This window comes from Pan troglodytes, chromosome 7 (genome assembly GCF_028858775.2).
Source record: "Pan troglodytes isolate AG18354 chromosome 7, NHGRI_mPanTro3-v2.0_pri, whole genome shotgun sequence".
Classification (NCBI taxonomy): domain Eukaryota; kingdom Metazoa; phylum Chordata; class Mammalia; order Primates; family Hominidae; genus Pan; species Pan troglodytes.
This window is the reverse complement of record NC_072405.2, coordinates 57,134,940-57,195,887: the sequence shown is the minus strand read 5'-3', so window position 1 is coordinate 57,195,887 and position 60,948 is coordinate 57,134,940. Positions and strand designations below refer to the sequence as shown.

The 60,948-nt window shown below is 44.6% G+C and overlaps 3 long non-coding RNA genes across 3 annotated transcripts; 2 read left to right on the top strand and 1 right to left on the bottom strand.

The window, feature by feature from the left end:
- The first annotated feature begins 5,650 nt into the window (after nt 1-5,650).
- Nucleotides 5,651-13,790, top strand: LOC134810862 (uncharacterized). The gene is made up of 2 exons (XR_010159538.1): nt 5,651-5,804; nt 13,705-13,790. It is a non-coding gene; the product is annotated as an uncharacterized LOC134810862 (long non-coding RNA).
- A 4,046-nt stretch (nt 13,791-17,836) lies between these two features.
- Nucleotides 17,837-21,460, bottom strand: LOC104007593 (uncharacterized). The gene is made up of 2 exons (XR_681853.5): nt 21,208-21,460; nt 17,837-18,059 (listed from the first exon to the last, which is right to left on the bottom strand). It is a non-coding gene; the product is annotated as an uncharacterized LOC104007593 (long non-coding RNA).
- LOC134810861 (uncharacterized) lies at nt 20,766-46,340 on the top strand. The gene is made up of 4 exons (XR_010159537.1): nt 20,766-20,969; nt 39,512-39,633; nt 41,083-41,207; nt 45,814-46,340. It is a non-coding gene; the product is annotated as an uncharacterized LOC134810861 (long non-coding RNA).
- The last annotated feature ends 14,608 nt before the right edge of the window (nt 46,341-60,948 follow it).

The window sequence follows — 60,948 nt, the reverse complement described above, 5'->3', positions numbered from 1 at the left end:
AAAAAAGTGCTTTCTATTTTTAAATACTTTTCATAGTTTTGGGCCTTTATCGTGTAGAAAATTCCAGAGTATCTTACATAATTTGTAAATAAGGGCAACCAAACTTTACATAATAATGAAATTGAGATTATCTTAAAGAATCATCAGCCCACACAAATAATTTCTGCCCTAAGTGGAAGAACTGTAGAATCAGTGAAACACACCAGTGAGTGCTGTATATACAAGGGGGAGTCTCAATAAATGCTAGTGTCTGATTTATATATTGAATAAACAAGATTTACATCTTAGTCCATTCACTGTATCATAAATTCTTACTAATTTTTCATGAGCCAGCGAGTGTATATTTACAAGTAAGACATAATATGATTGTAAAGCTCCATTACATCAACATTTACATTTTATGGACTTCAAAACGATAGCATGCTGTCCCATTCTCATATAAGACTCGGAACTCTGTTCCATAATTCAGTTCTGCAACATTTAATGCAGGCCTATTAGGTGCATGTGACAGGTGTTTGTGACAAAACAAAACAAAACATAACAAAACAAAAACAAAAACAAATAAACACCATCCCTGTTCCTGTTGGCAGGGAAGACAAATATGTTAACGTATCTCCTGTTGTAAGTGCCATGATAAAGGTAAGCAAGTGCACTCTGGAAGCTCACATAGGGGTTACTTGACTCAATTTTAACCAATAAGGAATTTAGGCAGAAAGGGTGGGGAGTGGTTTCAAGCAAGGGAAATACCAAGAGCAAAAGTAAGGAAGCATGAGGTGGCACAATGTGTTCAGGGAAACAACAGCAGTTTGATCCTAGACAGCACACTGTCTGACAGAAATCTAATGTGAGCCACAAATAGAAGCTGCTAGTATAACTTAAAACATTTCTAATAGCCACACTAAAATTAAAAATTTCTAGTAGCTGTACTAAAATGGAAAAACAGCTGAAATCAACTTTAAAGTATATCTTATTTAACCACATAGATTCAAAATGTTGCCATTTCATCATGATACCAATATAAAAATTACTAAGGAGGCATTTGACAGTCTTTTTTTCAAATAGCAAGTCTTCAAAACCCACTATGTGTTTTAGACTCGTGGCACATCTCAATTTGGACTGGCCCCCATTCCAGTGCTCAGCAGCCACTGTGGCTGATGGCTCCTGTATTGGACAGCACCGTTCTAGAGCAACAAGTATGAGGTGGGGAGTGTCTAAACACAGCTCGGGAGGTAAGCAGGCAGTCAAACAAAATCCTTCAAGTACCTCATTGTGGAGGTCATGGGAAGCAATGAGGGCTGCATCACTTTGAGAACTGAGTGAAGGATGGATTGCAAGAGAACAAAACTGGGGGGTGGATGGCTACAGGGTCCTGCTAGATTTGAAAAAGGGTGAAATTAGGGCCAATGGTAGTAGAACTGGGAAGACACAAACATTGGGGACAAAATATCTGCAGGATTTTGGTGAATTCAATGTGAGAAAGAAGGTGTGAGGCATGAGTTGAAGATGTCTTCCTGGTTAAGAGCCAAAAGATGGGGGCTACAGGAAAACAACTGATTGGCACACTCACATCATTCTCCCTTACATCACATGCAGCCCCCGGTGCATGTAGGTTGGCTCTGGTGTGGGTCTTGACCAAGAGAGGAAGGCCTGGCATGAATGAACACCCAAGGTTCATGGGTACTGCCAGAGCTTTGGAGGTTCTCAATGCAGCCAAGACCTCTAGTAGACAAGGACTCTTCCCAAATATGGTATTCACATTTGAGAAAAAAGTGTAGAATAAGATGTTAAGCTTGGTTGGGAGGTATTGATGCCCCTATCAAAAGGGTGGCATAACCATGACATCCAGAAGCTTCTAGCTCGCCAGGTGGTCACAGTGTCAGTATTAGCAATCCAGCTCCTGGTCTGCGATGAAAGAGAGCACCTACATATGCAGCAGTGTTAAAAACAGTCATCCTCTGAAAACCTGCAGCTCTGGGACTTTTCAACATCACCACAAGGTACGTTTCATGGAATAAGCAAAAAGCTGCAGGGTCAATTACACCCAGGCACCCCCAGGTCACAGCAATGCCCAAGGGGAGCTCTATCCAGCTATCCCCAGACAGGGCTATTGCAACATTAAAGGGAGAATTCCCGAGCTATAGAAGCAACTGGTCACATAGGATTTGAAGCAGCATTGAAGAGCATGGCACGGACTGATAGGTTACATGGGAAACCGATGTTTTAGATAGATAGGAACTTAGAAAATTCTAAAGTAGGGATTGGAAGGCATTCTTCATTATTCTTTTGACTGATAGCTCAAATCTTAGGGGAACAGTAAATACTTGGCATTGGGAACTCAGTGAATGTCAATGTGGGCTTGAAGTGAATGCTGCTAGACCGATAAGTTGCTCAGCTGCAAGGGTCAAGTGATGTGCACTTGCTGGGCTCAGGCTCAGGATGAGCAGCAACGGGCAAAGCGAAGGGTGAGTTCCTTGCCCTATCCTTAGGTGCTCACTCAAAAAGCACATTAGAAAGTGAAGTAGGAGACCAGAAGGATGGAATATGGCTTGTGTTCAATCTGGGGAAATCCACCACCTCACCAGGATAGAAGCATTGCAGGTCAGCTTTCCAACATGGCACACATATTTGTGCATCAAGGAATAGTAGAGCCTTGGCTCCTCTGTGAGGGTTTTAAATAACTCACACCCCCAGATTTTATTTTGAGAAGACTTCATTCATTAAAATAAGAAAAGGGGGAATATTGAAGGAATTTCCTAGAGCAAAACTTTCAACGGAAGAAACATAAATAATGGTCTAGCACAGGAAGACTCTCTTCATCATTCAGGGCTCCAGAGCACAGGAAGAATCTCATCATCATTCAGGGCTCCAGAGCAATACAATGTATTTATTCTCTTCTGAATCAAGAACCCTTGTCATTTGCTCCTTTACACAAATCCCCAGTGTTACAAAGGATACTGGAACTCCATGTGCCTCTCTGCCTGTGTGGACATAAACCACAGAACACAAGGAATCCACCAAGCCTAGCTTTCCCCCTTTCTTTCTTTTTCATCCAAGACACACTTACCTATTGCTGACCTCATAAATGCTAAAAATAGTCATGTAGCTTCTCCCCTCAAACGTGGTTTGATGAAATCCATGAGGAGTTCATGTCAACGTTTCAGACTCTGAAACGTATCAGGGTTATTTTAAGTGGCAATGAACAAATCCCAAATTATATCCTAGGATTCAGACACTTATTCATCTTTATCCAAATATTTTGAGCTGAAACTCACATAAAATAAGATTATCCACCAGAAATTCTAATACTTCAGTGAAGGGGTTGGAGGAATAAAGGTGCTGACCTAAGTAACTTTTAAAACAAATGAAGTTTATGAAAAAAGAAAAGTAGGTTTGCAGAGACCAATGAAAAAATAATAATAAATGAAGTTTGTAAGTGTAAAGGCAAAATAAATTGTCCATAAGCACTTTACTTTGATTAATAACATTGTTCCCATGGGGGCGTGTGCTAACAATTCTGATACTGTATAGAGGTACACAGGAACTGAACAATGAAACAAATGCATGTCAGATGGTGGGAACCTGTTTTTCACTATTGGAGGGGAGAGGTTACAAGTAAGCAAAGGGACAAGGCTAGAATTGTCCACGGGGTAATGGATGAAAGTGGAGACATCTGGATGAAGAAACTCCTGTTTCATTAAATACATATTTATTAGATAGATAGATAGATAATAGACATACAATTATGTATAGATAAGTGTATATACAGTGGTTACAGTACACACACATATCTTCTTGCTCTGTAGGCTGAGAAGACCCAGAAGCAAAGGCACCACAATAGCAATAAGCACACCCAGCACCCAGATCTTGGTTTTTAGCACTATTGCCCAAGGAAAGGAATCAGAACTCGCTGGAGAAACTAATTCTAAAACTGGAACAGGGAATGTGAAAGGTGCTGCCAGATGTATCCACTAGACAAAGTTGGAATAAAGTCGAGCAACAAAATAAAATAATACTGGATCATGAGAGAGAAGAGACAAATATGTGCAAAATAATTCTAAATAATTTATGCAGTCATTTCACCCTGAAGGAGGTGAGCCTAACTCCCCACTCCTTAAATGTGGGCTGTACACAGTCACCTCATTCCAAAGAGCATGGGAGGGGAGTGGGTAGCTTCACAGAGGAAACACCTGACCAGCACTACCACAGCCAGGTGACCAAGGTCCACATCAGCAGTGATGAATCATGTTCATGGTATGTAACCTTTGTATGATGTGATGGAAGTGGCAGTTTATCTCTGTGCAGAAAACCCACAACACCGATCTAATCATGAGAAAAACATTTGACAAATCCCAATAGCAGGACATTCTACAAAATACCTGACCAGCTTTCTTCAAAGTTGCTAAGCTCATCAAAAACAAGCAAAGTCTGAGGAATTGTCATGGCAAATGGGAGCCTAGGGAGACAAAATGACTAAATGTAACATAGGTACCGGGACAGAAAGAGCCCATAAGGTAAAAACAAGGAAATCTATATAGACTTGTTAATAGGAATGTGTCAATATTGGTTCTTTAATTATACTAAATGTACCACACAAATGTAAGATGTTAATAATAGGGGAAATTGGGTATGGAGTATATTGGACTTCTCTGTACTATATTTTCAATTTTCTATACATGTAAAACTATTCTAAAGTTGAAAGTTTACTTTTAAAAATAAGAAATGAAACAAGAAAAAGGGTGATTTTAAATGAACTTTCTAGGCATGGTTCACATTTTGGGTAAAGCCTTCATCTGCTCTTATGGAACTTATACCAACATGCAACTGGATAAATTATAAAGAAAAGAGGTTTATTTAGCTCATGGTTCTGCAGGCTGGGAAGTCCAAGATTAGGCAGCCAATCTGGTGAGGGCCCCGTGCTACTTCAACTCATGGTGGAAGGCAGAAGAAAAAAGGTGTTTGTGAAAAAGACTAAACAGGAGAGGCAGCCTTGCCTTATGACTCACTCTCTCAGGAATAAATCCACTCCTGAGAGATGGCATCAATCAATTCATAAGGGATCTAGCCCCAGAAACCAAAGTCCTCCACTGGGCCCCACCTCTCCACTTCACTGCGTTGAGGACCAAACCTCAACATGAGTTTTGGTGGGGACAAACCATATTTAAGCCATAGCAGTACACAAACACATGATCACATGCTAGGAAAGAAGATGCCCATCTCTACTTAGAATTCTCCAAAAAGTGGCAGGACCATGACTGCTATGGGAGACAAGAGAAGTGATCAGAGGGTGCAGAGTCCTGTACTCTGAGAGCAAAGGAGAGTGTTCTATGCTAGTTGTGTAGCAATACACATTCCAGCTGTATTTTTGCACATGCCTTCCTTATCACAAACCCAGGGCTAGCTTTTGGTTTCACAAATATGCATACAAAGCTATAAATATTTATTTGCACTAGGGAGAAAAATTCTGATATCTGTTTTGTACTAATTTAAAAATATGTCCACAATGCTTTGACACTCCATCCTGCAGGAGGTGGAATCTAATTCTGCTCTTTTTGAGGGTGGGCTAGGCTTAGTGGCTCACTTTGAATGACTTGAGTAAAGCAGATGTGATGGTGACTGACATCACAGACTGGGTCATAAAAGGTATGGTGGTCCCTCTCTTCTGGGTCACTCATTCTGGGGGAAGTTAATCTCCCTGTCTAGAGGTCACTGTGAAGCCTGTGGAAAGGAACTGAGACCTCCAGCTGTCAGCCGCATAAGTGAGCCTTCTGGGAAGCAGCCCCCAGCCTCAGGGAAGCCTTCAGAAGGTACAGGCCCTGCAGACACCTTGCCTGCAGTCTCATGAGGGGGGTCCTGAGCCAGAGCCTCCTACCCAAGACACTCGTGAATTCCTTACCCTTAGACACTGTGAGATCATCCATTTTTCTTGTTTTAAGCCAGCACATTTCGGGGCAATTTGTTAGGCAGCAATGGATGACTAATACATGAAGCTACATGGATGGAACATGTGAACTTAGAAGGGGATGGATCAGAGATTGTCTGAGTCTGGCTTTTTTCTCCCACCTCTGTAGAAAGCCTGAAGTAATCCCCATTCTGACTAAAGATAATTGGGACAGCAGAGTAAGTGAAGCAGAATTGGTCAGGTACAATGCCTGAAAATTTGGAAGGAAAAATGGTAGCTTGCATAACTCAAAGCAAATTAGTATTTACAAAATATATATCAGGATTTTATTGAAGCGTATAACAAATATTTCAAAAACAACCCTGTGAGAAAACTGAATAATTAGTGATGGTAGTATATTTGGCAATCTTATGAAACGATCTGAATAGATAAGAATAATGTGTAGGAAACGAGAATGTTTAAGTTTAATAAGAACAGATGAGAGTTCTGTGTTGGGGTTTTTTAAAAAACCAAGTTTTTTGTTTGTTTGTTTTTGTTTGTTTGTTTTTTGAGACGGAGTCTCGCTCTGTCACCCAGGCTGGAGTGCAGTGGCGCGATCTCGGCTCACTGCAAGCTCCGCCTCCAGGGTTCACGCCATTCTCCTGCCTCAGCCTCCCGAGTAGCTGGGACTACAGGCGCCCGCCACCACGCCCGGCCAATTTTTTTCTATTTTTAGTAGAGACGGGGTTTCTCCGTGTTAGCCAGGATGGTCTCGATCTCCTGACCTCGTGATCCACCCGCCTCGGCCTCCAAGAGTGCTGGGATTATAGGCGTGAGACACCGCGCCCGCCCTAAAAAAACCAACAATTTAAATGCAAGTTTGGGAAACCAGGTTGTTTGCCAGAAGTTCATGAGCAAAAATCCGTCAATGTGAGCCACTTGTGATGCAGCTGTCTGGAGAGCTAATGAAACCTTTTGCAGAAACAACAGAAAATGGGGGGTGGGGTGAGACCCACTGAACTCCGGGAGGATCAAAACTCAGCCGTAGGACTTGCCCATTTCGAACCGAGTCACTGCCCCAAAGCCCCAAGATGTCAGGCAGGACTGCAAGGCAGGGAACCAGCCCCGAGAGAATCTTGGCCCTGGCGCTGTGAGGAACCGTGAGAGGAACAGAAGAGGTGTCATGTGGAAGCGAGTCCCAAGGTGCGGTTGTGAGACGGCCTTCACTGTCTCAACGGAGCAGACAGGTCTGTGCAGCCTTGCTCTTTACAAACGGAACCCGGAGCAACGAATAACATTGGAGTAAAGAGCTTTATTCGAATAGGGAAGTATTCAACAGTGAAATCAACTGCCTTGAAAAGTCAGGAGTGGTGAGCAAGGCCTGTGCGACAGGTTGGGGAGCCAGCCAGACTACACTGCAGCTCATTCGGGCACTGAGCCTGTGAAAAATGCGGATGCAGGCCGGGCGCGGTGGCTCACGCCTGTAACCCCAACACTTTGGGAGGCCAAGGCGGGCAGATTACGAGGTCAGGAGTTCAAGACCAGCCTGGCCAACATGGTGCAACCCTGTCTCTACTAAAAATACAAAAATTAGCCGGGCGTGGTGATGCGTGCCTGTAATCCCAGCTACTGAGGAAGCTGAGGCAGAAGAATTGCTTGAACCCGGGAGGCAGAGGTTGCAGCCAGCCGAGATCTCGCCACCGCACTCTAGCCTGGGAGACAGAGCAAGACTCTGTCTCAAAAAAAAAAAAGAGATGGTACACATTCATCTGTACAATGGGATTCCTACTACAGGTATGACTAACAGTACATCATGATTGTTTGAAGAGAATTAAATGCGACGAGGCACAGAAAGTGCTGCCTGACATGAAATACGCTCCTTTTGTCAACACATCTTAGTGTCCCATTGCTAGAAATCTTCAAGTCAGAGGCTGCCTGATAATGCTGAAGAAGAATGCCAACATTCAGCAGGAGTTTGGACTATAACAGTGGTTCATAACCTTGGCTGCGCTTTAGAGTCATCTGGCTGCTTTAACATTTTTCTCTACTCAGGCCAGACCTCTGTCTAATCAAATCAGAGTCTCCCAGTGGCAAAGTGAAACCTTGGAACCACGTGGCATGAAATGGTTAAAGGTATGAGGTCACAGCTGGGGTTGGGCAGTGTTCGTATTTTATCCCATCTTTCCACGGGATTCCGACGTGCAGCCAAATGTCCCAACGCTGGACTACAAGAAGTCCAAGGTCCCTCTCAGCTCTGTACTTCTATAATTCTGTATCTGGATTCCCAGCAGCTATTCCATGGAGCCATTCATTGGTACTCCTGCTTTCTCAGGGGCATCTTATAGAGGCAATGGACTTTATCCAGTTCCCTGGCTCTCCATTTGTGAATTGCAAGTTCAAGGCATCCAGCCTCTCTGCACTGTGTCCCCCACTATAAGATAGGAACAGTAATGCTGACTGCTTACAATAATGATGAGTGAATAGAAGAATTCATGTGAAGTGCTTTGCATATCTTCCACACAGAGGGAGTTAATAAATAGGTGCTACTGTTATTAATGCAGGTATTAAAGGGCAGACTCTATATAAGTAGCCTGTTTAAAGAGCACCTAAACTAGTGCAATCCATAAAGAAATTTATTTTAAATATAGTATCATAATAATTCAAAAAAATTTTTACAATGCACAAACCTGTTAGCTTAGTTTTCAAAACTTTTGCAAGAAACAATACATATGGTCATTTTTAAAAGACTGTGGAAGTTTGGTGGTGTTTTCTATAATTACTAACCAGGTTCAATTTTGCTATGTAATTAGAATGACTCTTCTTGGGTTATTTGAAATTCCAAAAGAATATTTTTAAAACTGACAAGGCAACTTTTAAATCTAAGAAACTTCACACATCCAATCCACAAATGTTAAAAGAATGGGATCAAGATAAGAACTATACCAAAAGCACTGTTAATGAAAGAAAAAATTTAAAATTAAAAATTTTCCACCTATGAAAGACACTAATATAGGATGAAAAGACAAATCATAGATTGAAAGAAAGTGTTTACAGATCATGTATTTTTTTTTTTTTTTTTGATATGGAGTCTTGCTCTGTCATCCAGACTGGATCTCAGCTCACTGCAACCTCCACTTCTCAGGTTCAAGCAATTCTCCTGGCTCAGCCTCCTGAGTAGCTGGGATTACAGGTGTGTGCCACCATGCCTGGATAATTTTTGTACTTTTAGTAAAAACGGCATTTCACCATGTTGGCCAGGCTCGTCTTGAACTCCTTACCTCAAGCAATCTGCCCGCCTCAGTCACCCAAAATGCTGGGATTACAGGCGCAAGCCACCTCACCTGGCCCACAAATCATATATCTGATAAGAAACATATCCAGAGTTTATAAAGAACTCTTAAAACTCAACAATAAAAAATAACACTAAAAAGAAGGGCAAATTTCAACAATGATGTATAGATGGTAAATAGCATGTAGACCCCAATTATCATTATAAAAATGCAAATTGATATTTTAATGAGTTACTACTACCTACCTATTGAAAGGTGACGATCCTAAAACCAGATAATACTAAATGTTATCTAGAAGGCAAGACAAAAATAATTCCTATTCACTGCTGGTGGGAAAGGAAAATGTCTTCCAATCTGGAAGATAGTTTGGCAGTTTCTTACAAAGTTAAACAGACATACCATAAAACCCAGCAATCCACTCGTAAGTGTCTACCCAAGCATATTAAAGAGGCATGTTCACGAGAAACCCTGTACACAAATGTTTATAGAAACATTCTTCATAACTGCCAAGGCTAGAAGCAACCAATATTGGATAAACAGCCTTGCTACTTTCATATAATGGAATATTATTCAGCAATACAGAGAAATAAAGCAACAAAAAGACATAGAGAAAATGTAAATGCATACTGCTAAGTAACAGAGGCCAGTCAGAAAAGGCCCCATACCAATAATTGCAATTATAGGACTTTCTGAAAATGGCAAAACTACAGAGACATTAAAAGGATCAAAGGGTGCCAGAAATTTTGGGGAAGTGGGGAGAGTTTAATAGGTGGAGCATAGGGTTTTTTTAAAGAGTTTAAACTAATCCGTATGATCCTATAATTGTGGATACAGAGTGCTATTTGTCAAAACACATAGAACTTTATGGCACATAGAATGAATCTTAATGGATGCTAATTTAAAACTAAAATTGTTCAGGAGGTCGAGGTACCCCAGGATGGAATGCAATATGTGACAAAAGAATCTAGCTGTATTAACAAACAATCTCCCCAAAGGGGTTAGGGTGGAAAAGTGTTGACTTAAGCAACTCTAGGAATGAGCAGGGTCTATAGGACTACAGACAAAAGAAACTGTCCGTAAGCACTCTACTTTAGTTGATAAAGCTGTTTCCCATGGGGGTACTGGTTAACAATTCTGATACTGCTATAGATGAACACTGGAAATGAATAACTAATGGATGGCAGATGGTAGGAGCCTGCTTCCTGCTTCTTACTGTTGAAGCGGGAGGTTAGAGATAAGCAAAAGAAAAAAGCTAGAATTACTCATGGGGTAATGGATGAGAGACATCAGTATGAATTTCTGTTTTGCTTAAAATAGACACAGCTAGTTTTATATATAATTATTTATAGATAAGTGTATATACCAGAGTTACTATACACACACATACCTCCACACTATGTCGGCTAAGAGGACCCAGAAACAAAAACACCCCAGGAGCACCAGCATGGTTTTAAATACCGTTCTCCAGTGAGAAGAACCAGGGCACACTGGAGAAATGGCTGAGTCTAGGCCTGGGACAGAAAATATGTAATATGAGCCAGGAGCATCTTGTAGTGCCAGAAAGTAAGAAAGTGCTAAAAAAAAAATTTTAATTGATGTGGAAGAGACACAGGAGCCAACTGAAATGGCTCCCATTGGACAAAGCTGGAACAATTCAGGCCACAAAATTAAGTCGTGTTGGACCATAACTCAAAGTATAAAATAAATGTCCATTAGTCCATACTCATATAACTAAATAAATGCCTGAATAAACAAATAAATACTTGGGAAGAAGAGACACATCTCCTATGCAGAAGAATTCCAAATAATTTATGTAGACATTTCACCCTGAAGGAGGTAAGCCTAACTCCCCACTCCTTAAGTGTGGGCTGTGCAGTCACCTCCTTCCAAGGAGCACAGGATGGGAGGGGGTGGCTTCACAGAGGAGATACCTGAGCACCACCACTGCAGCCAGGTGACCAAGGTTCACATCAGCAGTGATGAGTCGTGTTCATAGTATGTAACCTTGATATGACATGATGGAAATGGCAGTTTATCTCTGTGCAGAAAACCCACAACACCAGTCTAACCATGAGAAAAACATGTGAAAAATCTCAACAGCAGAACATTCTACAAAATACCTGACCAGCATTCCTCGAAGTTGCTAAGCTCATCAAAAACAAACTAAGTCTGAGAAATTGTCACTGTCATGAGGGGCTATGTCAACTAATGTAACACGGTATCCTAGATGGGATGCTGGGACAGAAATAATGCAAAAAGGTCAAAACAAGAAAACCTGAAATAGGTATTGGCTTTGTGAATGTTTGTATGCCCCAGAGATTCATATGCTGAAAGCTAATTCCTGATGTGATGACATTAAGACATAAAGCCTTTGGGAGGTGACCAGCTCATGAAGGTACATCCCTTATGAATGGGATGAGGCCCCAGAGAGCTGCCTCACCCCTTTCACCATGTAAGGACACACAGAGAAGATGCCACCTACGAGCCAGAAAACAAGCCCTCACCAGACACTGATTATGCTGGCAGCTTGATCTTGGATTTTCCAGCCTCCGGAACTGTGAGAAATAAATGCCTGCTGTTTTTCCCTTACCTAGTCTATGGTGTTTTGTTATAGCTGCCCAAATGTACTAAGATCACTAATTGTCATATTAATTAATCACAAATGCACCATACTAATATAAGATGTTAATAACAGGGAAAACTGCATATGGACTATATGATAACTCTGTACAATTTCCAGTTTTTATGTACATATAAAGCTCTTATAAAAATCGTTTATTTAAAAGTTAAAATGAAACTGTATATACACTATACTGTAGTTGGTAAAACTGTTTTAACAATTCAGAAAGTTCTTTATGTCTATACTAGGATTGAACAAATAAATGAATAAATGACAATAGGGGTCTGGTTTCTCATTGTCACAACACAAGTTATTTTAAAAAAAAAAGCAAGAGAGGAAGTCTAGAATTAACCCTGGACTACTGGATTAGAGTCAGAGATATCAGTATAAACTTAACACTTAGTTTATCATTATATAGAGAGAGATATACATGAATACAGAAGCAATTATAAATACATGTGTACACCTGGGTTAATAGCCACTCATGTATTTCCTAGCTCTGTCTGTTGGGGAAGGCCCAGACAGAATGACACCCTAGCAGCAATGAGTACAACTATGGCCAGCTCTTGGTTTCTACATAATATCCTCCAATAAAAGAAACAAGGGCTCCTTGGAGAAATGGCTGATCCTAGGCCTAGGGCAGGGGATACACAAGATGACCTTCAGCATCTTATAATGCCAGAAATCAAGGAAGTGCTCACAAAGCAAACAAATGAAGGCATGCCAAAGGGACCAGGAACCATCCTGAGAGTGCTGCCCGTGGACAAAGCTGGAAGAATCTGAACATCAAAACACAAAATATAGCATTGGATTATAGCTTAAGGTATAAAATACATATACATGAGTCCATACCGATTGAAATAAATCATTGAGTAAATAAATAAATGGGGAAGAAGAAACGAATTGTCCTTCAAGAAGCATTCCAAATAATCTGTGCAGATTCCCACCCAGAAGCGGGGCTCAGTTCCCCTCCCTCAGTGTGAGTGGGACCAGGTGACTCACTTCCAAAGAACAGGGTGTGGGAATAGAAAGGTGGTGACTTTGCGGTGAGGATTCCTGGCGGCCAGCACCTTAGCCAAGTGATCAAGGTTAACATCAGTGATGTCATATTCACACCATGTACCCCTGATAGGAGCAGGTCACATTCCCTCTGTGGTATTCTTTCCACAAACCTGTAACCTCAGTCTAATCATGGGGAAACATCAGATAAACCCAAGCTGAGGAACATTCTACAGGTTTGTCTGACCACTACTCTTCAAAACTGCCACGGCCATGAAAAACAAAGACAGCCTGAGTGACTGTCTCAGAGGGGACTCCAGAGACACAACTAACTGTCACGTGGCATCTTCAGTGGGATCCTGGGACAGAAGAAGGCATCCGTGGAAAAGCCTGAGAAATTTGAATAAAGTCTGGAGCTTGGTTAACAGTAATTTACCAACGTTAATCTCTTAATTTTGACAAATATAGCACAATTATGTAAGATACTAATACATGGGACAATGGGGTGAAGGGTAGACAGGAACTTCTTGTACTTGTAGCTTATCTATAAAACCCAAGTTAGGTCATGCCTGTAATCCCAGCACTTTGGGAGGCCAAAGTGGGAGGACCACCTGTGGTCAGGAGTTTGAGACCAGCCTGGCCAACATGGTGAAACCCCACCTCTACTAAAAATACAAAAATTATCCACTCATGGTGGTGGGCACCTGTAATCCCAGCTACGCGGGAGGCTGAGGCAAGAGAATCGCTTGAACCCAGAAGGCGGAGATTGCAGTGAGCCAATATCACACCATTGCACTACATCCTGGGTGACAGAGCGAGACTCCATCTCAAAAACAAACAAAAAAACAAAGTTAATCCAAAATAAAAACTTCATTAAAAATAAAAACCAAACATTATTTTACTCTCTTCTTTTACAGGGTTACAGTGTAATTTGTTAAGACTGTGAAGCCGCAACGTGATCTTATTTTTCTAAGATATAAAAATATACTGTTAATAATTGCAATATGTATCCTAAGTATCCATCATATCTGACAGGACGCGTGTGTCCGTCAGGAAGTGCTTGGAGGCACAGTGGCCCTCAAGCCTGGAGTCATCCTTGGCCCGCAGTGAGGCTCAGGTCTGTGCGCAGGTACTCACCAAATGAACCGAAAACTGCTCTGGGGGCGTTGGTTTGGGGGCAGCTGAACTGGGAGATCCTTGTGGAATAGAAGTTGCTTCCCAAAGATCCCAGAAAAATAGTACACTGGACCTAGCTCAGAATGATCCAGGGGCTCCTGGAGCCTTCTCCAACATAGCAGACCCTAGAGAGCAGCTGAGGTGTGGGGCAGGAAGCAGGATACCAGGACGACCCTGGGCCTCTCCACCCCAACCCTGCCTGTGCACCCCAGGCCCTGGAAGCTGGGCTGGGCTCCTGAGCTTGGCAGCCCAGGCAGTGGCCAGGCCCCTGGGAACCCCTGGGCTTCCCAAGGCAGGAGACGACAAACAGGCCACCATCTCTTATAATTTCACCTCTTCACTCCTCAGAAGTTGGAATGTGTCATACCGGATAACATCTTAGAGTCAATGGTATTGCTATAAATTACATTCCAGAAAGATGATTAATAAAGCTGACTAAAGTCTGGCCGGGCGCAGCGGCTCACGCTTGTAATCCCAGCACTGTGGGAGGCCAAAGCGGATGGGTCCCAAGGTCAGCAGATCGAGACCATCCTGGCTAACATGGTGAAACCCCGTCTGTACTAAAAAATGCAAAAAATTAGCCGGGCATGGTGGTGGGTGCCTGTAGTCCCAGCTACTCGGGAGGCTGAGGCAAGAGAATGGCGTGAACCCTGGAGGCAGAGCTTGCAGTGAGCCGAGATCACGCCGTTGTACTCCTGCCTGGGCGAAAGAGCAAGACTCCGTCTCAAAATAATAATAAATAAATAAATAAATAAATAAAATAAAAAGTAGACTAAAGTCTGTGGGAAGGGAGAGGGGTAACACACACATCCTAGTGACTCTCCTGGTCCGGAGAAGAGAATCAGCAGTGCCTGCTGTGGGATCCAGAAGCTGGGAATGAGGAGGACAAGAACCCCAGCTGATCAGTGTGCACGAGGCAAACCGGGCAGCTGCCCTGAGCCTGGGTCTGTGCCGCCCTCTTTGTCTTTCCTGTGCCCCTTATGGTGTCCCAGGTCCTCACACACAGACGCCGATGCCCTCTGGACATCACCTGCAATTCCAAAGCCCCCGTGACCCCTCAGCAAGGCCCCTTCTTCCTCAGATACCCCACAGCCCGGCTTCTTGTATCCACTGGCTCTCCTCCTCATCCATCTCTCTCTCTCTCTCTCACACACACACACACACACACTCGCACTTACACACCTCCCACACATGCTCACACACTCACTTGTACAAGAGCATACACACACACAAACACTTGCACACACCTCACACACATGCTCACACACAAACATGCACTACATACACACCACACTTTGTCACTTGCAGACACACCTCTCATGTGCACACCCTCATTTGTACAACCTATCACACACAGATACACTCACACACATACACATTTACACACATCACACATACTAACACGCTTACTTGCACACTTACACACATCTCGCACTCACATGCTCACACACTTGCACACATCTCAGACACACACTACATACACACACACCACACTCACACAGTCACTTGAACATGCTCACACACTTTCATACACTACACACATTCTCATACACTCACACAGCCAATTTACACACATCACACTCACACATTCACTCTCACATACATAAAAATACACCACACACATACTCATAAACACATCCTTATACACACAGACACATGCATGTCCACACACACATGCTCACACCCTCACACTCATACAGATGTTCACATGCACAATGCTCACACACGTACATGTTCACACACTCACACATGAATACACACACTTACACACTTACATCCACATACATGAATACCCACACTCACAACTCTCACACACACAGTTGGCGCCCAGCTCCTAACTCAGGTTGTACGACTGGGGACCAGCACTGGGAGTCCCTGCGGTCCACTGCTGACAAAGCTCTAAAATAAAATCCCTGGCCCCGAAAGGCTGCTGGGGACACCAGAGGTTTCCTGGGCTGTTTGAATCAGGTCCTCCCTGCTCCGAGGGGAGGGAGGGAGAGGGTCTGGCTGGAGTGGGGAGGCCAGCATTGCCCAGTCTCCCGCCCTTCCCAGACCCCTGCCAGCACTCCACGGAAGCGCCTTTGGAGAGGCGCACAGACCCGTCCAGGGAGCTGGTCCTGGGACGCGCAGGCTGTGGGTCCCTCAGCCAAGGGAAATGGGATCCCCTGAGCTAGTTCTTTGGTGGCCTTGGGGCTCCGAGCTGTGCCGGCCCCCCAGGAGACACCTGCTATGGCTGTGCCCCACCCAGCCTGCAGAGAGTCCGCGGGGGCATGGGCCTCAGGGGGCGTTCACCAAAGCTAAGCTCTCCACAAAGATGCAGTGAGCACTTGCTGCAAACCAGGTGCCACCTCAGGGCCTGGGTGTGCACTAACTCCCCTCTGCTCATACGCACAGATGCGATTTGGGGGAAAGGACAGGAAGGCATCAAAGACCGCCCAGAGCCGCGCCTGACACTGACAGCCACAGAGCAGGGCTGGAAAGCCCAGAGGCCACAGCAGGTTCTGCGTCAGGTTAACAGCTCAGAGAGCCCTCTGCAGGGGCTGGCTTCAGGGTGCTGAAGGACCCAGGCATGGGGAGCAAGGGCAGGGGCGTCCTGGGCTGGGAAACGGCCAGGCCAGCGGAGGGACCAGCTAGTGCTCCAGGAAGAGGAAGACTAGCTATGGTCAGGCGGGCAGACGCGGGCAGATCAGAGCTTAGTAAGCCAGGACAGGGCAGAAGGACCACGCTGATGTTATCAGGACACTGGGGGTTCCTGTGCGGCAGGGCAGTCATCTGACGACAGTTTCAAAAGATCCTCCGGGCAGCTGCGTGGGGACTCCGTAGTGGAAGGCCAGGGGCACAGGGAAGCCACATGGGGGCCTGTTGCCGGCCTGGGCCGGACAGGATGAGGGGGCTGAGGGCAGCGGGGCTGAGGGGAGGATGCCCGGGTGCACTTGGAGGGAGAGGAAGCGGTGCTCGTCAGCAGGCTGGGTGTGTGGGAGTGGGGACGGAAGGAATCGCGGAAGCCCCATTGTTTTCACTCAAGTGAACTGAGTGGGTGGTGGTCTCATTTCCTGAAATGAAAAGTCTGGGGGTGGGGGAAGGAGAGGGGGTGGTGATAAAAACTTAACTTGTATCCCTGTTAACTTTGAAATTCCCATTGGATACCCCAGTGGGCATGGCAAGAAGACAGGTGGAATTGTTGTGAGGTTGGAGGGAGTGGGCTCTGAGGCCCGCCAAGGATGGACAAAAGGACTGAAAAGTCCTTGGTATACAAATGGAATTTCAAACCAGGCCCTGGATGAGATCTCCTGGGTGCAAGCTCCATGTGGAGGGTACAGGGGCCCAGGCAGAGCTTGGTGTGCAGGGAGAGCGGACAAAATGAGGCTGAGAGAGAGAGTGGCAAGACGGGGGCAACGCTCTGAGGGCGATGAGGTGAGACACAAGCGCAGAGGCTTTCCAGAGCCCAGCTCAGCATAGAGCAGGGTGCACCCAGGGCTTCCCACGGCCCAGGCCACCTGCGCCAGAGGACCCTGATCCAAGTCCCTCCAGTCACACTATTCCCTCCCCAGGTTTTTTCATCAAACCAAGAAATCTCTCCACATGCAAGGCGACCCTCTTTGGAAACGTCTTCCCTACTGTTGCACTGACTAATGCATCTCGCCGGGCTACAGCTCTGCTTGACTTTCTCGCCAAAATACAGGCTTGAGCTCCAATTGCCCAGGAGGTGTGCCATGGATTCTGACAAAGCCTCCATCTCCCTGTCCCCACCCTCTATCCCCTCCGGTGGATCATCACCTTACAGCATTGCCTTCTATGAAGTCTGTGGAAGCCCCCAGGGAAGGACCCTCTCCCCTTCTGAAGGCACATTTGCATCACAGCGAGTCATGAACATTAGCTCATTCAACTCTCCAACTTCAATGAGCTTAACACGCAGCAGGGGTGCAACATTTTGGAGAGTGAATTGACTTAAATTGTCAGCTTCCAGCCTGCGTGACATCACCAGTTCTTAGCAGAGAAGCCCATGCTCTAAGGCTTCCCTGGATGCTCTTCAGGATGCGTCTGAGGCCCTGAAGCCAGGCAGGACACAGTAAATTGATGCTTATAGATGCATTTTCTGCAAAGAGAGTGCAGAGTTTTATTGGAATTATCAGTGATAGATGAGCTTTTTTTTTCTTCTGTTGCATTGTAGCTATTGGATTCTAATCTTATTCAAGTTTGAACAACTCCAGGGAAAGGGCTGTTGCCTTCACCTCCTGTAGCTGATTTGAATAGACACATGGCACATTTCTCCTAAAATCTGGCTCCCCCAAGTCCTTCTTCCTAGTGCTGAGTTCTGGATTCCTGCATGGCTTTGGTCTGGGGTCCCTGTGTCCCTATTCCTCCAGCCCACACTCCAAGTGATGCAAACACTTCACTGGGAACTAGCTCCAAATAGCCACCTCAAGCCTTGCCCTGTCCTGGAGGTTTGGAGCCCAATAAGTCTGCATCCTAGGTACCAAGGTGGGTCTACAAAAACAGGAGGCCCCCAATATGGCATCCCTAACACAACCCTATTTAAAATTGCTGGGACTTTTAAACTGTTTTTTATACAGCCTGGTGGTACCAGTTGCATCCACAAACATTTGTGGAGCGCACCTGCCAGATGCCTGCTCTAGGCTCCACATGCTGTTGTGAACAAAACAGACAAACATCTCCACCCTAATGGAATTTGCCTTTTTTTTTTTTTTTTTTTTTTTGAGATCGAGTCTCGCTCTGTCGCCCAGGCTGGAGTGCATTGGAGTGATCTTCACTCACAGCAAGCTCCGCCTCCCAGGTTCAGGCCATTCTCCTGCCTCAGCCTCCCAAGTAGCTGGGACTACTGGCACCCACCACCATGCCCAGCTAATATTTTGTATTTTTAGTAGAGACGGGGTTTCACTGTGTTAGCCAGGATGGTCTCGATCTCCTGACCTTGTGATCCGCCCAACTTGGCCTCCCAAAGGGCTGGGATTACAGGCGTGAGCCACCGGGCCCTGCCCGGAATTTACCTTCTAATGGAGCAGGCGATAAACACAATTAAGTAAGGAAGTATCTATAGTATGTTAGCTGGTGATAAGTGCCAAGGAGAAATTGAAATAGAGAATGACCATAGTAATAAAGAGCATCATCACAAACACTTGAACAGCACATGCCACACACCAGACTAGTCTCAATATTCTCTGTGGCCCAGCACAGTGGCTCATGCTTGTAATCCTAACACTTTGGGAAGCTGAGGCAAGAGGATCACTTGAGCCCAGGAATGCGAAATCAGCCTGAGCAAGATGTCAAGACCCCATTTCTACTAAAACTTATAAATTAGCCAGGTGGCCGGGCGCGGTGGCTCACACCTATAATCCCAGCATTTTGGGAGGCCGAGGCAGGTAGAACACGAGGTCAGGAGATCGAGACCATCCTGGCTAACACAGTGAAACCCCATTTCTACTAAAAAATACAAAAAAACTAGCCGGGTGTGGTGGCGGGCACCTGTAGTCCCAGCTACTCAGGAGGCTGAGGCAGGAGAATGGCATGAACCCGGGAGGCGGAGCTTGCAGTGAGCCGAGATCGTGCCACCGCACTCCAGCCTGGGCGACAGACCGAGACGCAAGACTCCGTCTCAAAAAAAAACAAATTAGCCAGGCACAGCAGCCCACAGCTATAGTCCCAGCTACTCAGGAGACAGACACAGGAGGATCCCTTGAGCCCAGGAGTTCAAGGCAGCCGTGAGCTATGATTGTGTCACTACATTCCACCCTGGGCAACAGAGCCAAAGATAAATAAATAATAAATGTTCTGTGTGCATTTACTCATTAAAACCCTCAGGACAACTGTCTGAGGCTGGTATTGCTATGATTCCCATTTAAATACGGTAAGGGGAATACCTTGCCCAAGGTCACACAGCCCCAAGTGGTGGCCCAGGGTGAAGGAAAAGGAAAAGGAGGTATGGAGCAAGGAAGGCACTGCAGCCAGGGAAGGCCCTTGGCACGCCGTGTGTTCTGTGGTGTGCTGGCTGAACCTGGTCATTGCCAGGAACTTTATGGTTAGCTAGAACCTGGTGCCGGAGGAGAAAGCCACTCACGGGAGCCAAGGGTAGTTTCTTTCTACCTATCCACCCATGATTGTTTTCTAAGAAAGAAAGGAGAAATCAAAGAAATCACAGAATTTGAACGCTGTATAAAACCTAATGTTTGTGGAGCAATTGAAGAAAAATAAACAGTGTGGTGAAGTAAACAGTTAACAAAAGGCTAGCATATGTTTACCTAGAAGATGTGAAGAATTGTTTCCAGATTAAATGGTTTGGAATGAGAACTTCCACACCTTGAATATAAACTAAGATTTGCCAACTGTGAGAAACATTTAAAATGCTAATTACTTTAAAGGATGAGAAACCTGGAAACATGTTTTAGGGAAGAAAAGAACTGGAAGGACAATGGGCACATATAAGCCATGGTATTGCACAGGTTCAGCAGAACAATGGGCAAAAAAAAATCAAAAAGATTGGTCTACACGGAGACTTTCAGCAGCCCCCTCTCTGAGGCCGAGGAGTCTTGTTCAAATACTGTCTGATTGAGAGATAATTATGGGGGAAATGCCAATTCCACATTTCATATCTCTGCACTTTAGTACTGTCAGAGCCCCACGGAGACGGGATACGAAAGGAACAGTCTGACAGGCGAGGGAGGGGAGCCGTGCAGTCCTGGAACTGCGCCAGGCAATGTGGAAGTCATTGAGATTTACCAGCATCATTTCCATAATCGTTTTTGGATGCACAACAGCTGAAGATTGTGCCTGGATTCCCCTTTGCAAGCATTCTGGAGTCACAACATCGGCATAGAAGGTGGCCAGCCTTCGGCTTTTGCAGTCGTTTGTGGAGTCTTTATGGAAGAGCAGCGTGGTCAAGAGACCACGGCTGCGTAACCCCGTCTGCAGTGTGTGGGGCCGGAGTGCTGACCCTGGACCTGCCCAGTCATGCCTTCTCGGTCAGCTGTTCATCTCATCTGCTACCACGGTAAGAAATGGTTTTCATAAAGTCATTTATGAGTTATGAAAATCCATTATTTTCCAACTGAGAAGGTAGACATCAAACTGCAGAATCAATGAGGCAGTAACAGTTTTGAAACCTCAGTACAAGCAGTGACTCCTTCTGCCGTGTAAGAACCGATCAACTTGGCCCATTTCCCCTTCTCTAGAACACTGAACTACAGCGTTAGATAACTAGATGGTGCCCGTGACCATGGGCCCTTTACCTGCTCCACAGTGAATGAAAGTTCACCCCAGAGCAGGGTTACACCCTGCGGAGGGCTGGGCCAGGTCCACAGTCCTCAGAGATGCCCTGAGTTCATCCAGAAGGGCTCAGCCATTTGCCTACGCCAGGCCAATGCTCTAGTCAGCGTGGAGGGGAGGGTTACGCCGTAACCACTGAGTCAGCACATTGTGGACCAATAATAGCGTAATAACAGCGTCTCTCCAACAGGGAAAAGAAATGCCCTGAAGACTGCTGGCCGTGTGTTCAGTGATTCTCACAGAGCACAGAAAATGAAACATCAGAGAAACTGCCCTTAGGCGGGGCTGGCAAATATCTCCCCTACTGGGCGCAGGGCAGACTTCACCTCAAGGTCTTCCTCCACACACATTCCACAGCCCAGCAAGTCCTCCAGGGCGGAACTCAAGATAAATCTATTCACCATCTCTGTTCTCTTGGGAGTGGGGGAGGATACGAAGCTGAGGTCTAGCATCCGGGCCAGGGCTTTCTCGGCCACGGCTCCTGGCCTGGGTGATGGTGGGAGGGAGCAATGTGATGATCAACACTCCAGTTTCTTGTCCAAGGCTGCCTGTGGCCGATGTGCTGTCTATTTGGGGAGAAAAGAGAAACACGTAGGCTTGTCTCGGGTGTTCCTAGAGGATGTGGGATGGCCACCCATGGCTGAAAACTAACTTGGTTCACTAGAGTGTGTGACATCGGGACCTGAGACCCAACTTACCAAGTGCTATCTACGTGACTTCACCCCTCAGTGTATTCATCTATGAAATGGGGATAATACTAGCACTGGAGGATAAATAAATCGATCAACATGTGTAAAGTGCTTAGAAGGTGCCTGCCATGCAGGAAGCAAGCACTGGGCACTAGCTATCGCTATCATTTCTGCTGTCCTCAATGAGTGCAACTAGTTGCTGAGCTGGGGTAGCTGAAAGTGACTGGTAGTAGAGGGGGTGAGAACAGATAAAAGGCCACGACGCAGAGAAGCCAGAGGCCATGCAGGTTGAACTCCAACAGGAGCAGTGGCTGTAGGGGAGAGGCTTGACCCTGGAGCTGGTCATGATGTGCAAGTGGGATGGGCTGGGGGCTCCCGTGTGAGAGCACAGGAGGAGAGGCTGTGTTTCCCAAGCCTGCAAAGGGCTAGAGTAAAAAGAGACCTAGGTATGCCTAACAAGGCCTGGCGACTTGGCGTTCTCCACATATACAATTCTTCCTATCAAAGCAGGTTCCCAAACCCTGGTTTCTTCCTGCCTCTCAGCTTAACATTATCATTGCTCCTTCATCCATCAGAGAGCCCGGAGTCTCATCTTTCAGTGACTTATCAAGGCTAGACTATTCCTCAGAATCTCCACTGTGAATCAGAATACTGTTAAGATAAACGCTAATGCTTAAGTCAAAAATATTGGACTCAAAGAAGGAGTCAACATGGTAAGAGGCCCTTCTGGCGCATCATCCCAGAAACTTCATCTGACACCCTCCACCACGGGTCCTCCACACGGGAGGGGATGCCTGGACAGTTGTGCACACAGAAACAACATTTGTTCTCACTGGTTTGCTCTGCAGTCCCAGAAGCCCACCAAACAGAGTGGGAAAAAAAGACATCTTGGGGCAAAAGACAAAGTGTGATTCGATACACTGATCTCATGTAAGCATAGTTCTAATTAGCTAAATCATTCCTTCAGCAATAGTAAAGAGAGACTGCAACAGATCTGATACTCCAATAGGCTTTGTCCAATCTGGCAGAGTGGATTCTTTATCTGAAATCATCCACAACAACCACTTTCAGAATGGGGCCAATTTTCAGACCTAAATTACCTCTGGCTCCACAGTAGCATCTGCCCATGAAATCAGTTTCTACCAAAAGCTTAAACTCTCCAGCAGCAATTATCTGGAACAGCCTCAAAACTGCATTTTTGCCATTTGAGACTGTTTTCCACAATTGCCAGCCATCTTGCCTGTTAGCATGCCTGTGGGAAGGACGGGCTGGTAGTTACGGCGTTGATTCCCTATTTGAAGTTGTTGTCCTTGAACCTTTATGACCATCAGACATAACACCCAGTGAAAATGACGCCACCTGCATTTAGAATTATTCAAAACCTGCCACCTCACAGAGGAAAATTCAGCCCACCCTCAGGGATGCAGGTCTTGACTCTGTTCTGGCTGAACTGTTAACAATTCTCCTTTGCAAACTCCCAGAAAGAGACTTGATGATCTCTCCCACATAGCACTTAATGGGGAAGCAAAAACGATTTTCAACTGAGGGAATGTTTTTGCAAAGTGGAAATCAAATCCATTTGTTAATCTTCAAAAACTCTGGGCTGTGCAGATTCTCAGGAAGACACTAAGCATATGGATCACAACAGCGATGGACCCTCAGCAAATGGAGCCTGACAACTCCAGAACCAAGCACTTGCCTGGGGGAACCCCTCCCAGCAAACACTTCTCAAATGGCAAACCTGGGTCCTGTTAGCTATGCTGGCTGTGATCTACTGGTGAATGAATGCCTATCACCAATAGTTATTACAACATCAACCTTCTCTATAGAGTTTCTGAGTGATTTTTTGCACAGAAATAAGGATTATAGTTTACAACACTGCAGTGGTCCTAAGCTCAAAGTCCTCATTCTTCAACCCGAGAGTTCTTTATGTTGGTTACCCCTCAATTACATGTAACACAGGCTCCATCAAGACAGAGACAGTGTGTGTTCACTTGATTAAAGTAAGCCCACAGGCAACAGGATAGATTCCTAACCCCTAACTTTTACTTAAACTAAAATACACGAACAGGAAAATGCAGAAAACACATCTGCCAAACAATGTTTCAGTTTTCTCATGCCTCAAAATTATCTTCTCAGGCCAGGACTGTTATTTTCTCTAATGCAAGTCCATGTGAGGGCAAAATCAGTGTTGCCTTTCCCATATGCCCTCATCAGACGGTTTCAGGCAGAACTTTCCTGCAAACACTGAGCCACACTGGCCTAGAAGGTCAGTCAGTTTGCATTAGCTCAGCCCTGACTATTCACATCGAGTCGTGCTAATTTCCGTTTACCTAAGAAGTAAAGGTTTTCCAAGGCTGGTTCCCAACCCTGCTCATATGCTATGGAACTTAGATGATTCTGTGAAAAACTGAGAAGGCTCCAGATATCTGAGACAGCTGTGGGGCATGTGCTCAGAAAGCCCAGCCTCTGTGGAAAAGCAGAGCTTTCTGTGTTTCAGTGAAAATGCCCGTGAGGTTTAAGTGCCCCCTCCTCTGAAATGACAGAAGAGACTTCCAGCCACTGCGGGTTTCGACAGAGGAGGGTTAAGAAGTTGGGCAACACCAGCACCAGTGAACCCTCGGGGCCAGGAGAGCAGCAGCCTGGTTTGGTTTTCAGTCACCCACTGTGGTGGGAACAATAATGTGGGATGAGATCAAGTTCAAGAACAGTACACGCAAGCAAAAATCTCATTGTTTCTGTTATTACATTGTGAACATCTCCTCTTTTGTTTTCTTTTAAAGAGCATTGTTCAAAGGTTAAATTTGTTGGCTAAGACATCCCCTGAAAAGCTTAGTAACTTGGAATTTTGGTGGCCATAGTTTTCTGCCTGTGTGAGCTTCCCTCCAAGGTTAATCTTAAATATAGAATCTCCCTCCTCTTTCCTTCCAAATCCTCTTTTCTTTCCGAGCCTTCCAAGTACATGGTTAGGCTCCATTCCTGTTCTCAGCGGCATATACCATCATCTCTGCCAGACTTCCTCCAGCTGCCGCCCATGAGTGCATCTGCTGTAGAGTTCCCCACTTGAAAGGTGTCCCAGAAAGCCTGGCCTCATTTTATTCCCAGAGGAATCCCAGAACCCTGGGAGACAACAGCTAACAGCTGGTCCAGAGATTGTTGTACAAACTTTTGAGGCAACAACTGGCAAATTGTAAGAATACGACGGAGTGCAGGCAGAATGGTTTGCCTGAGCTGATTCGGACAAAAGACAGGGTGGGGAAGAGGACAAGTGGCTGTGGCTGAGGATGGAGCAGGTCTCTACTTCTGTCCTGCACGTCTGTCCATCCTTAGTGCTGGGCATCTGTGATTTGTTTTCAAATTTCAATAGTTTGGGGGGTACAGTTGAATTTTGGTTACATGGATAAGTTATTTAGTGGTAGTTTCTGAGATTTTGGTGCACCCATCACCCTGAGAAGTGTACACTGTACCAATGTGTAGTCTTTCTTTTATTCCTCACCCACCTCCCACACTTTCCCCTGAGTCCTCAAAGTCCATTCTATCATTCCTTTTTTTTCTTTTTTTTCTTTTTTTGAGACAGAGTCTCGCTCTGTCACCCAGGCTGGAGGACAATGGCTCAATCTCGGCTCACTGCAACCTCCGCCTCCCAGATTCAAGCAATTGTCCCACCTCAGCCTCCCAAGTAGCTGGGATTACAGGCGCCCACCACCACACCCAGATACTTTTTGTATTTTTGTAGAGACAGGGTTTCACCATGTTGGACAGGCTGGTCTTGAACTCCTGAACTCCTGACCTTGTGATCCACCAGCCTCGGCCACCCAAAGTGGTAGGATTATAGGCATGAGCCACCACACCTGGCTCATTGTATCATCCTTATGCCTTTGCATCCTTATAGCTTAGCTCCAACTTATAAGTGAGAACATACGATATTTGGTTTTCCATTCCTGAGTGACTTCACTTCAAATAATGGTCTTCAAATCCATCCAGATTGCTGCAAAGGCCATTATTTTGTCCGTTTTATGGCTGAGTACTATTCCATGGTATATATGTACCACATTTTCTTTATCCACTTATTGGTTGATGGGCATATATGTTGGGTCCATATTTTTGCAATTGTGAATTGTGCTGCTATAAACATGCATGTTGGGCACCCATGATATTATAATCGTTTCCATCTTGGTCACTATCTGCCGTATCATAAGCACAAAATTATGACTTCACAAGAGGATGGGCCAAATGAGAAGCAGAACTGTGAGGGAAAAGAATGCTTGTTAAAGTAAAACTATTCTCAATAATTGAGAGAGGAATTTCAGAAACTAACTCTGGCCAAGACCTTTTTTTTATATATGTTCTCAGCATTAGAGCTGTGTCCAAACCATCCCTGCTGACACATCCATGACAGCCTAGGATAAATAAGCCTTTGAGAAACTGTCTGAGGAGTGACATGGGAGCTGCCACCAGGCCTTCCCAGGGAGCTCCTTGACTTCCCATGCCCACTACCTTCCCACCATAAAAGTGGGCCCATTTGCTTTTGATTTTGAAACTAAAGCAAATTTAGTTTACAGAAGCCATGTCTCAGGGTGGAAAATAGCTCATCTCTACCGGAAAACACTGACAGGCCATTCAATTCATCACTGAGCAAAAATCAGCATGAGAGTATCCAAAATGAAGCGGCAGAAGGAAGGAATTCACAGGCGCATCAGGAAAGGTCGTGTGGCAGCAGCGTTTGCTCCGCAGCCCGAGAACTCCCTCCAGACCAGCAAGAAGAAATGAAGGACAGTCAGCCGGCACTGCCACTCAGAGGACTTGGTGCAAGGAGAAGCCGCGGCCAGCACTGGTCCTATTGCCCATGCTCCAGTAGCTTCTGCAAGCTGTGGGATCACCAGTCCCATTGCTAATACAGGTTAGCATAAACATACCTTATCCAAACAGAGAAGAAAAGACACAGAGTATGTATAAATACATATTATAGATTCATGATACATAAAGTGTGTCGATAACCTAAAGATTTCTTTGCCAGGCATGGTGGTTCACGCCTGTAATCCCAGCATGTAAGGAGGCCAGGGAGGGTGGATCACCCAAGATCAGGAGTTTGAGACCAGCTTGGCCAACATGGTGAAACCCCGTGTCTACTAAAAACACGAAATTAGCCGGGCGTGGTGGCTGGCGCCTATAATCCCAGCTACTTGGGAGGCTGAGGCAGGAGAATCGCTTGAGCCTGGGAGGCAGAGGTTGTAATGAGCCTAGATCAGGCCATTGCACTCCAGCCTGGGCAACAAAAGTGAAACTCCGTCACACACACAAAAAATAAATAAAAATAAAAACCAAAAAAGTAAATAAATAAAAAAGATTTTGTATAAAAATATGAAATTCAGGCTAGACAGCAAGCAAAGAATGTAATGCACTTGCAACTAACATTTCCCCAATAGTGCATTAAATGCCACCAGGGCTCAACTCCTGATCCCATCATCATAAACAGAACAATGGGGAAAGTACAGATTTTAGTTTTATACATACCTATTGGACGCAGGCACCAATAGATCTGATAGCACATGCTACCTGTGCCTTTGACACACAGGGTCATCCAGACGATTAAAAGAATCTCACTGAGTTTCCAAAAAGGGCAAAGAGTTCAGGAAACTCCTCCGCCCCAACTTGCGCCCACCCACTGAAATGGAGCTGTCCCATTTGCACTGAACACCTCTGCAAAAATTTGTGGTTGGAATCATGTATGTGAAAAGAATGCCACCCTAGGGGACTTAGGAATTGCACTCTGGATGGAGGACGATGTGGGAAGGAGCCAGGTGGTCTTGTGGGAGATGATGCAAAAAGTGAGATGTGATTGCACAGGAAACACTTCCTAAAAGTCAGAAGAAAAAGTGTGTGTTCAGCAGCCGGGGGAGGGTGAGAGGAAATAACTCACATATCTGAATTGTGTCCTACAATACAATATATTCCATCCTGATCAACCAAATAGCTGGCAGGAAAAGTACTTTGACTTTTATATCCTTTTCTCCAGACAAAGAGCTCTGTGTATGGCTGTGTATTTGAATAGGTGCGCTTGCAGGACAGCTGCTGAGACGCAACCCTGTGCTTGCAGCAGAAAGAGCTGATGCTAATCCTGGATCCGCACAGAGCTGCCTGTGGGAGCCACACACCGAATGCCAATGTAAAGCCCACCTCAATGACAAATCCAAACTCACATTGTGTCACACGTTCTACAGACATCCAACAGGAATGGAAGACTTTTCTAGAATCTCCAAAATACTGCCTGGGTTCAACTCACCTTGACCAATTACTACCTTAGTTACTCTCAGCAAATAACTCAATCTCTCTATGAATCAGTTTTCTTATCTGTAAAATGAAAAAAAATAATAGTCCTTACTTCATGGGGTGGTTGTGAAGATTAAGGAGTTAATAAGTGTAAAGCACTTAGGAATGATCTCTTGATAAATGTGCTACTGTTGTTGCGGGACACAGTAGGACTTATTTCAGTAAATGATGGCTGATGTTGTTGTTGTTATTGTTACAAGAAAACCCCTCTCCCTCCAGCAACAATGAACAACAATGAACAACTATTCTTGATCTGAGAACACACACCCACTCAGAGTAAGCAGGCTGTTATATGCTCCAGGCTTCACCGTATCTGTCACTTTCATATTTGTTCTTTAAGAGATGATCCCAAACTTTCCACACTTACTTTTTTTTTTTGTTTCCCCAAGATGGAGCCTTGCTCTGTCGCCCAGGCTGGAGGGCAGTGATGCAATCTTGGCTCACTGCAACCTCTGCCTCCTGGATTGAAGTGATTCTCCTGCTTCAGCCTCCCAAGTAGCTGGGATTACAGGTGCCTGCCACCATGCTTGGCTAATTTTCATATTTTTAGTAGAGGTGGGGTTTTACCATGTTGGCCAGGCTGGTCTTGAACTCCTGACCTTGTGATCCACCCACCTCAGCCTCCCAAAGTGCTGGGATTACAGGTGTGAGCCACTGCGCCCAGCCTCCACACTTACTTTTATTAACACGTTCCCAATTAACTTGCAAACTCCACAAAGTCAATTTCTTTTTATACCTTTCTTGATTTGCCAGAAGTGTGGTCAACAAGTGAGGGGGAAATGAAATATTTGGTTATAGAATCTTCATATCCCTCACCCTGCTACAGAGAGGTAAAGGGACCATGGCAGAACCCTTATGTGAGGAAAGGGAAGGAAGCATCCTGTGATTGCCAAAAAAAGTTGGATTTGTCTGAAATTGACCAAGAACCTCTTCATGAATCTAACGCTTGGCTTCTTTTATTAATATGTTTTCAATACAATCTACTTTCAGCTTCAGAGGAGAAATTGACAGTGTCCAAATTTCTGCCCAATTTCCTAATCTGTTTATAAAGGTTTATATACTATTCATTTTTGACTAAATTTTTATTGTGAAATTTGTAGATTCACATGCAACTGTAAGAAGCGCAGCAGAGAGATACCTGTTCCCTTTATGCAGATTATCCCAATGTGACACCTTGCAGAACTATAGTACAACAGCACAGCATGATACAGACATGGTACAGTAGAGACACAGACATTTCTGATATTGGGACACCACGTTTTGACATTATGTAGCCACGCATCTATTTACCTGTCACACCCACTATCTCCCTAATCCCAGCCAACCACTAATCTAATTTCTGTTTCTATAATTTCGTCACTTCAAGATGTCAAACAGATCTCACTTTTGGGATTGCCTTTCTTCACTCAGCATCATTATTCCTGGGAGATTCATCCAGACGGTTGTGTGTGTGAACAGTTAGTTCCTTTTAATTACGACTTGTGTCCCATGGTGTGAACTTGCCCCAGTTTGTTAAGTCATTCAGTCTTGAAAGACATCTGCACTGTTTCAAGTTTGTGACTATTACAAATAGAGCACTATGAACATTCCCATACATGTATGCATATAGGCCTTCATTTCCTTAGAATCTGTGTCCAGAAGTGCACATTATGAGTTGCAAGCCACCTGCATGTTTAGCTTCTTAAGAATCCACCATGCTGTACAATTTTACATTCTGTCAGGCAATGTGTAAGTGTTCTGAATTTTTGCCAGGATTTGGTGTTGTCACTATGTTTTACTTTAGCTATTCTGATCAATGTGTAACAGTATCTAACTGTGGTTTTAACTACCATTTCCCTAACAGCTAATGATGAACATCTTTCGACACACATGTATATACATATCCTCTTCAGTAAATTGTCTTTTCCTCTCTTTTGTCTATGTTTTAGTTGTTCATTTTTCCATTATTCTGGCTTATAGGTGTTATGAATTTCAGATATTCGCCCTCGGTTAGATACACGGCTTGCAGATATCTTCTTTCAGCATGTAACTTGTCTTTTCACCCTTTTAACAGGGTCTTTCACAAAGAAAAAAACTTTTTAAGTCCAGTTTACCAATTTTTCTATTTATGGGTCATGCTTTCTTTGGTGTCAAATCTAAGAACTCTTTGCTTAGCTCTAGATCACAAAGGTTTTCTCCAATTTTTTTCCTAAAAGTTTTAGAGTTTACATCTAAGTCTGTGATATATTTTGAGTTAATTTTTGTACAAGTGTAAGACAGTCCAGAGTACATTATCTTTTGGCCTATAGATACTCAATTAATCCAGCGGTATTTGTTGGAAAGGCTATCTTTCCTCCTTTGGATTGTTTTTGTTACTTTGTTAAAGATCAGTTGGGCATATTTGTGTGGGTCTATGTTGGGGTTCTCTACTCTTTTGCCTTGATCAAAATGCCCATCTTTCTACCAATATCCCACAGTCTTGATTACTTAGCTGTGTGGTGCGTTTTGAAAGCAGGTGGACTGATTTCTCCTACGTTATTCTTTTTCAGAATGGTTTTACCTATTCCAGTTTCTTTGCCTTTCCATATAAATCTTAGACTAATCCTGTTGCTATCTAGAAAACATCTTGCTGGGATTTTTATAGGAATTGCATTAAACTTGTGTATCATTTTTAGGAGAACTGAATTCTTATTACATTGAATTGTCCAATCCATGAACGCAGTCTCTCTATTAAGATCTTCTTCGGTTTCTTTCATCAATATATGTACTTTTTATCATTCAAGTCTTGAATTTTCATTTTTGACTGATTGTGAGTGATATTTTTAAAAATTTTATTGTCCACATGTGCACTGCTAGTATGTAGAAATACTACTGAGTTTTAAGCATATCATATTGCCTATGACCTTACTGAAGTAACTTATTAATTCTAAGAGTTTTACTGTAGGTTCTTGAGCATTTACACACAGACAACCAGCAAATAAGACAATTTCACTTCCATTTCAACCTGTGTGTCTTTTACTTTTTCTTCTTGACTCTTACACAGGGTAGAACTTCCAGCACTATGCTGAGTAAGAGATTTAAGAGCTAACATCCTTGTCTTTACCTCTGATGTAAAGCATTCAGTCTTTCTTTCATCTTCAGATATAATGTTAGCTGCGGGCTTTTGCACAGGCTCATTCTTGATCAACTTGAGAGAATTTCCCTTTATTCCTATTTTTCTGAGAGTTTTTATTACGAATGGCTGTTGAATTCTGCCAAATGTTTTTCATGATCATATGTATGCTATTGTAAATTTGTTCTGTTGTTGAGGAAGATTACATTGATTTTGAATATTGAACCAGTCTTAAATCCCTGAAATAAAACCCTCTTGGTGACAGTGTGCAATTTTTCTGATACGTTGCTACGTCTCATTTGCTAATGATTTTGTTAAAGAATTTTATATTCCTTTATCCCTCTGTATGCATGAGGGACAATGGTTTGTAGTTTTTTTCTTTTTTTGCTCTCTTTTTCTGGTTTTAGTATAAAGATAATACCAGTTTCATGAAATGAATTGAGAAGTGTTCCCTCCTCTTCTATTTTCTGGAAGAGATTCTACAGAATTTGTATTAATGCTTCTTTAAACATTTGGTCAACTGAACCAGTGAAATCACCAGGCCTGAGATTTTTTCATGAATCCAATTATGAATTCAATTTGCTTAATAGTGATAGGATAATTCAAATTATTTATTTCATATTGGATGAGTCTGGACAGTTTGTTGCTTTTTTGAGGAATGGGTCCATTTTATCTAAGTTGCAAAATCTATGTATGAAGAGTTGTTTATGGTATTCCTTTACTATCCTTTTGATGTCTGTAGAGTCTAAATGATGTCCCTGCTAATTTGTGACAATGACATTTGTGATGTTGGTAACTTGTGTCTTCTTTCCTTTTTCTTCATCAGTGGTGCTTGGTTTGTCAGTTGCATTGATCTTTTCAAAGAACCAGCTCTTTGTTTCATTGATTTTTCTCTGTTATTTTGCTGTTTTCAATTTCAAGTGATTTCTGCTTTTATCTTTAGTATTTCTTTCTTCTGTTGGTTTTGGCTTTCCTTTCTCTTCTTCTTTTTGTAGGTTCTTGAAATGAGATCTTTCTTTATTTTTTATTTTTTTTTTTGAGACGGAGTCTCGCTCTGTTGCCCCGGCTAGAGTGCAGTGGCGCTATCTCGGCTCACTGCAAGCTCTGCCTCCCGGGTTCACGCCATTCTCCTGCCTCAGCCTCCTGAGTAGGTGGGACTACAGGCGCCCGCCACCACGCCCGGCTAATTTTTTGTATTTTTAGTAGAAATGGAGTTTCTCCGTGTTAGCTAGGATGGTCTCGATTTCCTGACCTCGTGATCCGCCCGTCTCAGCCTCCCAAAGTGCTGGGATTACAGGTGTGAGCCACTGCCCCGGCCAGAATGAGATCTTAAGTTACCAATTTAACATTTTCTTCTTTTCTAATGTATGCATGTAGTGCTATACATTTCCACTCCAGCACTGCCTTAACTGAGTCCTAAAAATTTTGATATGTTGTATTTTCATTTTTGTTGAAATCAATGTACTTTTTCACTTCACTTTTGACTTCTTCTTTGACCTATTTAGAACATGCTGTTTAATTTCCAAGTGTTTGGAGATATTCCTGTTGTATTTTTGTTTTTAATTTCTAGTTGTATCCAGTCATGGCAGGGGAACACTCAGTATCACCTCAGTTCCTGTACCTGTTGAGGTTTATTTTACAGCCCAGGATATGGTTTATGTTGCTGTATAATCTTTTGGCACTTGCAAAGAATATGGATTCTGCTGTTGTTGGGTGGAGTGCTCTACATATGTCAATTAGATCTTGTTGGTTGGTGGTATGGTTCAGTTATTTTGTTTCTTTATTGATTTTCCCTCTATTAGTTCTATCGAATGTTGAGAGATAGGTATTGAAGGCTTCAACTATAATTAAAGATTTATCTATTTTTCCTTTCAGCTTTATCTGTTTGCTTCACATATTTTTCAACTCTATTTTTGGTATATTTGCCTTCTTGGTAGATTGGCCCCTTTTATCTTTATATAATTTCCTTCTCTGTCTTTGCTCTGAGACATACTTGATCTGATATTAATATAGCCACTTCTGTCTTCCATAATTAGTATCTGCATGACATTTTTTTATTATTTTACTTTCAATCTGCCTATAAAGTAATGTTTGAAATGCGTATCTTGTAGACAGCATATAGTTGGCCATATTTTTTAATCCACTCTTCCAATTTCTGTTTTTTATTTCAAATATTTAGACCATTTATATTTAATTTAATTATTGATATATTAGGGTTTAGGTCTGCCATTTAATTTTTTTGTTTTCAGCTTTTTTCTGCTTTTTCTTACTGTTTCCTTTTTCCTGCCTCTGACTTTTATTTAAACACTTTTTATAATTCCATTTATTTCTTTTGGTAAAACTTTTAAAGTGGCTTCTCAGCCAGACATGGTGGCTAACACCTGTAATCCCAGCACTTTGGGAGGCTGAGGCGGGCGGATCACAAGGTCAGGAGATTGAGACTATCCTTCCTAACATGGTGAAACCCGTCTCTACTAAAAATACAAAAAATTAGCTGGGCGTGGTGGCGGGTGCCTGTAGTCCCACCTACTCGGGAGGCTGAGGCAGGAGGATGGCATGAGCCCGGGAGGCGGAGCTTGCAGTGAGCCTAGATTGTGCCACTGCACTCCAGCCTGGGTGACAGAGCAAGACTCTGTCGCAAAAAAATAAATACACAAATAAATAAAGTGGTTTCTCTAGGTACTACACTATATACACAAAATTTATCACACAATTTATTGGTGCCATCATTTTACCTGTTCAAGTAAATTACAGAAGTCTTACCTCCCTTTGTGTCTCTTTACCTTCCCCCACTTATAAAACAATTATCATAAATATTTCCTCTTTAGATTTCAAACATAATTTGGAAAACTCAAAGCAATAAAGAAAACCTATTCTATGTATCTGTATTTTGGCTTACGATGTTCTTTCTTTTCTCCTGATTTTCTGAGTTTCCTTCTCTTATCACTTCCATTCTGTTTGGAGAACTTATTTTAGCCATTCTTTAGGTAGGTTTGGTGGTGTCAAATTCTCTTGGTTTCCCTTCATTTGAAAATGTTTTGGTTTTCCCCTCATTCCTGAAGAAAATTTTTACTGGGTTGGCAGTTCTTTCCTTTAAAAACTTGAAAAATATTCTGCCACTTCCTTATGGTTTACGTGATTTCTGATGAGAAATTCTTTGTCACTAAAGTTGCTTCTCTTCTGTGGGTAAGGTGTTGTTTTCCTCTGACCACTTTTTAACATTTTTTCTTTGTCTTTAGTTTTCAGAAGTTTAATTACGATGTGTCTCAGGTGTTTGCTATTTGAAGTTATCTCAGCTTCTTGAATCAGTAGATTTATTTATGTTGCCAAATTTGAGGAGATTTTGGCAATTGTTCCTTCAAGTGCATTTTTCAGCCTCACCCTCTTTCTCCTCTCCTTTTGGACTCTGATAGCATGAATGTTAGATCTTTTGTTATATTCCCATGGGTCCATTTTTTTTTTTTTTTTTTTTTTTTTATACAGAGTCTCACTCTCACCCAGGCTGGAGCGCAGTGGCATGATCTCAGCTCACTGTACCCTCCACCTCCCAGGTTCAAGTGATTCTCTTGCCTCAGCCTCCCAAGTAGCTGGGACTACAGGCGTATGCCACCACACCTGGCTAATTGTTTCTATTTTTAGTAGAGACAAGGTTTCACCGTGTTAGCCAGGATGGTCTCAACCTCCTGACTCGTGATCCACCTGCCTTGGCCTCCCAAAGTGCTGGGATTATAGGCGTGGGCCACCACGCCAGGCTGGGTCCATTTTTTTCACTCTATTTTCTTTCTGTTCTTCAGATTGGTTAATTTCTCTTATTTTTTTCTTCCAATTCACTGATTCTTTTCACCGCTCACTTCTTTCTGCTATTGAGCCCATCCACTTCAGTTTTTTTATTCTTAAGTTCTGACATTTCCATTTGGTTCTTCTCTATATATTTGCTGAGGTTTTTTTTTTTTTTTTCACTTTTTTCAAGTGTGTTCAAATTGTTTATTGAAGCATTTTTGTCATGGCTACTTTAAACTCTTTTCAGATAAATCTGATATCTCTGTCTTTAGGTGTTGGCATCTATTAATTGTCTTTTGTCCTTCAGTTTAGGATCTTCCTGGGTTTTTGAATGGTGGGCAATTTTCAGGTTCAAGTGATATTTCCTGTCTCAGTGGGGATATTCGCATTTTGAGCCTGGGTGTTCCAATTTAGCTGAATTTTTTTTTTTTTTTTTTTTTTTTTTTTTGTCAGCACTCCCACAGGGGAAGAGGGCAGGATGCAGCCTCATTACTACCAGGTGGAAGTAGAAGTTCTTGTTCTTCACAGCACCTCTGTTGGCACCTGAGGGCAGGGCAGGGGGGTTGTTCCTAATCGCTGCCAGGCAGATGTGGGAGTTTCAACTTTGCCTATGATCTCCACTAGCACCACGGTGGGGTAGGGGTGGCCTCATTCTCTTTGGGCCACAGTGAAAGTCTTGATGCTCCTCCAGTCTTCTTCTGATACCACCCCAGCTGGTAGAGGGAGGAGCCTCATTACTGCTGAGTGAGAGTGAAAGTCCAGGCTCTCCACATGGTCCCACTGACACGGGGTGGCAGGGGCTCATTACCAGCTGGCAAGAGTGAAAGTTAAGGAATCCTATTTGGCCTCCTCTGACACCATCCAGGCAGGAGTGTGGAGGTGCCTCATTACAGCCTGCCAAGTGCAAGAATTCAGGCTCCCTACTCAGCCCTTGCTGGCATGAGTGGGGTTGGGCCCAGCTTGCTCAGTGGCATTTGGCTACAATAAAGCTGTATTGTCTTGAAGTTTTCTGCCTTGGTGCCCTTTTCCTGGCTTTGGTTGGAGAGAGCATGCTTCTTTTGTGGCTTTTTGGTCTCAGCCTATTACTGTTTCCAGTTTCCTGGCTTCTTCAGCTCCAAGTCTAGGATATATGGGGCCAAAAGAAAACCCAGGGAATTCATAACTATGTCTTCTCTCTTGTCCCAAGACCCGTAGTAGGTTTGCCTTCTCTCCACCATTCACAGTCTCCTTATGATTGGCTCATGTATAATGTCCTGGGTTTTTAGTTATGTTTAGACAAAGGAATGGGGAAAAGTATGTCCACTGCATCTTCCTGGAAGCAGAAGCCTCAATTCACATATTTTTAATCTCATGATTAAGTATTTTTAATCTCATGACTTTTAGTAAAACTTAAACTACTAAATGAAATGACATTATATGGCCATGGCAAGATAATTTAAATTTCCTGGGTGCTCCTTGTGTCTTCTCATTCCCTTCTCGCCTTTACCCACTCCACCCACCGCTCAGACTACAATAAACTCTGCCATTGACCCTCCCATCTCCACCCTCCTCCAACCTCTCCTCCAGACGCTGGGGACTCTCTGCCCTTCACTGGATCATAACTCCTGCAGATGTCTGACTTAGCATGTCTGCAATAACTCACTTCTCTTCTTTTCCGGTGATAACCTGCCACCCTTCCTCCCACCATTTACCGATCAGAAAAAGCTTCAACTGGAGAAACAGAATTAGAGTGGACTTTTGAGGATAGATAGAACTTGACAGGCAGAGACGGAGAGAATAATAACAGCATTTAGGTATGTGATTATGATATGTGTTCAAATGCTATGACTATGTTTGACTGAAGCAGAGCGTGTTCATTCACCAAGTCCATAAATGTGTAAATGTCTATTAAGTATCAGACACTATTCTAAGCACTAGCTTAGAATACTGTCTGATATTATTAATAATAATTAATTTATAATAATAATATTAGAATAGTGTCTAATATTAGTGGCTTCAAAAAGCAGATGGAGGTCCCTGCCCTCACAGAGCAAAGTTTAACAGGAGAGACAGGTATGTTTCAAGTGAACAAACTAAAAAAATCTGTAACAGTGATTCTATTAAATAATTGCTCTAAATAAAAACAGATGGTTATGAAAGAGAAAGCTCAAGTGGGCAAAGAAGTGTTATTTTGAGTTGGATATCAGGGAAACATCACTGAGAAAGTTACCTTAAGGATTAGCAGGCACCAGGCAGATAAAAAGTGGAGAACACGGCGTTTGGATGGGCTCTGTGTGAGGCAAGATTCCTGTTCTACACAGGCCAGCACAGTAGTGGAAGCAGGTAGAAGGGAGATTTGCTTAAGATAAGGCGGAGCAGAAGGCAAACCAGATGACCAGGGGGCTACACAGCAGGTAGAGGCTGATTCGACTGCAAGTGCGATGGGAAACCACTGAAGGTTTTAATCAGGGAAGTAACGTGATCCGATTTCATTACAAGGGAAATAGTAGACAATAGAACTGGAAACATACTTTGGGAACACACTGTGGAAAGCCTTCAGTGACAGTCCTGGGAGTTTTCACCTAATTCATAAGACAGTGGAGAGTTTTCAAGGGCTTTATATTTTTAAATAAACACTTGGTTCAAGATTTATTACACAACAAATACATATTATAAAACAATCAGAAACAAATAAGCAAAAAGAATATAAACATAACCCATAAGCAAACCAGTCAGATAGAATCCATTGTAGTGCACTTTGGAGTTTTCTCTCAGGCAGCTTTCCATGCATATACTAAATGGTATGATTTAATACACTATCATATGTTTATTAGTATACATAAATACACATTTTACAAAAGGAGGGTCTTGTGGTCTTACTGAATAGAGTGTTTTGTAAACTTCTTTTTCCCTTTTCATGATGTATTGGGAACATGTGTTTCAATAAAAACACTTAAAATGGCATCATTTTTAATGGCATCATTTTTAATGGTATGTATATTTCATAATTGATCCAATTAAACTCAAATGTTCAACTTTTACGTTTCTTCAAGTTTTCTCTGCTGTAATTAGCCTGCACTATAGTTGGTGTCATCACAACAAAGTGTCTGCATAAATCAATAATCAATTTTTAGAATATTTTCCTGTAAGTGTAAGTGCCACGTAAAATGTTGGTGAACATGTTAAGGCTTTTGATGCATCCGATCACATTATCCTTCACAAAAGTTGTGCGAATTTATAATACCCCTAGTGGTATAGAAATGTGCCACCTTCCCAAAAGCACTGGGTGCCATCAGTTCTTTTTACTTTTGTCATTTGGTAAAGGGAAATGGCATATCATCACTAGATTTTTTGTATTTCTTTGATTACTAATGAGATTGAACATATTCAATTATTAGTTACTGGTCTTTGTTTTTGCTCTTTTATACATTTCTTGGCCATCTTTTACTAATTTTTATATTGGTAGATTTATCGTTTCCTTTCTATATGTAGATATATATTTAACAAATATATTTTGATTACACATACTTAATATTTACACCTAACCATATGTGAGACATTTTTTCTTTTCTTTTCTGTTTTTTTGGGTTTTTTTTTTTTTTGAGACAGAGTCTCGCTCTGTTGCCCAGGCTGGACTGCAATGGCGCAATCTCAGCTCACTGCAACTTCCACCTCCCTGGTTCAAGTGATTCTCCTGCCTCAGCCTCCTGAGTAGCTGGGATTACAGGCATGCACCACCACACCCAGCTAATTTTTGTATTTTTAGTAGAGACTGGGTTTCACCATGTTGGCCAAGCTGGTCTCAATCTCCTGACCTCAGAAGAGCCACTTGCCTCAGCCTCTCAAAGTGCTGGGATTACAGGCATAAACCATCGCACCTGGCCATGAGACATTTTTTCTGTGTCTTCTTATAAAACCCTTATCTGACATATGATGCAAATATATTTTCACAGTTTGCAATTTGCCTTCTGTTATATTATTTTACCATAGAAAATGTATCCTTTTTTATTATTCATGCATTTCCTTTATGATTTCTCCCTTAGAAGTCATACTTAGAGAGCCTTTTGCCCCACAGGCCCATGTAAGCTCACATTGTGATGACTTTATTCCTTCCACATAAGTCTGGAATCCTTCTGCCCTGTGGTATGAAATACACTCCTGTCTTGCTTTTCCCCATGTATTTCCCCACAGACTTGAAAGGCACACTCCTGACCATACAAACTTGGACATGCTCCTCAGCCTGTTTCTCCACTGTCTGTGTTGGGCCATTGATTTTTCTGTTTCTTTCTCAGCCACTAATGGATTGTTTGAAAGTTCATAGTTAGTCCACGGTTCATTTCAATATTCAGTAGGGCAAGTCATCCTTTTCTATATTTTTTGTCAAAATCGTATTAAAAGTTTTGTGTAGATGAACAACAAGCCTGGAATCACGCGTGGGAATGCCAGCCTAACATGACATAGAAGACAGAGAAGGAGGAGGCAGGCACAAGCGGGACCCCACAGCCGGCAGCCCCCTTCAGGTAGGAGTTCTCAAAGGTAATTTGCATTCTGAGCTTAAATCCCCAACTGATGATGGGGCCAAAAATCTCACTGACCTCCTGTGATGATCTAAGGGCTCATTCATAAGTTCCGAGGGTTGTGATTATTGAGCACCTGTGAGGGTTTGCTGAGCTGCCAGCCTGGCAGAGCATGCAGCTGAGCAGTCAACCAGGGCAACATTTTTACTTTGCTGTTAGTCTACAACTACGGGACAGAAGTTATTCAAATTTTTTAAAACTTCTACAGCAAAAACGAAAGAGTAGGAAACTCTGGGGACCTGTCCCTCCCAAAAACACTGAAAAATATGACAAAAAGGCCATATGACAAAAAGCCAGAACCACATTATTGTGTGATTCCATTTATATGAAATGCCCAGAAAAAGCAAATCTATAGAGATAGAAAGCAGATTCGTAGTTCCCTAGGGCTGGAGAGAAGCGGCAATGGGAAGAGACTGCCTAATTTATGGGTTTTCTTCGTGGGACAATGAAAAAGGTCTTGAACCACATAGTGGTGATGGTTGTGCACATGGCTAGTGTGTACCACCATCAATGCCACTGAATTGTACACTTTAAAATGGTTAAAATGGTTAATTTCATGTTGTATATATTGTAACACAATTTTAAAAACAGTATTGTATAGATTCATTGAAAATATCACACCTAACAATCAGAATAAAATTCACACAGAACGTATATTTTTATATATATTTCATGTGAATTATATATACCTATTTATACATAATCCATGTGAATATATATCAATACATTTCTTGAAAAGTATGTAATAATTCACTTTTAATAATCTTCCAATGAAAGAGGCCTTTTAAAATTACTTCATATAACCCAGGAGACATAAAAGAAAATAACTTTGTAGCAATTTTAATTATAAAAAGTTGTGTACAAAAAAGAACCACTCTAAGTGAGTACTTAAAGTGTACAAAAAAGAACCACTCTAAGTGAGTACTTAGAGTGTACAAAAAAGAACCACTCTAAGTGAGTACTTAGAGTGTACAAAAAAGAACCACTCTAAGTGAGTACTTAGAGTGTACAAAAAAGAACCACTCTAAGTGAGCCACTTACGGTGGCTCACACCTGTAATCCCAGCACTTTGAGAGGCCAAGGTGGGTGGATCTTCTGAGGTCAGGAGTGGGAGACCAGCTTGACCAATATGGTGAAACCCTCTCTCTACTAAAAATACGAAAATTAGCCAGGCCTCTGCCATGTGCCTGTAACCCCAGCTACTGGGAGGCTGAGGCAGAAGAATCGCTTGAACCCGGGAGGCGGAGGTTGCAGTGAGCCGAGATCACACCATTGTACCCCAGCCTGGGCGACAGAGCGAGACTCTGTATCAAATAAATAAATAAATGAATAAATAAATAAATATAAATAAATTTTAAAAATTTACAAAAAAATGTCAAATCAACCTTTCAGACTGCTGGGAGATAGCCAATGGTTTGCAGCAACCAAGTGAAAGCCCAGCTAGGACAGAGGCGACCAAGACCCTCGCTGCAGCCTCAACTGCCCTCCTTGGCGAGGTGGCTGCTCCCATGCCTGGGGTGAGTACTGGGCTCCGAGGAAGCAAACCAGACCCGGATCTCAGGGAACTGTGTCTGTTTTGACCCGACGGGGATTTCCTGGGTCACAGGGCTTGTCCTTGCTTTGCCTATCTCGGAGTGCTCAGGGCGGGTGGCTAAGAGGACAGGGCTTCCCAGAACAGCAGAAGTGAGTGAGCAAGCTGCTGCTGCTGGGAGCAAAGAGTAACAGCTGGAGTGAACAACAGACGCGCCCAAAGCCTGGGAGGAAAAACCAGCCTGTGACACCTCGGGGAAACAGGGCCTCTGAAAAGTTCCTTCTATGCGATTTTAGCAGTTCCTCAACAAGTAGACATGAAATTACCATATGATCTCACAATTCTACATCTAGGTACACAGCCAGGAGAACTGACAAGAGGTGTTCCAGCAAGAATTTGTGCACCAATGTTCATAGCAGCCCTATCCACAATAGGTGGAAACAACCCCCATGTCCATCCACTGATGAGAGGATTTTAAAAATGTGGCATAGCCAGAAGATGGGATATTAATCAGTCATACAAAAAGGAAGTACTGATACATTCTACAACATGGATGAAATTTGAAAACATCATGCTAACTGAAGAAGCCAGAACCACATTATTGTGTGATTCCATTTATATGAAATGCCCAGAAAAAGCAAATCTATAGAGATAGAAAGCAGATTCGTAGTTGCCTAGGGCTGGAGAGAAGCGGCAATGGGAAGAGACTGCCTAATTTGTGGGTTTTCTTCATGGGACAATGAAAAAGGTCTTGAACCACATAGTGGTGATGGTTGTGCATATGGCTAGTGTGTACCACCATCAATGCCACTGAATTGTACACTTTAAAATGGTTAAAATGGTTAAAATGGTTAATATTCAAGACTTCTGTATACGGAAAAGAGGACGTTCAGAGGCGGCGGTGAGAGGTTCGCACGCCTCCAGCCCGGCCCCGGCCCCCCGGGACGGAGAGCCGAGCAGCCCCGGCTCTGGGCTACAGACTATGGGCGAATAGCTCTGACCACCCGGCGAAGCATGCCGCCTGCCTTGGCCTCCCAAAGTGCCGAGATTGCAGCCTCTGCCCGGCCGCCACCCCGTCTGGGAAGTGAGGAGCGTCTCTGCCTGGCTGCCCATCATCTGGGACGTGAGGAGCCCCTCTGCCTGGCTACCCAGTCTGGAAAGTGAGGAGCATATCTGCCCGGCCGCCAATCATCTGGGACGTGAGGAGCCCCTCTGCCTGGCTACCCAGTCTGGAAAGTGAGGAGCATCTCTGCCCGGCCGCCATCCCATCTAGGAAGTGAGGAGCGCCTCTTCCCGGCCACCATCCCATCTAGGAAGTGAGGAGCGTCTCTGCCCAGTCGCCCATCGTCTGAGATGTGGGGAGCGCCTCTGCCCCGCCGCCCCGTCTGAGAAGTGAGGAGACCCTCCGCCTGGCAACCACCCCATATGAGAAGTGAGGAGCCCCTCCGCCCGGCAGCCACCCCGTCTGGGAAGTGAGGAGCGTCTCTGCCCGGCAGCCACCCCATCCAGGAGGGAGGTGGGGGTCAGCCCCCACCAGGCCAGCCGCCCCGTCCGGGAGGGAGGTGGGGGGGTCAGCCCCCCGCCCGGCCAGCCGCCCCGTCCGGGAGGGAGGTGGGGGGGGTCAGCCCCCCGCCCGGCCAGCCGCTCCGTCCGGGAGGGAGGTGGGGGGGTCAGCCCCCCGCCCGGCCAGCCGCCCCGTCCGGGAGGTGAGGGGCGCCTCTGCCCGGCCACCCCTACTGGGAAGTGAGGAGCCCCTCTGCCCGGCCACCGCCCCGTCTGGGAGGTGTACCCGGCAGTTCATTGGGAATGGGCCATGATGACAATGGTGGTTTTGTGGAATAGAAGCGGGGGAAAGGCAGGGAAGGGATTGAGAGATCGGATGGTTGCCATGTCTGTGTAGAGGGAGGTAGACACGGGAGACTTTTCATTTTGTTCTGTACTAGGAAAAATTCTTCTGCCTTGTGATCCTGTTGATCGGTGACCTTACCCCCAACTCTGTGCTCTCTGAAACATGTGCTGTGTCCACTCAGGGTTAAATGGATTAAGGGTGGTGCAAGATGTGCTTTGTTAAACAGATGCTTGAAGGCAGCATGCTCGTTAAGAGTCATCACCACTCCCTAATCTCAAGTACCCAGGGACACAAACACTACGGAAGGCCACAGGGTCCTCTGCATAGGAAAACCAGAGACCTTTGTTCACTTGTTTATCTGCTGACCCTCCCTCCACTATTGTCCTATGACCCTGCCAAATCCCCCTCTGTGAGAAACACCCAAGAATGATCAATAAAAATAAATAAATTAAAAAATAAATAAATAAAAAATAAAAAATAAAAAAAATAAAATGGTTAAAATGGTTAATTTCATGTTGCATATATTGTAACACAATTTTAAAAACAGTATTATATAGATTCGTTGAAAATATCACACCTAACAATCAGAATAAAATTCACACAGAATGTATATTTTTATATATATTTCATGTGAATTACATATACCTCTTTATACATAATCCATGTGAATATATATCAATACATTTCTTGAAAAGTATGTAATAATTCACTTTTAATAATCTTCCAATGAAAGAGGCCTTTTAAAATTACTTCATATAACCCAGGAGATATAAAAGAAAAATTAATAACTTTGTAGCAATTTTAATTATAAAAAGTTGTGTACAAAAAAGAACCACTCTAAGTGAGTACTTAAAAAAGAAGACTAGCGGCCAGGCACGGTGGCTCACCCCTGTAATCCCAGGTCTTTGAGAGGCTGAGGTGGGTGGGTCACCTGAGGTCAGGAGTTCGAGACCAGCCTGGCCAACATGGTGAAACCCAGTTTCTACTAAAAATACAAAAATTAGCTGGGCGTGGTGGTGCATGCCTGTAGTCCCAGCTACTCAGGAGGCTGAGGCAGGAGAATCACTTGAACCCCGGAGGCAGAGGCTGCAGTGAGCTGAGATCGCGCCATTGCCCTCTAGCCTGGGCAACAAGAGCGAGACTCTGTCTCAAAAGAAAAAAAAAAAAGACAAGCTAGGGAACATAATTGCATTTCGCATACATAAAAATGCTAGTTTTTCCAATAAATACAGTACTCTTACAAACCAACAACCAACAGGTCAAAACAGAGTAGGAAAATGTGGGGGGAAAAGAAAGAATATACAAATGCCCTTCAAACATTTGGAAAGAAGGCTTGACCTCTCTTCTAATAAGGTGATGTCAAATAAAATTATATTAAATTGTTTTTCACCTCTCTCATAGAGATCAAAATTTGGATAATGGTCAGAACAAGGATCTTTGAGGAAAAAAAATTGGGTAACATGGTGTGTCAGTGAGAGATTGTGGGGATGTCATATCTACATTGCTTCTGTGCTGCTGGTGAGGCTGCTAACTGGTCATACCTCTATAAAAGCAGTTTGGCAAAATACATACAAATTACTAATGCATGTATTTTTTGATCTGGCAATTTTATTTCTAGGAATTTTCACACAGAAATACTCTAATACATGTGAGATGACATATACACATACTTGTTATTATAACACTATTAGTAAGATCAAAATGTTGGAGACAGCCATAAGTATACATCATTAAAGGACTTTTAAATAATACAGCATATCATACAATAGAATATAATGCAGCTGTAGAAAGGATGCAAGGAATGTTTGTGTGCAAATATGGAATGCACTTGAAAATATATTGCTCTTACAAGGGCAGAAGAGTGTGTACAGTATTTTTACCACTTATATAAAGAAGGAAGAATACGAACATGAATTAACTTCCTTTGTAGAGATGTAACCTATTTCTGAAAAATATTAGAAAAATTATAGAACTGGCTGTTTCATAGGAAGGGAATTTGTGTCAAGACAAGAGTGGAAGAATACATTATTTAAACTTTTGTACGTTTTGAATTTGGAACTCTATGACTGTGCTACCTACTCAAAACAATTTTAATGACTATATATATTTTATGGAATCCCCTTACAAATAATGCAAGTATTTAACCAATGCTCGCTATTAATGGTTGCACCATGATAGACTTAATGGTGAAATCATATACAAATTAAGACATTATTGAGTAGCATTAAGTGGACCTCATTCAAAACAACTGCTCCATGTGAAATTTTTTGAATAATTTACCATGCTTTGATATCATTAAATACACGACTTTTGCCTTTTACTCATCTACAGTGTAGAGATCACTCTTCCATGTCAGCTAAAGTTGAATCCCAGTTGGTTCTTACTGAGGGACCCCGAGGGCAGGGCTGTAGATGGGTGCAGGTGAAGGGGGTCACAGCACACTACAGCAGCCAGGAGGTATGGGCTTCCCAACACCAGGGCCACTGCCCCCTGCCAGATGTGAGCTGGCACTGCCGCCTTCCTCCCCGTGCACTGCATGGCTCTCCTGTCCTCTAACCACCCAGAGTGCCAGCAGGACTCCAGTGGAAGTCAGCAGATCAGGACTGAAACCTGGACTCCTAAGAGCTGCTGAGAACACGTTTTCTTCCAGGCACCTCACTGGACATTTTATATAGTTAGCCATCATTTAATTTACCCAGTGACATCAGCATACGGTACATATCATTTTCCCTGTTTTTCACAGGCAAATACTTGGACTCAAGAGCAAGGAATGTCCTGAAGACTTGCACAGGGAAAAGTATTGGAGCTTGGATTAAATACAGATTAACAACAACAACAACAAAAGCCAGGCTCAGAAAGACAGGGACAAAGAAACAGAAAGGAAGTTAAAAACAAACCGCAGGACTGAGTTCCTTCATTTCAGGGTCTAATGAGGGCTGGCGGCCGCAGTCACTCTAGAATTCCCAACATGGAGTTCCAAATTTTCTAGAAACAATGGAAGATCTAGTATTTTAAAGCTTTTATCAGCTTATATTACACTTTCAATGATAATTTTTTTAATTCTTTAGTAGCACACCAACTAACACTAAAGTAAGCCACCTGGCCAAGCGTGGTGGCATGTGCCTGTGGTCCCAGCTACTTGGGAGGCTGAGACAGGAGCATCCCTTAAGCCCGGGAGGTCGACGCTGCAGTAAGCTGTGATTGTACCACTGCACTGCAGCCTGGGTGACAGAGAGAAACCATTTTAAAAATAAAAATAAATTAAGCTACTCAATTTGCAGGAGATCACGCAAAGGTAGACAGAGCAGGCTGGTCACCGGAGCCCAGGGCAACCTGCAGACAGATGCACCTGCAGACAGACTTTTGCTGGCATCATCTCCCACTCTTCCTCTGGCTGGTCCTTCCCCCTGATGTTATTTTTAATGGTCCTGTGTATTGTTGTGGAAGTCACCTCACATGTTTTCCTAGTGTAGTGAGAATACTAACCAAAGGCTGAAAAGAAATCAAATGCAATGCCAGTTGAAAGACCTGAGACAGACACACAGGGAATGCCTAGGTGCCTGACAGGGAGAGAAGCTCTCAGTGTGCCATGGACCACGTGGATGCTTATCAAGGAGACCTGCTAACCCAGCTAACAGATAGTGGCCCAGCAGGTCTCAGAGGAAAGGACCCTTCTGGCCCCAGGTGGCTTGGGGTCCCTCATCAGCACTCCCGTCACACCTCACAACCAGGGCCACCACACCAGGAATTCGTGTGCAGATTATGTCTTGTGTCTGTCTTGAAGGCATCTAAAGGCACTTGGAACTATACCTTTTGTCTCCCCAACACTAACAAAATCTGTGGCATGTTGTAAATACTTGGTGAATGAATTCCTAAAGGTTTGAATCTGGACCTTCAAGGGAAGACAATATATGGCCACGCAGTATTCAGAGGATAACCAGGCAGGAAAATCATCAAGGTCTAGAAACACACCAAGAAGAGAGACTACGGCATTTCAGGGCAGGCCAGGGGTGGCACTGGTCAAAGGCACATGTGGAACTGTGTCAGGCTGAATAGATGAGCCGGCACCCAGCCAAGAAGCACCACTTCCACCACGCCTCCTCTGGAAATGGCACCCTACTTCATTCAGGTGACAAAATATGGCCCTCACACTCGAATACTGACCGTCACTCAAGGCACCTCTGTCCAGTTCTTCCAAATCCAGAACAGTTTCAGCGATAGCAGACAAATCCACACATAACATGTTATGTTTGATTATTCAGAGATGATCATTTAAACAATGATGTCACTGCTATCAATGTAAGGCATCCCGTGGAGATGCCTGTCTTAGACACCCCTAAATTTGACCAACCTCGACTTCCAATTTGCCTGAGGGCATGGAGGACATTTGAGACAGCTTGCCCAAAAAATCAAAGTGAAATGTCCTCCACTATTATTCCAGGAACTTCTTCTGAAGCACCACTTGGGAAATGCAGTCTCCTCCAAGGACAGCACTCACACTGGTGTCAGCCACATACTCCAGCTGTACCCGGGTTGAGGACCAGTGCAGACCCTCTCCCCTGCATGCCACATTCAGAAAGGAGAGGAGGCCTTGTGTAAGGTATGACTACAAAATAACACAACTCTCGGTATCACTACAGATACAGCAGCATCCAAAGTCCTCATCCCCCACGTTTTAAATTCTCAAAATAACCACTTAAAATTTTGAAATTGGCTAGGCATGGTGGCTTATGCCTGTAATCCCAGCACTTTGGGAGGCCAAGGCAGGTAGATCATGAGATCAAGAGATCGAGACCATCCTGGCCAACATGGTGAAACCCTGTCTCTACTAAAAATACAAAAATTAGCTGGATGTGGTGGCGCGCCCCTGTAGTCCCAGTTACTCGGAGGCTGAGGCAGGAGAATAGCTTGAACCCAGGAGGCAGAGGTTGCAGTGAGCCAACATCCCACTACTGCACTCCAGTCTGGTGACAGAGCAAGACTCCACCTCAAAAAAAAAAAAAATGCAATGAACACATGTCATCCTGCCCAAGCCAAAAGAAAGATGGGAGCTATTTTCTCAGCTGGTAGCATAATTGTATTATTCGCAGAGGCACACTGAAGACTCAGTGTCAGCTCGGTGCAGTTAGAAAGAACGCTGACAGTGGCAAAGCTAAATGGTCTTTGTCAGGCATTCTCCAGCATTCAAACGGGTAATATTCCATAGCGTCTTTCACTAAGTCAGTTTATGCAGGGAGGCAGAAGCAGGAGGCAGTGCTCTCAAAGTCACAGGCTCCAAGTGAGCCATGCTGAAGTTTAGTTTCATGGTCGAGGTTGCCAACTAGTAACTTTTATTCATACAATTTTCTAGTTAAAATCTTCATTTCCAGCTAGGCGCGGGGGCTCATGCCTGTAATCCCAGCACTTTGGGAGGCCGAGGCAGGCAGATCACGAGGTCAGGAGATCAAGACCATCCTGGCTAACACGGTGAATCCCCATCTCTACTAAAAATACAAAAACAAAAAATTAGCCGGGCGTGGTGGCAGGCACCTGTAGTCCCAGCTACTCGGGAGGCTGAGGCAGGAGAATGGTGTGAACCCGGGAGGCGGAGGTTGCAGTGAGCCGAGATTGTGCCACTGCACTCCAGCTTGGGCCACAGAGCGAGACTCCATCTCAAAAAAAAAAAAAAAATCCTCACTTCCACACTTTCCCACGGTGCCCTGGGATCTTGGCTATTTGCTCAAGCATTTGAAAACATTTCTTTTTTAATTTCTTGAAAGCTTAAGTTCACAAAGAAACTTGTACATGAATGCTCATGGAAGCTTCATTTGTAATGGTCGAAAATGGGGGACAAGGCAGCCGTCCTTCGACGATGACTGATTAAACAGTGGTGTGTCCACACCAGGAACACGGCTCAGCTATGGAAAGGAACGGGCTCTGATACACACAGCAACGTGAATGGGTCTCAAGGGCATTTTACTGAGTGCAAAAACGCCTTGTGAGGTTACTGTGTGGTTTTGTTTATGTAACAGTCTCAAAGGATAAAATTATAGAGATGGAGAGCAGATTAATGGTTCCAGGAGCAAGGAAGACAGGAACCCTTGTGTGGAGCTGTTCTGCCTCTTGACTGTCAAGGTGGCCATCCTACTCTACAGCAGTGATACAGTTATGGAAAATAAATGCACACAAATGAACTGAGACTGGAGGAACCCCAGTGACACTGGTGAGTGTATGCATTTATACACTGGTTGAGATACTGTAATATAGTGCTATGTTTGCAAGATGTTATGATGGAGAAAACTGGGTAAAAGGCAGAGAAGATCATGCTATATTATATCTGACCACTACATGTGAATCTTCAGTTATCTCAAAATTAAAAGTTTAACAACAAATTCTTTGGGGAAAATGTTTGACTTGGAATTCACTCCCACATGTGGCCCTCCTTCCTATGGAGTTGCCATCCTCTCTGTTTTTGTTAGAATTGCCTATTAATGTTTAATCAGTCAAGAGTGTCCAACTGCAGGCCGGCCTGACTCCACCATGGGCTTGGCCAGCGGTCCTGAGCCAGCACCCTCCGCTCCAAGGCTCCCTCTGCCTGCTGTGAAAGCTGAATGCCCACCTTCTCCACACCCAGCCCACTGTGCTGGTGAGCTAGGATATACTGGTCAGCACACGTGAGTGTGCAGATTTTTATTTATGGGTATGGATTTATTTTCATATGTTAATAAAGGCTTTCTATTTTATTCAAATGCTTAACAGACTTTTTGTTTTCAGATAAATTGATTCTTATCAATAGAAGAATTATATCAATATTACTTATTTACTTCCTCATTTCTCCCAATAGTTTTTATGCCTCCAGAGTACATCGTATACAACAGATGCTCAATGATGGTCCAGTTGAATTCCATTGAATCAAGGATGCAGTGGAGACACCTCAGTAAAGGCAGAGACACGCTTACCAGAATGGGGCTGCACACCCTGTGCTTCTTTCGAGCCCGGTCAGTCTATGCATCGCTAAAAATATGTCCTGGTGAAATCTGTATCTGCAGCCCAAACCTCCCCCTGGACACCAGATCCACATGTCCAGCTGGCCACTCAGCATTTCACGTGGATGTCCACAGACATCTCCAACACGGCCACTTCAAATGGAGTCCGCATCCCCTGAGCCTGCTCCCCTCCCACCTGACTCAGCAGCACCCCCATCCAAGTTGCTCAAGCCCCGAACCTCAGAGCCATCCTTGATTCCTTTTCTTCTTGTATTCCAGGTCCATTCCATCAGCAAATCCTGTTGATGATTATCTCCAGAAAATATCCATAATTGCACTGCTTCCCACCATGCCTACCAACATCCCCGGGGCAGGACCCTAGCACGGCTCCCACATCTCACAGCAAGCCCTGGTGGCTGCTGGGGAGATGGCCCAGCCTGGCCAGGCTTCAGTCGTCTTCTCCCACAGGGACAGAGCTGTGACCAGCAGCCAGCATGGAGACTTGGCATCCTAGCCCAAGCGTGGCAAGCTTAGGCTTAGGCTTAAGCTCAAGCTTAGCTTGAGGGCCACCTCTTGCCCCGCTGGGCACCCTGAGCCACCTATGAAGGGCTGCGTGGACTACACTTCTGGTGGTGCCAAGCTCTCAGGACAGTCACCCCATCCATCCAGCAAATGGCCGGTCACTCTCCAGGAGCAGAGCCACCCAGCTGGCCAGTCCTCCCTGAGGGGGCAGCCCATCCCAGAGCAGCAGGACTGCCCTGCCCCCACCCGCACATGTTGCTGATCCCCAGAATCCAGGGGGAAACAAACGTGTTGCTGTATGTCACTAAGGGGAGCAGGAACTTGACAGCCTTCCCCTTCCAGGTCTGCCCCGATGGTCCACTCTAGACCCAGCTGACAGGGGACCATCATGGGGTAGAAGAGGTCAGAGGGCCAGAGCCGGTGTGCAGAGGAGGCCACCCTACACTGCAGCTTTCACTCTCAGTGACATCCGCTTCCGTGGGAGGGGGTTCAGAAGATAAGGGACAGGGCTCACCGAGGTTTTAAAATGATGGCTGTGTTGAGTAGACTGGGCTTGCAAGCTCCTAGCACCCTCTCACCACAGGGCCTTTGCACAGATGGTTTCCTGTCTCCAGAACACTCTGCCCTCAGAGATGTGCACCTCACACCCTCTCCCACCATTTCTTCAATGTCACCCCTACAGAGAGGCCTATCCTGGCCACCTTGTTTTAAATGGGTGCCCTTCCGGCTCCTCCCCTACTTCCTCACCCTGTTTCCTAAGCTCTGATGACTTCTAATGTCTTATGAAAATCGCTTATCGATCATGCTGATTGCAGATCTCTCCCTGCCTCAAGAATGTGAGGTCCATTCAGGCAAGGGTCGGCCTGGTCGATGACAAATCTTGAGGTCTCGCTCAGATGACAGCAGCATGTGAGAGGCTCTCAGAGTCCTGACGCTGCCTGGGTGATAAAATGTATTAGTCAGCAGGCACAAGTTGTTCTTAAGTCTTTAACTGCAACAGAGCTCTCAGCATTGTCATCGTCCTGGTTATGCAATCTTGGTGACCACTGCTGATGAAGCAGGTGGACCTGGGCAAGAGCCGGAACCCTCCGTGCCCCCCGGATGACCCATGGCCGTGCTCCCCAGTCTCCTTCCCTGGACTTTGCCACTTGCAAACCCACCATAGTGTCAGGACACAGGGCAGCCGATGCAGACGGGACCCCTCAGGAAACCACAGCCAGGAGCAGCTGATGGGGCAGCTCAGGAGGTAGGGCAGGTGCAGGCCATGGACAGTCAGCAAGGGCCTGCAGGGAGCCTGCAGAGCCCGAAAGCACCTCCCAACTCTGCAGAGCAGCAGCTCACAGCCTCTTCTAAACACCGTGCGCAGTTCTGCAGTTCCTGGCCCTTGTCTCATATTATGTTGCTGAAAAATAGAAGGAAAATTCTGCAGGGTCTGACGCTGACCCTGAACAGGATGCATGGGGGTAGGTCTTGCACAGCGGCCTGTGTGGAAGGGTCGAGTCATAAGAGGGTCATGCACTCAAAATAACTAGATGGATGTCGCCTGGAGGAGAGTCCCTTCCTGCCTACATTCACAGAGGTCATCCTTTGCTGTCTGTGATGGGCATATTCAAATCAACATAAAAATAAACGGCAAAGAATGTAGGTTTCTCAGCCAAACTGCTCCATACAAACACAAATATTTTGTGGATATAAGGATGCTTCATTTACTCTCAATGGGATCATTTCACTCTCCACCCTTGCACATTCAAATTCATATGCCCTCACTTCAGGTATAAGAAGTAGTCCTTATAAAGTAAGCTTAAATAGTCAGAGGCTAGGAGAGAGATATCTGGGGAAGGGACTCTGAAAGAGAACATGAAAGAGGATTTGTTTTGAAGGCAGGACACAGCACTTGTGGAAAGGAGCCCTGGCCATAGAAAAGACCCCCTGGGATGAATGTGTCATAGAGTGAGCAGAGCTCCTCATGACAGGTACCCTGTAAGGAGAGGAGGGTATGCATTTTGGGGACCAGTCTGAAACCCACACAGCCTGGGTCCAGCCGCTGAAGCCCTCTCCAGCTCAGCTTCCTCACCTGCAGCTGAGACAAACAATAGAAACCCCGTGTGGTGCTGGTGGAGGATTCAATGGGCTCACTCAGGTACAGTCCGATCTTAGTTGCTCTCGTCATGGTTAGATCTAGCATCTTGCCATGGCTAGATACTAGCACAATGCCTGGACCCATTCCTTGGCTCCTTGAATGCTCCTCCTGGGGTCAGAAGTCAGGGCAGGCAGAGCACATGCCAGACAGGCTCAGACAACACCAGCTTGGCAATCAAAGCAAGAACCACAATAATTCCCCCTTTCGTTGTGTTCAATAGTGAACGTGGGCTAGGGTGTCCCTTGGGAATTCTCCATATGACCTCATGGGTACATGCCGTCAACTTCAACGTTTGTCATCATGACTCAACAGAGGCTTTCTGTGATTCATTCCATGTGCTGGAGGCAGGGAGTCAGTGTGGGCTCCTAGGGAAAAACACCTATCCCTGCTTTTGGATACCCCATCAAACCCATGTTGCTGTGTGACCTTGGGCAGCACAGCTAACCTTCCAGTGCTGAGTCATCTCTGTGGTTAAAAGCGGCGCCATAATCAAGAACAGATGCAATCATGGGTCTAAGCCATCCTAAAGGAGTAAATCACACACACCATGCTATGCTCTCAGTTCCCTCTACTTCAATAGTGATGTTTTGGGAACTTCTCAACTGGCCACAAGTTTATATAACCTCTCCTCTGCCAATTCTAATAGAGAAAAATGCTTGAGGTTTTACAGAGCAGTTATGTTCACATAAAAACAACATCAAATTCTGCATTGTAATATGTGAAATAAATCCTGGACAATTTTCATCACTAATGATGATAGAAGGAAATACTATTTGAAAGAAGGCTATTCTGTACCTATAATTGCAAACAGTCTAGTCATTGTTAGGGGGACCAAGTACAGATAATCTCCAAGGAAAGCTAAGCAGCATCATTTTTTCTGGTTGATTTCCTCATTCATTAGCAGTTATTGAACTTTAAGTCCGATTTCTAGACTCCATGCCCTGTTGGTTCCCCAGTCCTACAAAGCCCATTAATTCAGGCACTCACCAAATGGTGATTAGTATGGCTAGGTGACAAGCACTTGTTTATGCATTAGGCACGCAGTCATGAGCCCAGCAGGCTGAAACCACTCAGAGCTTGCACAGTCAGCTGGTGAAAGAGATGGAGAAGTGTTACAACAGCAAGTCCCATGGTGGCGCAAACACAGGATTCCGTCAGAACCCATGGGAGCAACCCAATCTCAGGGCCCAGTGTTCTCAGAACAAGCAATACATCAGTGGGAACAGTATTTCAAGCAGAGGGAACAACAAATGCAAACCCACAGAGTAAATGAGAGCATGGTGTGTTTAGGGAAGCACACAGGGTGTGAAGGTGTGTGGTGAGAACGACGGGCAGAGAGTTCAACCAAGCTCAGAATCTTGGGCTTTATCTGCAAGGTAGTGGGAGCCATTGATACAGGTGTGGGAAAACCATGATGTGTGGCATCCAGGAAACCAAGGGAAGAGGAGTTATAAAGGAGGGAGATATCTACTGCCCACAGCCACAGGGAGGCCAAGAGGGAGAAGAAGGGTGGTGATGGTAAGTAACTCCGGCTGTGATAATGAACCTTAAAGTACCAGTGACTCGACACAATGAAAACTTGCTTTTCACTTGCAAAGTCCTCTGTAGACATCCCTGCTGAGTCGCAGTCATCCACATGGTCACTCAGGGACCGTGCATCTTCCATCCAGTGGCTTGGCCTCCCCCAGCTCCTCTCCACTGGGCCAGCATATGGGGAAGGGATTAAGAGATGGAGGCGTTTATGGACTGGACCTAGACATGGCATGCATCCTTCTACCTATATCCCATTAGCCATAACTCAGTCACATGGCCACAAGCAAGACAGGCAGTATCACCTAGCTGTGTGCCTGTGATGGAAAAGGAAACAGATTTTGGTAAACCTTTACAATTTCTGCCATAAGGACTGATAAGAAAGATCCTTTCCATGTAGCAACAAAAGGTGGTTATTGACTGTATCAGTTTTATTGCTGCCCAACAAACCACACCAAAAATGTTGTGATTTGAAAAATCAATGATGTACTGTTTGTCATGGGCTATGGATTGGCCAGGAAGCTCTACTGATCTGGAAAGGGCTCAGCTGGTGTCCTCCAGCCTCATTCATGAGTTGGTACTTTGTGTAGGTCAGCTGGGGCTTGACAGTTGAGAGTGGCTGGGCTCCACAAAAACTCATTCTCCAGAGTGTTAGCCCAGACACTTCTCATAGCAGTGGTAGAGTTCCAAAATAAAGACAGGATGCATGCAAGACCTCTTGGGGACTAGCCTTGGAACCAGCACATTCTATCACATTCTATTGGCCAAAGCAAGTCACTAGACTGTGCAGCCCCAGGGACTGGAGAAATAGATCAGCCTCAAATGGGAAAATTGCAAAGTCACATTGCAAATGGTATGGATATCTTTGCAGGGAAGAAGGGAGAATTGGGGTCATTTTTGCTATCCATCTCCCAGAGAGACAGTGGCCAGAGTGCTGTCTGTGGAATGAGGTGTGGGCTCTGAGTGGAAGCTCTGAGCTAGGATGGGAACCTGAACAAGCTGCAGTCACGGCTAAGATCACTGCTTGGAATAACCACCTTGTAGGGAATGGGAGGGGAAGGCAAAATAAAAGAACAGAGGTTGAAAGAGAAAGAAAACGCAAAGTGAGAGCAGTAGAGATGATACACCGGAAAAATTTGCACAGTTTAGAAGCAAAAAAATGGAAAAGTAAAAACAAAAACAGAAGTACCATTGTGGCCACTACTCCACAGACGTCCAAACAGAAATAAACTATGATTGGCCTGGTAAAAGAGGGATACAGAAGAACAGAATAGAAATACCTATACATGCATACACCCAATAAGTAAGGTTGCTGTGAGCCTGCTGTTCAGTCCAGTATTTCTGTGCAGTCGGGGACAGCCTTAGTAAGAGAACATCTGGACTAGACAGGACCATTCTGATTTCAACAAAGCTGTATTGAGCATCACTACAGGAGTAGTCAATGTGCCCCTGTTCATTGAGGGGCCCCTGCATGCCAGGCAGCGTGCTAGATGCTAGAGCACCTGTCCCTGAAGACAAGGACTATACCCTGCCCTCAGAAGCCCACAATCCTTGTCACTCCCTACCTCTACAAACCAGAAAAGAAGGAAAGGTGTGAGCAGCGTTGTGATTGTCCAGCGTCCTCACAGCCCCCACCAGGGTTGTTTCAAACGTTCCCCTTTGGATAACTTGGACTCACCAGCCTTTCTGATGTTGCCCATGGGCCAAAGGTATGCACAGGGCCCATGTCCTGGTGGCTATGAATGGGGCTCCCATGAACCACAGCCCTCATATCCTGAGAGATGGGGAGGCCTCCAGCCCTCGAGTTCTCCAGGCTCCCCATGCTAATCTGAATGTTTCTAAAGCAATGTACCTGAGGTAGGCCTTAAGCTCTTAGTAAGAACTGGCATAGGCCGGGCACAGTGGCTCAAGCTTGTAATCCCAGCACTTTGGGAGGCCGAGGCAGGCAGATCACCTGAGGTCAGGAGTTCAAAACCAGCCTGGCCAACATGGTGAAACCCCGTCTCTACCAAAAATACAAAAATTAGCCGGGCATAGTGGTGCGCGTCTGTAATCCCAGATACTCAGGAGGCTGAGGTAGGAGAATCGCTCGAACCTGGGATGCGGGGCTTGCAGTGAGCCAAGATCGCACCACTGCACTCCAGCCTGGGTGACAGAGCGAGACTCCATCTCAGAAAAAAAAAAAAAAAACTGAAACAGGCTCTACCTTCTTTCGGTAGACCTCTGTACCAGAAGCACTGGGGCCCTGGGCTCTCTGACCTCTCAGTCAATGCACTCCTTTTCCTTGGAGCAGCACCACCATGGCGGTATCTTCTTGATGCTGGTGGGTGACACTCTATGCTCTGAATCACCCATGCTTGATATGCTAAGGAATTTAGAAAATGTGTTTGTGTGTGCGTGCGTGTGTGTGTGTGTGTGTGTGTTGTCTCTCCTCTCTCTCTCTGCAAAGTTTTGCTTTCCAGCACATTAAGTTGCCAAACCATAAGTGGATGTGAATTTCAAAATGAGAAATCTTTGTTGTTCAGTAGATACCTGCCCTTTTCCAGTAGAACCAAAACCAGAAGCCTGTAGGACACAAGATGAAGATGATATAACAATGTGTCTGCAAGTATCACCCCCATTGCAAAATTCCAGTTCCTATTATCACCACTAGTAGCAGCATAATGCTGCTTCCCAATAATAGTAATAATGACAAATTATTACTATTTGTCATTAGGCAAAGCCTCCTTCGAGCGGAACAGTAGGAGATAGAAAGAACATTATTTGATTACTATCCCTCCAGCTTAGACTTGGACTTTCTGATACTTTTGCTATATTTCCCAATTTCTCAAAGCAAAAAATATTGCCGGCCATTCATTCATTCGGCACATTTTTACTGAATGCCTACAATTCACCAGCCAATATGCTAGGAACCAGGTGTATAGTGGCGAAGGAGGCAGACATGATGCGCGTTATCTAGAAGGGCAGACAGGCAGAGGGACCGTCACACAGACAGCCCTCTCGGCATTCCCTACGTAGCTCTTCCACCATGGCACCACAGGTTTATGGAGCATTTCCTACAGAAGCCCTAATGGAGCACGCCATGCTCACACAAGCATCGCTAGCACCACATGCGAGTCTTATGTGAGCTTGAGCCCACTCTCATCCATTGCTTATCTGTAGCTGCAGGAGTCTGAACTGCTATGAACAACTGCAAAGGTCCAAGAACTACTCACTCCTCTGAAAAAGAGGCGAGCAATCATTGGAACTAACCCACAGAGGGCCTAGTCCTACATTTCCCTTAAAAATCATCCTCCATTAAAGGATCTGGTCATCAAACAGCCAGTAGAGTCCACACAGCAGCACCAGGGGGCTGGAAATGCTCCTGACTCTGCTTCCCTCCAACATCTCCCCAGAAACAAGATTGGATCAGGGATAAAATGTCCAGTCTTTAGATGGGGGTTCGAGGTCACAAATTTTAGAATTTTAATCCACGCTACATAGCTGCACATTTCTGGAAAGAGAGAATACCTCAAAGCTACTTTCCTCTATAGCTCCATTCTCCAGGAGAGAAAACCTAAAAGCTGTGCTCTTCCATTCAGCAAATAGTTCCCCATTAGCTACTGACTACCCAATGAGAAAGTCACAAAGACGATCATTTTGTAAAGTCTTCCTTGGGCCAAACATTGAAGCAAAATGTTATTGTAACAACACATTATGTAGAAATGAAATTTCAAGAAGTAATCAAATAAAAAAATAATTCTCTAGACAATATCTAGGTTTTGTTTTGCTTTGAAGTTTTGGTTTTCAACTTTTAATTTTTGTATATGGAGGGAGAGCAAAGATTTAATCTTACCAATCAAATTAGGAAAAACCCAAAAGGTAGCAAACAGATAGGAACAGAGGAGGCAGCGGTTAGCAATGAATCTGTCCAGAGAGGAAAACGTAAGGGCTCCCTAAAGAGAGCCCATGGGGAAGGAGAAGAAAGCAAATCTCTGATCATGGAGATGAATGCTTTGAACTAAGAGCAGGCCGTGGTGTTCTTAATCACAAAAGATCATTTTTAAGCACCATGTGAATAGATGTTGTTTTGAGAAGATTCAAGAGAAGGCCAAACTAGACAACACTTCAGCCATTAGCTGAAGGATGAAACTCCAGTCTGTAAGGTGGCGGCCCAGAGATTCAGGGAGCTCCTGGATGCTGATATTTGCATTTACGTCTCTCAGAAGGAGCAAAACACTTTACAGAAATGCCATTAATGTTCATGAAAACCCCGTGAGGAGCTACAGGCACAGAAGGAAACTGTGTTAACCACTGTGAGGGAGATGCGTCGAGGCTGGGGCCTTACCCAGGCAGCTCAGTTTCCAGCTCCTGATCATATGCAAACCCAAGTATATTCTGAATATCTGAGAGAATGTACAGAGTCTTATATAAAGTAAACTAGATCTGGCTTGGTTTTTGTTTTATGGCGCTTTTTTCTTTTATTTTAATAAGTTTGAAATTTAGTAATGGAGTCCTTTAAAGCATAAATCTTTTCTCTCAGGTGGAAGTACAGCCCAGTCCATTCACATCTCTACCAGCTCCAGGTCTGAAAATGGACAATACTTAAGATGACGCCTTGAAGACAAAACTGACAAGATGCGTTTTCAATTTGTGTCTTTTAATCTAAAGATGATGATTATGTTGCACATTGAGAGAGGCTGTTTCTTTTTTAATTTAGGTGGTTTGAAAAACTGAAGTAGACTAAATGGGTCTGAGTGTAATTAAAGTTATAAGCACAGAGAAAAATAAGAAGTTTTATTAACTGTGGAAGGAATGTGGGTCTTTAGCTGCCCAGCCAGTTCACAAAGACAAAGGAGATCCGTTTGCAGGGTTAAATAAACACAATACTTTATATTACAGTTCAAATGCATCCATTTGCAACAAGACTCAAAGGGAAAAATTGGTTTACCAGACTCAGCCTCTCCAGGGACAGCAATGAGCCCTGTGCGGAGCTGCAGCCACCGGGCAACAAGAACCACCCAGGCGCAGCTCCCACTGCCATGCCCTGTGGGCTGTGCCCCAAACCTCTGCAGGCCTTGCTGGTTATTTTTTCACCTTGATGCATATTATACACTTGGCCGTCCTACACGTTGTTGGGTTGGATTTTAGTAACCAGTCTATCAGAAACATGGAGCTGAAAAATGTGTTTAGGCAAAAAGGAAAGCTCACGGGAAGGCAACGTGGAGAACAGCATGTAGGGAAGAGGCCAGTCAGGCGAGGACTGGGCAGGGAAGGGCGGGAGGACGAGTATCGGTTGATGGCACCGCTTTCCACGGATTAATTCTTCTTAAAGATCTAAGCAGATGCACTCGGGGCCAATGTTCCCGGCTGAAATCAGCAGCTCTGTGCATCTGAAGCAGGACAAGAGGCCAGGGAGAGGCCGCCGGGCCTGAGCCCCAGGAGCCAAGAAGACCTGCACAGTCAACTTCCCTCTTCAAGTATCATTTGGCCAACGAGGAGCTTGTTAATTGGTGCCAATTATTGGTTTGCCAGCAACTCCCACAGATTAATATTTCAGGAGTTAGAAACCCAGCTGAGCGTGAAAACAGCATCGACTCGGAGCTAGGAATCACATTTCAAAACTGCAGGGAAAAAAGCGAGCGAAAGAGATTGTTTCTTGAGAAAAGAGGAAGAGACTCATTCATCTCACAAATACTCAGGACTCTGAAAGCCTGAATCAGCTCCCCAGACACAGAAACATGGCATGCGTCTACACAGATTAGATTGTACGCTCTGCAAGTATAGGAATGTCCCCCCATGGCCCAAGAATCTCAGCTTTTCTCCAGCAAAACGGGACACGCTTAAACTTCCTTTGGTTAAAAAGTGCTCTTCAAGAATGTGTTTCTGAAACTAATAAAATGACTTGAAACTCTACAATGCATTCCTTACAAGGTGAGAGAGAACTTCATTCACCAGAGTCCACTTGCTCGCTGCTCAAAGCGAAGGCACAGGCAGGAATGACTTCCTTCCCCCTACCCCCCACCCCGTATGTTTTGTTGCCTGAGGGGGTCCCAGGAAGGGCACCCTGTGAGGCTGAGGCCGCAGGGGAGTGTGGAGCCTGGCTGCCATCACACCATCTTCAGCAAACAGCCCAGGCCCCTCTCCTGGTCCTCACACCCCAGGAGGGCTGGACGTCCCCAGTTCCCAGCAGGGCCCAGACCTCACCAGACTCCTCCCTGATTCTCCCAGACCCACAAGGGCCCCCAAAACCACCGTCCTGGGGATCCCCACCCTTCCCCCTGGCTCACCCCATCCCTGGCTCCCACCCGGACCCCAGATATCCCCAGACTCTTTCCCAGTCCCTCAGCTCCAGCCCAGACCCAGGCTTCCCTCGCCCCCCTACCACCCAGTCCCCATTCACCGCCGCTCCTCCCAAATCCATCCCAACTTCCTCCCCCACCGGCCTCCCACCCCTGGCTCCCGCTCGCCCCACTCTGTGGCGCCCCCTCCCTCCCCTCCCCGGAGCGCTCCCCGCCTGCCTATCATCTTGCTCTAATTGTTTCCAGATTTGTGTGGGAGGTCAGGGCCCGGGAGTGCTGCTTCATGCCAAGTTTATAAACAGAGCAGTGTTTCCAGATGGCCGCTGGCTCCAGCCTGGCGAGCAGGTTGATTGGGACCAGAATAACAACAGGTGGAGAGCAGACAATGAGTTCCTTGACACTTAGTTACTCCCTGGGCTTTTTCTTCCCCTTCCAGCCCT